The 58,734-nt window shown below is 33.9% G+C and overlaps 1 protein-coding gene and 1 non-coding gene across 2 annotated transcripts; one reads left to right on the forward strand and one right to left on the reverse strand.

Annotated features, from left to right (window-relative positions):
- Nucleotides 1-810: 810 nt before the first annotated feature.
- LOC117314971 lies at nucleotides 811-14,462 on the reverse strand. The gene is made up of 13 exons (XM_033869086.1): nucleotides 14,328-14,462; nucleotides 13,439-13,456; nucleotides 8,787-8,807; nucleotides 8,522-8,563; nucleotides 7,907-8,017; nucleotides 6,881-6,925; nucleotides 6,358-6,378; nucleotides 5,847-5,915; nucleotides 4,152-4,169; nucleotides 3,550-3,579; nucleotides 2,929-2,952; nucleotides 2,519-2,584; nucleotides 811-1,631 (listed from the first exon to the last, which is right to left on the reverse strand). Exons 1-12 carry the CDS (start codon nucleotides 14,368-14,370, stop codon nucleotides 2,556-2,558), a joined length of 471 nt encoding a protein of 156 aa, XP_033724977.1. The 5' UTR covers nucleotides 14,371-14,462; the 3' UTR covers nucleotides 811-1,631; nucleotides 2,519-2,555.
- Nucleotides 14,463-27,395: 12,933 nt separating this feature from the next.
- On the forward strand, nucleotides 27,396-27,467 carry Trnat-agu. Its single transcript has one exon. It is a non-coding gene; the product is annotated as a tRNA-Thr (tRNA).
- The last annotated feature ends 31,267 nt before the right edge of the window (nucleotides 27,468-58,734 follow it).

The raw sequence follows: 58,734 nt of genomic DNA on the forward strand, positions 1-58,734 counted from the left end.
ACATTTACCTTGAATCATGACGTTGGCGAATATTACTGACATTGTCTATTTTGAAGTTACGTTACATGTATCTGAGTTTCGAGAGAAGCAGGTTAATGAATACTTTGGGAAGGTTATATGGTCGACAGTAAGATCTCATTAGAAAACACTTTTGATCATTTTTACCAGTGAAATATCTTGTGATATTTTTGAAATTCGTCACTTTTTCTGATATTTTTCACTAGTGAAAAGAATCACTTTTTTCTGATTGGCCAAAAAAAACTCTGCTTTCAAACGGCACTAAGGGAAAGTAAAAGCTGATCCGGTATATTTTGCTATAAAATGTTTATGAACAGAATATCTAAGAGTATCTTCAGTAGTACTAAATGTATTTCAGTCGTGAAAAATATCAAAATATTAGCCCCACTTGTGAAATATATTTGGTATAACTGAAGATACTGTTAGATATCCTCTATATCTTCGTTTTATGTGTTGAAATCCAGGTGGTATATATTTCCGCTACCATGACCCTAGTCTCGGTTTGACCTAGATGTGTAAGGTGTCGTCAATGGAGCAGAGACCGCGTAAGTAATATATCGATAAAAGTTAAAACTCAGACAGCTATTATATATGATTTTGTATGAACATTTATTTGAAAATAAATCAGTTTTGTTTCAAAAACCTCATTACATAATGACGTATAAATTAAATATATATAAATGTTTCTTAATCGAGGATCCAAAATACCATAACAACACGAAATTTCTTTGGAATGTAAGAATTGAATCATCCCCCCACATACATACCGTATAAAACTCATAATAACACATATAATTTGAGTCATGTGCTTTTAATTCCTTAAAGAAAAATATCTCACTGAAGAATACCTATAGCGCAGCATAAATGAGTGTTTGTATATGAAAGTATTGATGCATAGTCTTCTTAACATCTTTTCTTTGAATTAACCTCTTACTGTAAACGTGAAAATTTACGCGAGGGGGAAATTTACGCTAATAGCACGGAGTCCTTTTGATCGTGAAAATTCCCCCCACGCGTATTATTCTGATATCAATTTGTTTAATCTCGAACTACAAACGAAGGTGGATCGATCGCGGAAATTACCCCAACGCGTATAGTTTACATATCGAAATCGCGAAATTAACCCCCCGCGAAAATAACCACGTTTACAGTATTTTCCGTATAAGATGTATGTTGTAAAGATGTAGCTATAAAGCTATGCAATTGATCGCCAACACTTGATGGATCCTTTAGTATCAGTGACGGTGATGGACAATCTCAGATCTGCTTTATTACATATTCTTATAAAAAATATAGATTGAGACAGTCACATAATCTGACCAAAGTATCTATTTTATTTGGAAGTAAAGAACGTAAAAATACAAGGCATACACAGGATATGTAGAGAAGAACATTTGTGTGCGAAATATATAGCATTACGTTAATTATATATTTACATGATACATTAATAAAGCAACATTATATCACTTATAAATGAATATTATATACAGGTGATGCATATATAAATAACATTTCACAAACAATCGACATATTCTATAAAATATAAAAAGTCAACATCTTGATAGAGTAATGTCCCTTGGCATGAACTCTCCGTCCCAGAGAAATTTGGAGAACTAGAACAAAAACGATATCGGTTATAACAATGCGTGTCTATGTAGTGGTCACATTTTCCATTAAACATGTTTTACAGACATGGGATATGTTTGAAATGATTACTAACATATAAAAAATATTGCATAGACAGATTAATTCCAATATTAACAAGTTTTAAAATTTTAACATAAATACCGCTAAATAGTATGCATTCTTGATTTTATTCTTTCATAACAATAATTTGTAGGTGAGAACCCATCTTGTAAATTTCTAATATTTTCGAGCTGTCATCTCGAAATGTTTCCCAAAACATTTCTTCGTGAAAATTGAATTACGGTTTGTATCCTAGAGTAACCCATCCGGCCGCCTAGCGTTAAAAGTTAAGCATTACGGTTTGGGAGGACGTATTTGTGAGCCTCCTCCGTTTACTATTTAAAAAAGAACGATTCTGCATAAGCAAAGAAAGGGTTTTATTTGTGGGCCGTGGCTTATTTGCTAGTGTATATGGAACGTAACGATGTAGATGATAAATTACTAGTCAGTTATTTAAATCGTAGACAAATTGCATCAGAAGTTAAATACTGAATATTTCCCAGTATCAATGTGGTAGTTTCAGAAACTACAGCAATACATAAAAAGAGAAATCCATAAAAAAAAAAAAAAAAAAAAATAGAGCTGATATCAGATTGTGACAGGTTTGAACTAATCATCTACATACATTTTTTTTGTAAAGTTATGTTGTGTCAAGGTCAATTCATCAAAATTGGACAATATTTAAATTTCGACCAATCCGAGGCTAGGAAATGGCCGCCATTTTGTTTTACCAAAAACAATCGCTGCGAATTTTTTTGTAGAACGAAGCTAATAGCATCTTCCAACACATTGTAATCATTTTTGTTACACCTACCTTTAAATGAGTGGAATTTCAACATGATTCTCTCTTCTTAGATGACACTTATTTGGTCAGCGTCCTCTGCAATAAAAAAAATTATAGAACTATTAAACATTAACGCATTTTGCCGATTTTCCTTTTCTTTATGTATGGATTTGTGAATCAATTCACACATTAAAAAGATGTGTAATTTGTTCAATCGTCTTAATGGTCTGGGATATCTTTACTGATCCAAGTACTGTAAATGTACTTAATTTGACCACTTAAAGCAGATTAGCGGAATGATGGATCAGCGTGCCAACAATGATTTTCATAAAACCAATGTAGAAAAACTAAAATTAATATTTTAGCGGAATATTTCCAGTACAAAAACCGGTAAAATAAGATTATCGCAAATAAATGTAAATCTACAGTAATCTACTTACCAAATAAGCCTGATCTTGCTGCCACTGTAACAAAAACACAACAAACAATGATTATAATTTTATTTATTAACAATTCCTTCATCTGCCGTACTCACGCCAATTTATCATATAAAGTCGCTAACCCACGTTAAGGAATTAGGATAAACATTGCAGTTCATTTTCAGAAAAACAATGTGACTATCATTAGCAAATACGAAGTTGATATGTTAATATTATTTTCTTAATAAATATGCGTTAGCATTTTAAATAACTGTGATTTTATTTAATGTCTTTAAACATATTATTGTTTTAAGAAAACGTATTCCAATACGACTATTTCCACTTGTAATGAAGACATATAAGCAGTCGTGCTGTAAACGTGTTAATTTTGGCGCACTAATATTTTCCTGCATTTCCAAAATATAACAAATTAGCGCAAAGAAGACATCGCATTTGCGTATTTTCTTTGGGACTTGCACACAGAAAATGTAATAAACGCAATCATGATCTAGTGCTATGCTTAAAGAGCGAAAAGTGCTAACATAAAATTACCGCGAAAGTGTGTACGTTTACAACATAATAAATGTAACATAAACAAAACTGAAAGTATTTGTACGTTAAAAACAAAAAAAATGTACTTACATCTTAGATCTGTTCCCCTTGAAATTGTTACTGTAAATCAATAAAAAAATATTAATAATTAATTGATCGATTAAAATTTTTAAAACATAGTTTTCTGGTTAGATCGCCTTGTTTATATCCTTTGTCATATAAAACTTGGATCTTCTTACAGTTGCTTCTACAGTGACCAACAAACGGGAGGCCTTCCAAATGTTTGGCATATCAATTAAGGAGATAGTTCCTGACCGAAGACACAACCCCAATACCATATGATGATTCTTGATGTCGGCTTTATGCAGATTGTAAACATAATTCGGATAGATCTAGTAACAAGTGACTCGTATCTATATATGGGAGTGGGTCGGCCAGTTTCTATCCTGGCCTAGTTCAGTAATAAAAACTAAATTGATAAGAAAAAATATTTTGTAAACGTATCAAGAATTCTGTCTTATTCACCAGCGTTGAAATAGTGATGATATATGTTAAATTGATAAAACTGAAATATCAACAAATATATTGAGAATTATCATACTTATAACTCGGTTACAATATAATCAATAAATTCTTTGTTGTTGTAGTTTTAATATGTTATTCTACAACATTCTATTATTTTAGATACTCACCATGATCAGAATCCCCACCTGAAACCAAAAATAATAAGAATTATAATCTGATAGATGTTACGTTATATACAAGTCGGACATTGATGACCATTAGAGTTATTCATCAACAAATACAATGTAAATACTTCTACACTCTTGATCGACGAAATGAAGTTCTACGAAACATTTCTGAGAAATGTATGATTTTACAGTATAAAGTGATATCTTTTAAACAACCGATTGCTAGTGTAAGCCAATATATCTAACGCCTATATATCGATATACAAATGTATAACCCATATATCGAGTCAATTATATCAATGAATGGCATTAATGCCGTCATGTCGACTTTATTATAACATTACAACTGTCATAAATTCACTACATTGTCAAGTACACATGTCATAAGTCTAATCGTGACGCCTTGTACAGCCTTCCATAATCGATTGCATTCAGTCGATAATTCTTTTCTATGTCAAGATAATAATGTGCTTTATGAAAAATTATGATGATGTATCGCAGTAACTATGAGTTGATTTTGTCGTTATCCAGAATGAAACATATGTTGCATTTTTATAATATTTGTCATTTAGGCGAGAAAATATGTAGATACTGTATTGTGTAAATTTTGCGGTATAACCAAAAGTTTGAAATAAATAATTAGGCATTTTCACAAGAATTACGGCATGTATAATTTATACCATATATGTATATATCTACACGATTCATTTTATTGTAAACCTTACAACAGACGATTCGATAAACGAATAAATAAAATGGATTTATAAATAAAAAGATAATCAAATAAACAACTACATATATAGTTAGGATATTAATTGAACTACATAAGAATAACAACTTTTGAATGTATTATATATCTTAAATTATACTAATTGAAAACGGTGTCTACAGTGACGCCGTGATGATGTCTAAAGTGACGTCCGTGATGATGTCTACAGTGACGTCCGTGTATAAAGTGACGTCCGTGCCTATAGTTACGTTTGTGTCTATGATGACGTCTGAGTCTACAAGTGACGTCTCTGTCTCTGTTGACGTCCGTGTGTACAGCGACGTCCGTGTGTACAGCGCCGTCCGTGTGTACAGTGACGTCCGTGTGTACAGCGCCGTCCGTGTGTACAGTGACGTCCGTGTGTACAGTGACATGCATTTATATTGTGACTACAGTGACATCCGTGTCTATAGATAAGATCGTGTCTATGGTGACGTCCGTGTCGAACAATTATGTCCATGTCTACAGTGACGTCCGTGTCTAGATCGATGTCCGTGTCTAGGTCGATGTCCGTGTCTATGGTGACGTCCGTGTCTATGGTGACGTCCGTGTCTACAGTGATGTCCGTGTCTATGGTGACGTCCGTGTCTAGGTCGATGTCCGTGTCTACAGTGATGTCTGTGTCTACAGTGATGTCCGTGTCTATGGTGACGTCCATGTCTACATTGACGTCCGTGTCTATGGTGACGTCCATGTCTACATTGACGTCCGTGTCGCTTATGTCATCCTGCGTACAATGACGTTAGAGTCTATGGTGATGTCTGTGTCTACAGTGACGTCCGTGTCTATGGTGACGTCTGTATCTATGGTGACGTCTGTGTCTATGGTGACGTCTGTGTCTATGGTGACGTCCGTCTCTCTGTGATGTCTGTGTTTACAGTGTCGTTGTCTAGTGTAAGGTTCAACAGTGATGTTGCCCTACTTACCAAGACCGTATCCGCCAATCGATCCAAGGCCATTGATGCCTCTGATGCCTCCACCGTACTCAACGGAAGCTGTGAGTTATTAAAAAAGATGCCAAAATGATACGACAACGTACTTAAATAAATATAATATTCTTAGAGATACTGCTGTCAGCTGCAGGTCTGTAGCTGTAAATTATGTTCAGAGGAACTAACTAAATAGCATCATTACATTCCAACATATATTTCATAGTTATTGTATTCCATTGTGTTCATTGATTATTAATACCATAGGACATGTGTAATGTTTAATGTTTATAAACAAAGGCAATCAAGTGACTGTTGCTTAAGTGACCTTTGAGCGATACCAAGACTTGGTTTTCAGTTCATAACTTAATAAAAGTTAAACAAAAATGACAGCATAAATCAAGTTACATGATAGCCAGTGTTAATTAATATATTATTGTTTCTGATATATCATTAAACGGAACGTGTATGAAGTCTTGAATAACTTAATGATGTAACGAATACTTACGAAAATCGATATCTCCTCCTCCTGAAAATAACATGAATATGAAAAATGTTAAAAATATCCAATTCCATCATCACAAAACAAAACATACCTACATACATAAACACCCACACACATACAAACAAAAGGGGATTTAAATAATTCACTAGCTTAATGTCTATAATCGTTCAATCTTTTAAAACCTGATATGAAAACAAGCAGTTGAAAAGATAAACTGTTTTATAAGTTATCTAAAAGCTAATTAGGATTCAAAATTACATAATTAAATGATTACTAAATATGAATAATTACATAATATAGCACCGGTAAAGTCGTTAATTATTGCTTGCACGTCAACCGTCTAAATAAATCAAGTTGGACACTTTGGATCAAGATGTATTACATAATTATTTTTATATTCGCCATATTCACCACGACTCACAGAAAACATATACATGGATATATTTACATTCATCCTGAACAAGTCCGAAACATTAGGGGGAAATCTTATTTCAAAAGCAAAAGATTGCTATTTAGATTGGCTTACCAACAACGATGATGTTATTTCCCCTCCTCAATCGAGGCTGCATTCCTGTAAATAGAACACACAACATGTTCACATAGATATACAGACTACATGTCTATAACGGTAAATCAAGAAATATACAGACTACATGTCTATAACGATAAATCAAGAAATATACAGTCTACATGTCCATAAAGGTAAACCAAGAAATATACAGACTACTTGTCCATAACGGTAAATTAATAGATATACAGAGAAATGAAATTTACACGAGTTGTGCGACATTGGAAGATAAAACGAGTAGGATTTATAGATAGGGTTTTGTGATATAGTGGTTCTTTGTAATGCAGATTCATCTAGGCCCCCTTTTAGTCTAAAACATTTATAATGGCATATTCCGGACCATGTATATGTAATATCAACTTATGAATGGCTCATACAACTAACTATTTTACCAGAATTTATTACTAGTGACTCGATCCCCTCAATCGCTCATTGGACGTCCAAATGATGTGAAATTTATATCAGATTAATGCTTGAAGTATCGCTACCTCAAAATGATGTTATGGTATAGGTTTGATGGCAAATAAGAGCGCAAGGTCAATCGGAAGACAGTAACCCTGACATCTACAGAGGAAGGTGGAACCTCCACCTGGGGAATCCCCGCCTTTTTCACCTGTAGTCATATGTCATTCTATTTTCAGTAGGAGTGTACATATTTGTTTTTTCAAGTCTTAAGATTTTACTCTGTATTCTCTATATAGGAAGAACCTATTTCATTTCTTAAATACTGAGGAAAACAGCTCCACAAATCGGAAACACATTTTCGTTTGATGAAAGTGAAGCCGATTTGCTGAGTTAGATTTGTGAGTTCTAAAGTAAAGTAGGGATCAAAACAAATGTTCCGGAATGGAATACAACTGCTACGCAGTGTTTAATTTGTTCACCATTAACAATTATTATATAATCATTTTATAACGTTGTTACGTCTTATTGTAGCTTGTCCATGTCATATTTGTACCTGTATAAGTTTTCTTTCTAACTTACGTTGTCTGTAGGTCCGGCGTCCTAGTCCGAGTCCGAGATTTGGGATTGCAGAGAGACTAGAAACTCTCCTGTTCCCTCCAAAACCAATGTTTACTGTGTCAGCATCGTTTACTGTTAAAAAGAACAATTAATTTATCATTATAAGTACACCGTTAGCGCGCACCAAACAATACCTTTAAACATATATAATAATCCGTTCAAACTGTCAAAACAACCTGTATATAAAAAAAGAATTACTTGAATCGAAACTTATTTTGGAAATAAGCCAGTCTTTGAAATAAGGATAACTCAGAAATGAGATAACTTTATTCAGGGAAGCGCTGTATATAATTTAAGGAAATGATAGTCAATTATTAGTGATATAATTTCCTGAAATTGTCGTGCACTAATTCGAGAATGAATGTTTGGTTCAGCAATACCGATATCCATTTCCGTGAAAATGTTAAAGAAATCATAAATACAAGATAGAATAAATCAATGACTATACCAGAAATATCATTGCATTAATCACAATCAAACAAATTTAAAAACTTACAAAAATAAAGTAACGATAGAAGAAGTAATTATAAGGATATCATCAAATATCAGTTTATTTTTGTATCCTTATGTTCTTACCTGATGAAAGGATGGCGGCTTGTCTAGGTGAATATATTGCACCTAAAATGCAGAAAATTGTACAGCGTTTACAAAAACTTCTAATGGAAGCCAATACGGCTAATATCAAATTCAAGTTAAGTGTAATTCAGTGAATTTTAATCCGTATACAACTATATGTTCACAACCTAGGTATCATTGTACCTTTCTACTATTAGAATGTGTTTTATTTTCTTAAATCTTCTATATAATTGATATCAAAATGAATAAAAGATCATATACTCACGTCTTCTTCCAATAACTAATGCTGAAAGGGAATTAAAATTTAACATTAATTGAATGAAATTTCTTCACAAAAATTTGGTATTAAATGGCGTGATGGTAAGTTATAACGATGGTCAGATATAGGTACTAGATCCTATCAAACAAATGTTCGTTGGATGCGTATTACTAGAAATAGATGATTGGTCATGTAGTAATAACAGCAGTACAGATAAGTAAACTGTCGAATTTTCGAGGCAATCTGCCCCCTTTATCAAGATACAAGTAAATTACTTGGTTTGGTTTATTTTGTTTAACATCCTATTAACAGCCAGGGTCATTTAAGGACGTGCCAGGTTTGGAGGTGGAGGAAAGCCGGAGTACCCGGAGAAAAACCATCGGCCTACAGTCAGCACCTGGCAACTGCCCTACGTAGGTTTCCAACCCACAACCCAGAGGTGGAGGGCTAGTGATGAAGTATTGGGACACCTTAACCACTTGGCCACCGCGGCCCCCAATACATTTCAAACGCTCACATATAGACATAGAATATGGAATAGTTACACAGGTTTAGTAGATAAACAATGTAAAATATATTATGTAATGAATTAATGAATATCGTCGAAGGTCTATTGTTTTTAATCAGAAAACATCTTAAATAGATGGTATAAATAGTCAATAGCATCAGTTGAAGCGATATGTTGACAGCTGGTGCTATGTATCAAATGTTTTTGTTTATCTTCGCAGTTGGTTCATACATGTATATGTATTTATAATAGAAGTCTTATTCATAGGATTATTTTAGATAACAGCGTTCACTTTGTATATCTACAACATCACGCATTTGATGCTTCGCTGTACTGTGACCCTATGTGACCCTTTTTCTGAGGCGTCTCTACATACCGAAAGTGACGTGCTGATCATCGAAGCATGGTATTGGTAACGATATGCTCATTCAATAAGAAAGACACATATTGTCACATGTACAGAGAAAAAACTGCAATGTCATGACACCGACCGATAGTGATGGTGCTGTGGTCAATGACTATATAACTAAGACAATTAACAATGTGGTGACATGAAAATTTTGGAAAATGGATGCCTAAGGAAAGAGAAAGATATACTTGGCATTGGATATACATTATATTTGAATAATGGGAAGGTAATATCTGATTAGACTTAAGAGGAAAAATGCTTCATCAACACGAAGCAACGTTAAGCCTTATACTGCTTTAAGTTCCACCTTGCCAATAACATGTATACGGATCCCGTTAGCTGACATGCCAAACTCCTATTTCATTTCGTTATTTCGAGATATAATCTCATTTGATAGAAAAATCATTCGGTTTATCGAAATAATTTTCGTTTTATCGAATTATCATTTCGATATAACGGAGTATTATTTCGATATATTGACTTATTATTTCGATGTAACGAAATAGTTTTTCGTTAAAACGAGTTAACGTTCCAAAATAACGCAATAAAATAAGTGAATGGCATGTCGGTCAAGAGGCTTCGTACAAATATGGCAGGAAAAGTAGTTATATTCCTATTACTGTCCGTAAAAAAACGTAAGTCTAAGATTGATTTGTGTTCCTTAGGTGAGTATGTCTCCGAAAAAAACAATCATGCATTAAAAATAATTCGTCATTAGCTCAAGGGCGTACCAGTATCGATGATGAGCTTGAATGCATTTGACAGTCTCGATCTGACTTGAGTGACATAAAAATCTTAAACTCGATAAGCAATTATAAAATATTATCGAGTGAGAACGAGTTTGTAAAATTTAATTAATTTTATAACTCTATAAAATATTATTTTCTTGAATATTGATCACCAGTATTTACTATTCCCCGTCTATCATACATAATCACGAAATCGCTTATATATCATTGTTTGCAACAGGCTTTTCAGATAATTGCTAGGTGAATAGTATTCAGTTTCTATAACGACAATGTCATATTTAACAAGCAGGTGACCAAATGTATATGCCCATGATATAGACCAAGGTAGTAATGTTCAGTGGGATCACACTCTGTGCCTATATAACAGGTAGACTCATATTTTATATGGATCTCTTTACAGTCAGTCATTGACAGGAAATTGGTCGTTAATGTGATATACCTGGCGACACCTGATGTCTACCTGGAGTCAGGGATCAATCAAAATCACCTGTACGTACATGTAAGTATCACAAGGCGAGGAATTATGTCACACGGTCATGTGATCAATTGATTTCATACAACAATTAACACACGTATGACTCAGCGTGTCAACAATAAAAATGTCCATACGTGATACACACTATCAATGATTGACACTATTCCTAAGAAACTCTTCTTTCAACCACACCGTAAGGAAAATAATGCGGGTCCCCGACAGATTCCTGTGCTAACTACCGAGACTGTTCTTCTCCATTGAAAAATGGCGTTGTTTTATATTTCGTTAAATAAAATTATCAAATGATGAATAAATTCCAGGCTAACGAAAAATTAAAGAATCGCATAAATATGACTTACACAATACGTCTCTAATGTTTCCATTGAGCTCTAATATAGAGCCTAATTTATTTATGAAGTCCTAGTTATATCACCGCTGTTTATTGATTGACAGCTTTCAAATACATAGGTTGCCAAATCAATCGCAGGCTGCATATACAGATTGACTTCTTGATTTTAACTTTAATTATTTCAATAATGAAAATCTTTTAACAGAAAAAATACTAAGGATACAAAAAAAGCGTAAAAATATGAAAACTAAAAAAAAGAAAAGAAATAATTTAGGATACATGAAACAGGAAACCTATGTTCAATATAAATGACATCCTATCATTTCGCCTACTAATATCTAAAATTTTCATACAATACAAATAAGAAGATTTTACTTTGATTTGAACTACACCAGGCTGTCATTGCCGAAATCGTTATCATTTTGATTGAACAGACATGTTGAAGATGAACTGTTAAAATTATGTAAATATACAAACTCATAAATCCTTTAAATTGCACTCTTATGTATGGTTGGTTAATGCCGAGTTATTACCATGCATACGAAGAGAACTGGTAAGCCATCCAAAAATGTTACTGTTAAATATTTAATATTTGCGAGCATTTTATTTTCGCGCTATTCGCTTATAAAGACAATCGCGAAAATCATTCCCGTTGACATTTTAACTATGTTTAATGTCTTTAAGTAATACATCGGTAACACTCCACGAGACTATGGCAGTGATATCGTAAACATGAACCAGTACCTTCCAGCAACCATAAATATCCAATGCTCTGTGTTTCAACTGAAATACTATTCCTCAGAATGTGTCACTTATTGCGATCAGACATGATAGTGTAAATATATACATTTTTGACAGAAGTAACCTCGGCGCCATAAATGTAGCTACTATTCTTGTCACAATGTGTACTTGTACACGTGCAGACGTGCTATTTTTAGTAGATGACCTGTCCATACCTATACAGTTTACAGCTCACACATGGCGTTTATGAGACTAATAATACAACAGTTATCTCAATTTAGACGAAGACTCATCAGTCATCAGCGAGGTATGATTTCTAAAAATAAACATCACCGCAAAGCAAGTAAATATATCAATTAACATCCTTCATGCATTTTCTCACAGTCAAGGGGCAACGATGAGATATGTTTTTAAAATATACTCCATCGACTTAAAATATAAAGTTGCACCCAATGGGCAGTAATAGGTTTAATCAATACATACGACAGAAACAAATACCAACAGCGTTATTATAATGATCCTAACACCGAAAGTTACATGCTGTAAACGTTTCTTTACTTGGCCCAATCAAATTTTAGCACATTTCCAAAATTTAGCAGCGCATTGATGAATTGGCGCGCCAAATTTATTTTATATAGAAACATTGTAAAGAAAGTGCAATTAGTGCAAAGATAACTGAGTGGAATGTCTCCTACACGAGGAACGCTAAAATAAGATAACCGCCAAAATATGTAAGTTTACATTAACTGACTTTGAGTCAGAATTCCATAGAACTTCATCGGAAAGGAATTAAAACGTATTTACACATAGAAAACAAATACAAATACAGAAAACGGGTCTTCTACAGGGCTATAATGGAGTAAGGTTTGTTACATTTGGTTTTGAATAAAAAGTAAACAGTTATTTTCTTTTTCAATTTAATATACAATGTATTTATTCTCTATCAAAGATGTAGTACATTTTGAACTTGGCATAATATAGTGCACTCATAAAGTAGTGATATAAAATGTGATTTCTAAATAAAGTTCTAATAAAAAAAGATTGTTTTTCGACTTTTTATATATGCGAAATGCTGAGAAAAACAATAATTATTTCCCTTTGCATGTGTTAAACTATAAGTTAGACCAATGTTCCGAGCAGTTATTGTCTCTGCCAATATGATCCATGATATAGAAAAATGATAAATTGTAGTTGGTAGACTTTAATATTTTATCATAGACACAACTTCCCCCGAAATTGATGAGGAAGAAAGTATAGCCTGCCTCTACCAACATCACAGGGTACGTGGTTTTCTTATTACAATTATATCAAAGCTAATGACCGGTTAAAATTATGTCCACATTAAGAGAAATTACAGGATGGCTAAATAGATAACGTGTCTTTACTCACAAAGTCCCCGATCTTATATAAACAGATGTTTCTCTTACCTTCAATATTTGCGGCAACTACAAGAAAAATAAAAGTTTGAAGTTAAACAATGGTTTTGCGATCAGAGGGACTAATGACATGCATTGTGAACAGATTTTGTGTAGATTGATTGATCTACTATATATATGTAGTCTATAAAGACTGTCGAAACGATATGCAAAATTTTTTTTTTTTATAATAGTTTTTATTTTATTGTTGTCTCTCTCCTTTTGCACTCATGGTTAAAATGATAATAATAACCCTTTCCTAATTAGACCAAATCGACTTTTATAAATAGTTTTATTTTAAATACATTAATTTGGTATCATCAGTTAGTAGTAAATCACAAATCAGTAATATGTTTGTTCATTAAAAGATATAACCGGTAAAACCATTAACTTAAACATGTCATACTACATGTATATCTTTTACTATACCTAGTACAGTTAAAAGTGGGTTACTGAAAGAAAATGTTGGAAACCTGATGCAACTTCAGTGCAATACTTAATGTGTTATTTAAAGCAAATATAGGAAATCTTATGAAACTTCAGTACACAAAATTGGTTATTAAAAGCAAATATAAGAATCTTATCTTATGAAAGTTCAGTACAAAAAAGTGGGTTTCTAAAAGCAAATATAAGATATCTTATGAAACTTCAGTACAATAAAAAGTAGTATATCTAAATGCAAATATAGGAAATCTTATCAAATTTCAGTACTGTAAAAAGTAGGTTATCTAAAACGTACATAGAAAACCTTTTAAAACATCAGTAAATAAAACGGGTGTTATCAATTTAAATCAAAAATTTATAAAGAAAACCATATAAAACATCAGTACAATCAAAACGGGGGTTATCAAATACATATAAATAAAATCTACTTTCTGTGTACGAAATTTGGAATACTTACCGATAAAACAAAGAAATACGGAAATGACAGTCGTCAGAGACATGTTGTAGAAATCACGTAATTGGTGAAACACAAACCAACTTATGTCTGTACAAAGACAACCAATAAGACAAAGGATCTGAATAGAGGATGATTGCAGCCTACTTATACTGTCCCGATAACACCCCTCCCCCTGTCATGTTTTTGCAATAAACGTATTATAGTGGCTAAAAACAAGCTAATCACTTTCCCTGCAGACATATATCACTACTGTTATTGGTACCAAGGACATGACAGAGCTTGTCACCTACGGCACAAAGCATTGTTATAACGCAAAAACAAACATCGTAATGACGTTGACACGTCATCGAACCACCGAGTAACGTTACATTTAGTGCATGTAAGAGACATAGACAATATGGAAACATTCTTAACACGGTACCGACCAGTACATGTCAAGAGTTTATGTGAACCGAATATAGCCCATATCAAAATTACTCGGCACAAGTTATGCACTTTATTTAGTTCGTTTATCATGTCATAAACACTAAATCTCTATAGAGTGTATAGTAACACTTCTTTATTCATATATTAAGTGTATATATAATTATTTTGTTTCAATCTAAGAGACAGTGATCTGTGTACTAAGATCTAGGCCGAGTTCTTTGGACGACAGGGCAAATATTTTGTTTATTATCCGTAAGGTAAAGAGACCGTTGTTTTCTCTCTTTTTAAATGCGTGTACTTGTACAGAGCAATATGAATGTGCAAACAATTCTTAAGAGTAGTACAAAGCCTGATAGACAAAGGAAGGGTGCCTTGAGTGAGTCTCTCTTTAATTTAGTTTTATAACGAAAATTTAATTAAATGTATCAATTTGAAATCTAACGAGGTTAAGAATCACTAAAGACTCTGTTTTCATTATGATACGATGTTGTGTTTTATCATGTCTATGCTGTTATGTAACGTCAACCTACATATATAGGTGTAAGATTTATATAAGTGTCTTGACACTTGTTTCTAGTTCCTTTTTGTGTAATATATATATTGTATATGTATTGTTAAATGGAAATTGACAAATACAACGCAGTTTTAATATGTCCATTCTGTAAAGAAAATCGAAAGAATTTCATTAAAATGTATTACTGGTATCGCCCATCATCATATAAACTTGTCCAGCTGTTGTCTGTACGTAACAGGAAAGAGCTTTGTAATTTAGGGAAGTACTTGAAATTGTGTTTTGCAGCACGTTCTAGATCTCAGATTTAGCTTATTTTGTGTTCACTCATATTAGTTTACCAACATTATAGCCGTCTATCCCCTGACTACACTATTGTATACTCCACTCATTTATCCATTCGATATTGCCGCTCAGAAATGTCAAGCATCTGTAACCTTACTGTAATATTTATTTTCAATATGATATATTTTGATAGATCTACTGTATATGTAAAGTAATTATATCAATGCTGTCCATCTGTCGTTAATTTGTATTATATATTAAGGTTGTAAATTATATGATGTAATCTTTTGGTATGCTTATGAGCCGTAAGGCTTAAAGTGAATAAAACATTGAACATTGAACTAAGAATCATATTAGTATGTAAGTTAAAAAGCAAGCGGCTCCTACACGGGAATTCTAACCTAAAATTAATATAACGGGGACAATATAAGAACATAGCATGATGGCATATATTATATATATAAGAGACACTTGTACCAGGTCTTATCAATAATTCTTAAATTACGAAAGTCCCTTGACTTCGAATTTCCAATAGGAATGCATTCCAGGATATAAGAAAAATTCCTTAGATTATTTGTTTCCCTTCAATCCAATAACGTTTCCAACTGAAAACAAAACCATAAAAAGTAAAGCCATGTTATTGAAACTTGGACTAGGTGTTACGAGATCGAAAGCGTCTTAGTATCACCTACTATCATTTATTTCTTTAAATTTCCATTTCACTTTTTTTCAATTGCAATACAAATACGTATTTTATTGACAATTCCAAGTACATTTTGTAGTTAATTATTTTTTACCAACGATGTAATTGGCAAGCTATGCCCTTGTGTGACATTTTTTTTAAAGTAGAATTTCCAGTAGTGCAGTAAATTGAACAAAATGACATTTATTTAATGTAATAAACGATGGTTTTCTTGTTACTAAATATTTCCATGACATTCATCTTAGCATTAAAATCATCGAAAACTTGGAAAAGCCTAATAATCTATTCGATTTACTAAACGATGATTTTTTTTATTACGACAATTTTGTATGAGAGATGATTTTGTATTGATAGCATTTTGAAGTTAGAAAAGTATAACGACTTACTCATTGTTTATACCTAAATAGCATCGCTAGGCATCATACACTATGAAGCGAATTATACAGAAGATTTATCAGTAAGTATAATATTAAAATATTAATTTAGAAATAGATACAGTATTAATTTGAAAGTGAATTAAAAAAAAGAACGATTTTGATCAAAACTTGTGGAAATCAAGAAGGAAAGACAGGGAAAGGAAAAAGATGCTACACATAAGATAAAGAGGAGTCGTGCAAAAATACAGTAGTTCCATTAATTTTGTATTATTATTTTTTTTTTAAATTGAATGATTTTAAAATATCTTTAATATCATGAGACATGTTGATATGATTTAGCACCATTGAGCTTTAAATAGAACTTGATCGTGTGATTTTATGTGATGATACGGAAATATTCGTGACATCAATAAAACTATGTACGTGTGTCGTTAGACATACATGGAGTGTTACATTGTACATGTGTTACACATGACCTTAACTGACCTAGCTGATGACACGTGGTGCGTCATAGCCTTCACGTCACATACATACACTCCATGTGTGTTATGAAGCTCTGTTAGCTTAACGAAAATGGAAATGAATTTCCAAATTCAAACATATGCTTACCTTAAAAAAGCAAATTTAGATTTTTTTTACCAATGAACAAATGATGTCTTTTGCTATTTATTTCACTGCGAATCTGGCGTTATATATGGATTATAAAATACAACTGTTTATCTTTATGCACAAAGTTCTCTTGATGGACTCGACCCTTGAAATCATGACAACTCTGTAATAAATCGTTGAGTGTAACGCGGCCGTTGATTGGACCATATACACACATGTCTATATACATTTAGGAGACAGTATTGAATAATACTCTAGGTGAAGGTGACCTTGGCAGATACTGACGGAAGTACATCGTAGAAGAAAAGTTGCAGGTGTGCTGATAATTCCTGGATGACTCACGATGTTTCTGGAAATCACCAAGGCTACCATAAACCATTAGGAATAATGGGGTGGTCGTATTACTGAAGCGACCAATACAAAGACATAATTAGAGAAAAATAACGGGAAAGAAAAAGTACACGCATTCATCATCATCATACTTTATTTCCTCCGGTTAGAGATTTTAAATACAAGGAAATCGACATAAACAAAAAGTAAATGAACAGAGGAATTAGAAGAAAACGCGAAAAAAATATGTATATACATCGAGATGCAAGCGCGGCATTGAAAGGGATTTTCATGTCCGCGCGAAACAGTTACGTTGGGTTAAGTCAAGACATTACAACAGACATCGCGTAACACGAGCGACAAATCGAACAGATTTCATGAGGAATTGTTCATAGTCTGTATCGTCAATGAAGGGAATACCTGTATTGGCTCCTAATATGGTGCGGGTGAAGGCAGTAGCATCCATTCTCTCAATGAAATGGAATACATTTGGACCGAAGGTAATGAGAATGTCTTCCATAAAGCTTTGTTTTAGAGCAATATTGACTATACAATCAGCACACAGATGAATTACTGCGACGTCATGAGACATTGTGCAGAGTGGGCATTGTTCATCGGCACGGCCACTAGGCAGAGCCAACACAGAACATATATAATAAATGTTTTGCATATCGGACGGAGATTCCGCAGCATGCCACAAGCTATATAGGTCATATGAGCAATGAATCTTTTGGAAAAAGGAGAAGTCATTATCATTTGCCATACGTTCCTTGAGAGCCGAGTTTTCGTAGAACCTAATAGGGGATTTCACTATGCGTTTCCATTGGGACTTGGTTGGAAATATGTAAGACCGTAGATATGTCTCCAAATAATAAAGAAAATTGTATTTCCGGAGTACTTTAACTATATCAGGGAAATATCCTTTATGGTTAGCTGGTGTGTTGGGTAACACTGAAATATATAAATGTAGACGTATGGTAAAAATTTGCTTCGGCCGATAGGATTGGTCCATAGCTATCATTTTTTGTAGAAACAGTAGTTTCCTCCGGTCGACTTCTGCTGAGATTCTGAAAAGACCAAGTATAGATTCGGCTATATCTGACCTTGTACGACGTGGTAAACCCAGTATGAGTTTTACAGCGTAGTGTTGAAAACAAGCAATCTTGGAGATTTCTGTTACAGTGAGATTAGTCCAATGTTCACACCCATGCAGAATCGACGGTAAAACGACTTTCTTGTAGAGACTGGTTTTAACGACAGGACTTATTGCAGATAAGGAAGGAGCTACACCAACAATAAAATGTAAGGTTCTTCTACCTTTATCACAAGCGTTGGTGATACGTTCGGTGTGAGACAGTTTGGACGAAAACACTGTACCCAGGTGAGCTTGGGAGTGTGAGATATCAAGGGTATGATTGCCTAGTGTCCATGTTTCATTCGGATTCCTTGGAATGTAGTTTCCGATTACTTAAACTTTGCACTTTGTATCACTGAACTCGAACTTCCACTTCATGCTATATTCCTGACAAATGTGCAACAGGTGTTGTAGCGAACGCGGAGATGTGCTGATGAGGGTGATGTCATCTGCCAGAGTTGACACACATGTCTATATACATTTAGGAGACAGTATTGATTAATACTCCAGGTGAAGGTGACCTTGGCAGATACTGACGGAAGTACATCGTAGAAGAAAAGTTGCAGGTGTGCTGATAATTCATGGATGACTCACGATGTTTCTGGGAATCACCAAGGCTACCATAAACCATAAGGGATAATGGGGTGGTCGTATTATTGAAGCGACCAATACAAAGACATAATTAGAGAAAAATAACGGGAAAGAAAAAGTACACGCATTACATTTCCAAGTTTAAATTCAAAATGTTAGCGCTGTACATAGATTAGCACTTCACAAACAGCGCAAAAAGCGCTAGAATTAAACCACCGCTGAAACAAGTACACTTACAGTATGTCAAAGTCTATTTAAATTTATAAGTCTTGCCACTCACACAGCTTAAGTCGGGGTATAATATTGCATCCAGATCATATTTCCAGATGTAACTGCAGAGATTTGCACTGTGGCAACCGCTAACATTAATGAGGATTGTCCCGGTAAAATATGTGTACCTTCTATAGAGGTTCATATGACAATTTCCAACTTCATTCCTCCCTTTTATATTGCATAGAAAAGCAACAGAGAATACCAACATCATAACGAACCCGTAAGAAAAATATATAACTTGTGGAATTCGTCTGAGATATTTCAAAAATGATGATATCCGTCCAGAGGGGATGATGTTAGGGTTTGCATTGTATAACAAACGCTCTCCACTGTGTGCGAGATGTTGCGAGTTTACGTCCGTGTGTTTGGGGGATGTGGCATGATCGTGATTGGTTCGATGTGACAGCACGGCACCTACTGTTGGGTTTCCCAACACGTTACAAATATAAGTTATTTCATAGCTACAGTAAAACAACGATTGTTAGACAATTTCAAACAAGAATGTGAGAATTGTTTTGTGTCATCGCCGAAATGTGTTTTATACAGACATGTTGTAGATCATTTAACGTTACAAACATATCTTTAAAACCAATTCTTGCTAATTATAAAAAAAAGCTATTGTTAGATAACGTTTATCTTCCGATTGTCTTCTTATCGAATCAGGTAGACATAGAAACGTACCTAGGCATCTTAGAACCTGCCCTTGTTTGTCTTACTGACATCGAGGATGAATATCACTTCATTTTTAAATTCCCCTTGTACAGTGAGCTGAGATTCAAATAGATTAAGCCCTATTATCGAATAAATCGCTCCGTCTCCAAATTAGTTATATTTCTATCATCTGTTAATACAAAATAATTGTGTAATTTAGGAAAATCTGTTCATCATACAAACATATTACGAGGGAATTAATTAGCAGAAAATTAGATTTTGTATGATTGTCCCTGGAAATATTTATTGTAATTTAATGTTTGCAAATCTTCTATCATTGAACTGTATCAGTTTACGATTAATACAGAATTGATTGACTAGTGCTGCGTCACTGAAACATACTGCAAACGTACATATTTTAGCGGTAATCTTATTTTCCCATTTTTCGCGCGGTAAGCATTCTGCTAAATTAATATCGCGCTTATTATTTTTTATCTATATTGGTTTCTATGGCAATCGTTGTTGGTGTGCTAATTCCCCATTCCGCTAATCTGTTTTAATTATGTTTTGCGCTAAAATTTGTGTACGTCAAATTACTTATGTTCACAGTAATTTCGAAGGCCGCCGGCAGGACACTCCACCTAAACACAATAAATTTCAAAACTGAAATTAAAGCTATAATTATAGTATGTACCTAAAAATGAATAAGCAACTGCATCAAACAGCTATTTCCGTATATGTCGTAGCTGTGATGTTAACGGTTCAGAAACCAATTGTAATTAGGCACATCCTTCCTATTTTGTTCATGAAACAATTGCTACATTTCTCCATGAATCTTATTTTCAACTAATTTAATTTTCGCGATATTATTTGAATCTCGAAAATAGAAAGCATTGGATATCTACACAGTTTCAGTTTTATACAATTTAGTGCATATCTTGCTTTAATCACTCTAGTTTGTTGGATAATTGGGGGATTAAACTGTGAGCGGAAGTATCGGTGACGGGCAGGTGGTAAATATATCATCACTTCCGATTGCGGAATCGAACCATTATCGCCTTGGTGAAAGGGTTTCGTCGCATCCGGAACACCAAGAAATATCAAACGACGGCTCGTGAAGGGTTGTAAGATTGGAAACAGACACTGTTTAGTATACACTGGCCTGTTGACGTCGACGCCATGAATCTCGTATCTGACACATTGTAAATAGGTTTATCAGTCGATTCGCGCCATTTCCGTCGTGCCGTTTTTATTTCAAGGCCGCGAGACTGTGCCATTAATGTAAGACTGTTGAGGCGTTTCTGATTTGGTCACTGGTCAGCCATTCCAAGGCCTCCCTCCCACGCAAAAGGTCATCGTTGTAGGCGGACATCAATGTTACTGTAGAGTTCTCTGGTGATTTTCTTTCGCACGGTAACATCTTATCGGACATTAAATGATATCTACTTCAAACGGATGCTTCTTGTGAAACCACGACTCCAATTGACAGTTTAATTTGTTTAGGTGAGGTTGGTAATCGATCAAATCTGAAAACTATTTTGTTCTCAGACACACCAAAAACCATCAATTTTGGATTCTTCGGAATATTTGTATCGCCCTCAACAAAAATATATATGCATACATATATATCAAGGCAAATAGTGTTGTCTCAGGATATCGCAAACCGTGTGTCGTGATACTTGTAATTAAACAACAGAGGTTAAATGAAAAAAAAATCACGAAACGTCAAAACTCATTTAGAAATCGGGGTACAAGAGGGGAAATTTCGAAATTTGGCATGTTGCTTCATATTTTTTTCCGATTCCGATATGAAGATCAGTTGTTTTTGTAAAAGCTAAACGCATTTATTCACCCCTGAGTATTAAGTTATGATCTATTTCAAGGTATGGAGGCCAGTTCATTTTTTTCCTATTTAAGAATAATAATTGGTTCACATAAACTCAATACCGTCCAAATAGTCGGTGGTTCCCTATCGTTAAAGGTTGATAAATCATTGAATGTACCTCATTAGCAAATAATAAGTAATTTATCTTTCCTTCTTTTCATATTGTTTAGGTATATTGTATTAACCTCCAATTTCGGTTAATAAACCACGACACTAACCTAAAAAGAAGCTTTTTCGCATTTATTCATTTCCACGAAATTTTCATTCAGCTTGCTAATCGAAAATAAAGATAACGGTATCGTATTGTCTCAAGTCCAGTTACACAGTTCCATGTATTGTCCTTCATTATACTTGAAGGTTGATAAACCAAAGTATTAACCTCGAAGGAAATAGTATTTGTTTCATATTTTCTCCTTTCCGCCCAAAAATTCCGTTACAACTTCATTTTAAGCTTATAAACCATAACAAAGATGCAAAGAAAATTAAGACATTATAAAACGGACATGTTAATAATTAATGAGGATATTTGATATAAAGACGCTTACGATCTCGAAACACCTGGTCCCAGTTCCATGAACGTGCCTTTGCTTAAGTTTTTATTTTTCACTGAGAAAAATTATCGTATTTAAGGTCAATAAATATTGGCGAAGGAATTTATATTCTGTAATGCGCTCCTATTTGATAAATAAATGCAAAAAAAATATAAAAATAATAGTGTTTGCTCTATTCCACTCATATACCCAGTTACTTAACTAGCAATTGATAACCTTTTTTCCTTGAAAACACAAATTATCTACTTCAAAAGAGAATGATTTCTCATTTTTGCACAAATACTCTTTGCTTTACGTTTAAATAACATGACATTTACCTCAATAGTTAATAATTAATCAAACAATCAATAAATATACCGAAAGCTTCATTTAAAATATAGACTCAGAGCACGCTCGAATTTAGTCGGGATACCATTAAATGGACATTCGATCACTTTTAAATAAAGTTTAGGTCGTCAAAATTAAACTTTCTGGAAAATACGTATTTTTTCCAAATAGTAAAAGTTATAATATTTACATTACCACGACAGTTTTTCTCTCAAGGTAAATCAAAGTTCTTCGAGTATTAAGACCTGAAAATTCTTAATTCGACCCGAAGTATCACTAATTACCGCAAAAACATAAGTTATTTGTATACGATACGCATTTTTCTTGTGCATTTCAGCATTAATGACATTACATGTAGGCACAAACACTCATAAAATCATCGTTCTGATGTAGATTTCATCAGCATGCATGTTTCTGATGTGCGAATAAGGGAATGTCCCTTTAATCATTTACCATATTAAATCTTAAAGATGAAATTAGAAGCTCAAACTGTTTGAGGCTGTTGTTAGCTATATACCTTTTTATATTGTATATAGATATCCAACAGCTTTTAATTGTTTTCAATCGAAAGTTAAAATCTATGTTTAGGCCTGTTAGCCAGATCATTAATCCCATTTAAGAATCGGTTCACATATTCCCATTTCCAACTTCAGTGGTAGGAAAGTGTCGTTAAGGAATATATATTTTTATAGATATAATAGAAAGATGTATAACAATAAATAAGACTAGATTATGTGTATTGAATAATCAAGCAATCTAGAAAAGTCCAACAAAGGGTCTAACTTCGTTAAGGTGGCTTCTGTGGGACATCTTACACGTGGGCGGAGAGAAGTGACGTAATGACCGAGAAATCAAACGTCGCGCGCGCGCCAGTTCACATTGGAGACAGCAACACCATGAGACTTAAGAGACCAACTAGTGTTACACACAAGATTCTATTTTAGAATCAAGGACAACTCCCACGCCTGGGTCATGGGTCAGTTTTGTTTACTGGTTTTGTTTACAGTTTTGTTTACTGGTTTTGTTTACAGTTTTGTTTACTGGTTTTGTTTACTGGTTTTTGCGTCTACTTTCACGGCGGTTTTTGTGTTCAGGCGAGAGATGCAGTTTGATGAAAACTGTGGGAATTTGTTAGGGTTTGGTTTGGTTTGTTTTTGTTTAACGTCCTATTAACAGCCAGTGTCATTTAAGGACGTGCCAGTTTTGGAGGTGGAGGAAAGCCGGAGTACCCGGAGAAAAACCACCGGCCTACAGTCAGTACCTGGCAACTGCCCCACGTAGGTTTCGAACTCGCAACCCAGTGGTGGAGGGCTAGTGATAAAGTGTCGGGACACCTTAACCACTCGGCCACCGCGGCCCCTTAAGGGTCGACATCATGACTTTCTATAAAAATACCATATCTGCTTGTACTTCTTCTGTTACAATAGTTTGTAATACTTTTCATATGAAATAAAAACAAATGTAAAACTATTTTACAATTAATTAAGGTATATATAGAAACTATTAAAAAAGTTCAATAACCTCTGGCTGAAATGCAAAGTGATTATTCTATCAAGTTCAAGTTCTGTATTAACTTTGATTCTTCCGACTCATCATTATCCTATACATACATAAAATAAATATTTTCCATGACATTGACAACATAGAAAAACATAAATTCGTGCCAGAGATAATATGTTCATTCATGCTAACGCAGCTAATGTTGAAGATATGTAGTGCCTTTGAGAACATGAGAACAAAGATGATAAGATATTTAAATAAGGAATAAAAGAGTAAAAAGAAGCGAAAATCAAACGTTTTGACAAAAGAAACACTTTCAGCAGTGGATGATAAAAAAAGTTCTCAAATGACATTAAAAATACAAAAAATATAAAAGTCATTAAAAAAAGGGGGGGGGGGGGGGGGGGGTCATAATGATAATCCACATTCCATCAATTCCACTTCCGGTGCAACAGTGTCTCGTCCTGGATGTCTTCCTGACTTACTTTCCCTGACTTATTGTATTGTAGTGATTATGACAGTAAAACGTAGTGACTAGTACTGCTAGACTGTATAGAAGCCAAGGTTTTCCGCGTGGCGTGACATTAATGGGGGACCGTCTAGACTGCTATTTATGTATGTGTGATAATGGGTTATAAACCAAAGCGGTTGGATCCTATTATCATTGATGCCAATGTTACTGCTAGAATATGTCACCGTTTTCTTTATATTTTTATATTTATTTATTTACTTGTTGTTTTTTTCCCCTCAAACTATAATTTGTATAGACATGTAGTAGATAATATATCACTACGACATTATTTAAGTAAATATATAACAAAACGCAATAGAATTGATTTTAGTAGATTACGTCTCTCAGCACATACTCTGTACATTGAAACTGGTCGATATCAAAATATTGCAAGAAATGAACGTTTGTGTAAAGTTTGCCACTCTGGTGACATAGAAGATGAATATCACTTCCTCTTCATTTGTCCTAACTTTCAAGCCTTAAGATCAAGATGCATTAAGACGTATTATTGGAAAAAAACCATCAGTATTTAAGATGTTACAATTAATTAGTACAACTAACTTTACAGATTTAACAATGTTATGTAAATATGTGTATGATGCCACACAATTAAGGAAAAACTTGATATAATTTTTTTGGGGGGGGGGGGGGGGGGGGGGGAAACAACAACAACAATTTCACAGATGTCCATTCTCTATAGGTATTGTTACGTCACTGCTATATTGCTGTGACCGCCAATGTATTGTAATTTATATATTTTACATGTACTGATGAGCTGTAAAGCTTAAAGTCAATAAAATGAATTGAATTGAAAATTAATATACTACACATTTATGTTAAAATATGAATTAATCTACAATAGCCAAGCCAGGAAAAATACACGTATTTAGTATAAAAAATGAAATTGCCTTATGCACCGCATTCGCTGTACAACAACCCAGAAATTTGAATCGCAAGATTGGCCTCAGGTCGCAAAAGGAGGGATACTTAACAAAACATTAGGTGATTTCTGACCATATAATACTGACATTCATGTTAAAGATAACCTGTGTCAATGCTTTATATTTGGACAACTTATTTGCAATAAGATTTGTTAGTTTGCCGACAAACGAGTGAATGAAACGTGACTTGCGGTGTAGAAGTGTACGTATGACGTCATCAACTGTCCAAGTATTGTCAGTTCTCGCTGTGAGCACACGGGCTGGTAGGAATTCCCAACTCGACTGTCCATACACATGTGTAATATATAGGAGCCCCGTTTTATTGGTACGCACGCATTCATTACCGCGAACGTTACAATCGAATGACAAATTAATTTCTCTGAATGAGAGGTATTTGAGCCAAAACACCCATTACAAAGCTTCGTTACGATATTGTTGTTTGCGTGACTATGACGTAATCTGCTTTTACATGCGCACGTGCATTCGTTCTTGACAACAAAACTCACTACGTGTAGACTAGTAATCAGTCATTGTATTAAATTTTACAGACGTGAAATTTTGAAAATAAATACTCTCATATACGTGTATATATTATAATTATTCAAAACAAATTTAAATTTTCGTCTTATAACTAAATATAGAAGTTGGTAGACATCGTAATATTACGGAAAGCCAGAAGTATTTTCAGACATAAAAACGAACGCTGATAACCAACAAGTAAGTACGTTTGTTGAAAGGCTTGAACAAATTATAAAGAGTGTATGAGATTTGTTGTGTTCCGCCATATATAATATTTGCTGTTTATGTTTGACCTCTTGTAACACACGTGTGTGTGTCTGAATGATCAATAAAAATCTGAAATATAAATCAAAATAACACTAGAAAAATAAATAAATAAATAAACAAAGTGTAAAGCATGACGTTTGAATAATGAAGTCTAAAGATATTAAATAACTGATAGATACGGGCAAGAGACAATATTCTCGGAGAGCGTTACTACGTTAATGAAATTCTTTTTACATTACAGCCGCTTTAAAATATTTGGCCTTTTTTAAAGTTCTTTTTGTATTTTGTTTGTCAAGTAACTTTATCAATTTTTAAAAACTGGCTTTTTGAAATAGTATCTTTTTAAAAATGTATTGCGTATATCAAAATAACATGAGCATTTAAGATTAAAATGAAATCTATCTTTGACATCAATTTAGATTACATACAGTTCAAATGTTCACGTGTCTGAATATTTATATAACGACCTTTCGCTACATTTAAATCGTGACCTGACCGCCGAATTTTAATCATTTCTTTATAGTAACCTTTCCCTAATGGTTTTCTCAAACAACCCCGAATACCAAATTCATTGTTAAGACATTTATAAACAAATCCATTTGACGATGTTCTAATTTGTTTTATGCAATATACAAATATAAAAGTGTAGCGGGACTGGACTGGGTCGATCAGCGGTGTCCAGGTAGCTCAATTGGTAAAGCACCCGACTAGTGATCGGAGGTCCCGGGTTCGAACCCCGGTCTGGCCGCTACATTTTCTTCTCTCCCGTTACAAAGGTTAAAAACCACCAATAGTTAATCAGGCAAGTTCACCCCCTCACCCCCCCCCCCCCCCCCCCCTATAAATATATAAACAGTAGAAGTATCAAAATTAACGATTCTATTCTATTTTTAATCAAATTTTTTTTTCACATTTTGTTTTATTGCTGATCTTGTCCATTTCAGTATTGTAAATTTCAATTGAAGGGAAGTGGTTTAACATAAATTCCTGTTCAGTCCTGAAGAAATATCTGTTGTACTTTGTCTTGTCTGTATGAAACGAAATAAAGTTCAAGTTTCGATTCCCCATTCAGGCAGGAAAAGGTACCTGGGGATCATGTGCTCAAACATTTTGGTTTTCTTGGGTAAGTTGTTTCCTCCGACATACAAAAGATCTGTTTTAATCCGCGCCAACAAGAGTGGCTAGCTGATATAAATTGCTTCGAAACTGTAGTAAAATAAGTCTGAGTTTGTACCTGTCTTATAGCGATAGTATATACCATAGATATGTAGATATGTACAGGATTCCCTAGTATTTCATTTTTGATTTGTTTTTTTTTCGTGAAAAATAATTATAATAATAGCAAAAAATAAAAATAAAAATAAATAAATAGATAAAAAAATATTTAAAAAAAACCACAAAAGAAATCTTACTGACCCAAAACTTACCCATTTCCCCCTTTTCCCACCCTTTTCCGCTTTATTTTTCTTCTATTTTAAATAATTTTTTTGTTACCTTTTTTCCTTTTTTGTTTTTGTTTTTATAAAAGAAAATTAAAACAGGTCATTGATCTAGTATATATATCCCGTTTTAATACCGTGACGTCCTAATGCACGTTCTATACCGTCGGACAGTACAGGAACTCAATGTCCGGATGTGGTGAGTGACTCTTGACCACTGACACTTTGTCAACGTAGTGGTCAGTTTTACTGTATTTTGAGTAAGGATTTTTCTGAGTAATACAAAGTACATTATATATGGAATTTGACGTGAGTGCTTAACTGAATATATTACACAAATATAAAATAGCATGATACGGCTCACAGGGACTTGGCATGGATTCATAACTCATATATGTATATAGCACATATACATATATATATATGTGGCCTTTGGCCCGGGAGCTCGTGTCAAGTCCCTGTGATAATAAAACTGATTCTTCCTTTGACGAATCGTTAGCGATACTAGACGTAACCATGCTAACGAATATAGCATACGGTTGAGCAATTTGCCAATATCCCTCACCAATGTAAGTTCATTATTATATTTATCTCAATTTTTTATTGAACAGAACATCCCCCTGGCCGAGTCTGTAGGAGACCGCTAGCGTGTTACCGGGGTGACAGAGAGAAATTCTCCTTATCCGAGACTGTATGTATGAAACTAGCTACATCCAAAATCAATATCATGGTCACTTCGGCTATTCAAATTAGAAACTACAAGATTGAAAACATAGTTTAGCTGACGATCACCACTTTTTTTATTTCTAAATTCAAAAAAAATTTACCAAAACAAAAAAAAAAACAAAAAATAAAAATATAAAAAAAATAGCTGATAGGCAGCCATATTGAATTTCGACAGTTTATGCTTGTAACTTTTTCTTCTCGGGATCTTTCTCCAGTTTCAAATGGGAGAGTTTCTCAATCCTTGATATGATGTGCACTTATTATGACTTTACAACTATCAGGAAGAAACATCGAATGCATCTCTAAGATTTTATTTTGATCTTGGGTTTGGTGTGTGTACAAACGAGGCGACGTGTGTTCACGAATTTCATCAAGTCATTTATACAACAATGCCTACACACATGGTTTACAGGTTTTTTTATACGCTGTAGACGGGTAATTGATACAAGGGGGATAACTCCTGTCACAAAAGTTGGATCTAGTAATATTTTTCGGCATAGCCGTCTAATTTGGTTTTGGTCCCGGATATGACGCGACAGGTGGCGTTCTGGTCAAGATGAAGTATGTGATTGGTCAATGTAGCGGTCAATGCAAAATGCTGAATATGCAAATGTTGTGACATATACGGAAACAAAAATGGCTTCCAATGTGAATCGACTGCGGTTGAAAACTATAACAGCTTCCGCAATGAAGAGAATAATAGGAAAATGGGTCAAACACAATCCTAGAATTAAACTTGGGAAGCAGTACAATAGATTGTAACAGTTCAAACATGAAAACAGCAGTAATACGGACGCCGCTCGTAGTCTGCTTGATTGTTTGATAGTAGGTCATGATAATCTCGGTAATATTTACACAAATACAGTCTGTACCAGTACATCGCTACTGTCACTATACTATATGAACAGTGTTTACACTTATTTACACATAAATATGTGTGCCGTAATATTTACAGAACGTGTTATTTAACATTTAAACCACTGTGTATAATATCGTTATCCAACTAACCCAGATGGAATATAGATATCGCCTTGTAAACTATCGTGTGTTTGTGTTGCCACGATTTCAAAACAGTCACGTAATGATCTAAAAATAATTTCCGCGCTAAATTTAGAGGGGGATTCCCAACTAAATCGAGTGGTCAAGCTGGACATATGGATTGACTGTGAACATTGGAACAGCACAGAAACATAACTGGAAAGGAACAAAACGCGTACATTCAGTGAAAATTGCAACGTTTTTACCGTGATGTCCCTTTTAAATTGAATGCAAGCTGAATAAGTGGATGCATCTATTCAAATGACACATTTGTAGTCTTATTATCACCAAAAATGATTCAAACTGATATAATTGTGTTATCCGTGCTGAAACTGCGCATTTATTAATTACATCGTAGTTCGTTAATTTATTTCACCAGTAGTTTTACATTATAACCACCAGCATTAAAACTATGCCGTTTATCTTTTTTAAAGATATTTCTTGTTTGTGATATTTCAGTTTCACTTTGTCACATATTCCACACGCAGATGATAATGTGACGTCAGACAGATGCTATTTATTGTTAAGTCTTCTAGATAGTTGTTATAAACCCTCCGGATGGATGGATGGATGGGTGGATGGATGGGTGGATGGATTGATGGATGGATGGATGATGGATGGATGGATGGATGGATGGATGGATTGGTGAATGGATGAATGAGTGGTCCACTCGCTGCCTTACTTTGGATGTTCCAGGTACATGTAAGTATTCCATATGTGGAATGCTGTATTTTAAATGTCTATTATCTTACAGTGTGCATGATGTGTGAGTGAGTAACCATCTATCTATTTCAACCACCACAAATAAACACAACAACCAATAAATAAATAAATAAATAAATGAATAAAACAATTAAATAAATCATAAATAAATAAAATAATTAAATAAAATAAAAAATGATTAATTGATTAATTAGTCAATTAATTAAATAAATCATCAATAAATAAAATAATCATATTAAATAAATAAATAAATAAATTAATTAATTAATCAATTAATTAAATAAATACATAAATAAATACATCTGAACAGCGTCCGCTTGGTGATTATAAGACCTACGTTACATATACATGCACTTTTTGGCTCCATGTTAATTCAATAGTGTCCCCCGGAAAATGGTATCGTCCTCTAAAACCCCGCAGGGTAATTATATATTGATGACCTACAGATATTTCCGCAAACATGAACATGCTTCCGTAGTAGACAAAAAATGGGCGAAGCCTTACATTTAATGGGATGAACCGGTCCAGATGGCCGAGTTACGTGATCGATCAGTCCTCGACATTTACTCGTTACTGTTTTTATCATACTTAATTAACTTTGACACACATTGGTGAGGTTTTATATTATGTGTATTAGGGCAGGGTCGAGTCAATATCTTCCATGTTTCATTGACCTACACATTTTACCTGTCGGGGTCAGTGAACCATGGAGAAGACGGTGTCAATCAAGCACACACATACTTTATGATGTTAAAAAAATCAATTTTCTAAAACATAACGTAGATTGTTGCTTTATCAAAACTCTTTAGAAATAATAATAAAAAAAGTTCCGCCAGTTCAGCGGAAGGATAATGACTAGACTGTGTTATCCGGTTGTCTCCCGCCTTGATAGAAATTGACAGCCATATTAAGGGGCATCTAAACAGCAAATCCAGTCAAAGCAGTGATATTTACAAGTCAAAAAATTCCAATAAGGTGCAAATTAACAGAAGTGACTTGTTGAACTTTTGGTATGTATCATGGCAAACCGTGAGACTTGTTGTTGTAATTTGATAAGCTGTTTGTAAATTTCAACAAAACATACGAAAAATGAATGTTTCAGGGGACATAATTAGCTCATTTGTATCGCATATATTGCACAAACTAATCATGTCGTTCTGCTTACAGGTGTCTAAAGTACAACCAGAGACATATATTGTTATGTCTCTGGGGCAATACATAGGAGCATTGGTTTGACCAGATTTGACTTTATTATATATATAAACACTGTTTTTATTTTGACCTTGAAATGCAAATAGCGGTCGTGAATTATATCACACAAATATGGCATATAAGGAGGTATTAAAATATCAAATGTGCTCTTATTAGATACAATAAACAACCCTGTAAATGGCTAGAAGACTGCTTTTCGAAGAAAATGTTCCACTGTTGAGTTTAGAGTAAAATATGCCTATTTCTGAAAAAGGCCACAAACTCACCAGTTTAACAGTTTGACTTAAACATGTCCTTATTGTCTTAAACGTATGATACATGAACATTTTTATTGATTGAAATGCCGCTCTATATGCTATATTTGTGTAATATTATTCACAGTCGTCATTTGCATTTCAAGGTAAAAAAAATACAGAAAACGCTTATACGTACCAGAGACATATATACACCGCAAAGGATTGTGGGAAGGTCAGGGGCCACTATGTTAACACAAGGGCATATAGAGAGTTACCAATCTCTGTGTATATATATGTATATATGTCTCTGTACGTACATTAGCTTTGCTATTACGAGTTAGAATTATTCCATGCTTCATCTTACCACAAAGAAACTCTATATAAGAAACTGTTAACATATACAGCAAATTATTGGTGTTTGTCAGAAACTGCACGTCCTATCAAACATTTTGGTATATAACATGGCTATTTTTGTGCAAATATTTAGATATTTATTCGTGTTTGAAATTCAAGGTTATTCTGCTATATAGATGACCATTAAGGGTATTTTGATGGAATCGGTTGTGATTTTGATGTCATCTCTACAAATAATTATTTACTGGTAGTTTTGTTGTATCGATTGAACAGTTTCCTGTGCAGCTTCTCACAGTGACGTCATTTCGGCTGTTTGACACACAGGGACTTGACACACAGGGACTTGACACACAGGGACTTGACACGAATTCTACTCCACGTACCACTCTAACGATTTACCTGATCGGGAGGAATCGGGGAAGAACCAGAACATTAAATTGATGATGATCTTTTGACTTTGGTTTTTATATGGATATATATAGATATTATGAACTGATTTTGATAATAGAGAAAGTCAAGGTCTACTCTTATGCGGAATTTAGGGATTTTAAAACGTGATTTTACTAATTCTCATTGAGATTCTCAGAATCTAAGTATGCAATTATTTGGGAACATCTCATCGTCTTTCTTCAAAACCACGAAATTTCTTCCATACTTGTTATTTCATATAGAGGAAATGGCGTACCGGACAGGGGGCCGCAGTGGCCAGGTGGTTAAGGTGTCCCGACACTTTATCACTAGCCCTCCACCTCTGGGTTGCGAGTTCGAAACCTACATGGGGCAGTTGCCAGGTACTGACCGTAGGCCGGTGGTTTTTCTACGGGTACTCAGGCTTTTCTCCACCTCCAAAACCTGACACGTCCTTAAATGACCCTGACTGTTAATAGCACAATAAACAAAATAAACCAATATGGCAAGCCAACTTAACATTTATTCAAGGAGCAATGTCGATTCTGTATTTTATCGAATTATATAAGATATCTTATATATTATATAAATATTTTATATCGCATGTTAGATATCTCATATGTTATATAAGATATCTTATATAATTTAAATCTCGTTGCTATATAAGATATCTTATATAGGAACGAGATTTCTAGGCAATAAACCAAGAAACTAATTTCTCCCTTGAACAGAGCACGTCGTCCAGTTCGATGGCATTGAACAATGTGTTGAAAAGGCCGAACATTTTCTTTTACATGGTAACGGTTTATCAGAACATATACTAGGCTATATAGATGATTCTAAAGCAGCACTAAATGTATTAAAAGATCATCATGGTTCGTCCAGCCTCGTGTCCGACCAACTTCCGGACGGGGAGACTTCATTTCGTCGTTTTGTTAAAATCTCGTTGTTATATAAGATATCTTATATAGGAACGAGATCTTTGACTAAATGAGATATCTCATATACTATATGAGATATCTTATATATCAATTAAGATATCTTATATAGAATCTGATTTAATTTCTACATAGGATATCTCATATCGTATATGAGATATCTTATATAAGATATAAGATATATCATATGCTATATAAGATATCTGATATATTTTTTCTGAAATACAAGATCGACATTGCTCCTTGAATAAATGTTAAGTTGGCTTGCCATAAACCAAACTAAACCAAAAGCGTGCCGGATGTTTGATCCGTCAGTGATGTACATTTAACTCTAGAAAAATAGAACTAAGTGGACAAGAGATATAGCTAACATAATGTGTAAGAAATGGTGGAAATCACTTGATATTGGCAAGAAAGTTTGTATTACAAGTAGCATACAATGATAAAGTACAGAAGTTACTACTGACGTGACTTCCCCTGTTATGACGATCAAGAAAGAGTTGTTTCCCCTTGTTCATCGTTTCATGCGTGATACTATACATGTATTATTAAACATGATGACATAATATTATTATCGTATATTGAAAATCAGTGGCAAGTTCCGTGGGGACAAAATAGATAAATAAATAAATAACAAATAAATAAATAAATACGAAATAACAAGAACAAATTTTGAAACTTAAAATGCACAATTATCTGCTAAACAATGTGGATTTGTAATAAAATCATATTACGGCAATGGTAATGATAACAATATTAACAGTTACAGACATCTGTCAAATGCTGTTTAACATTCATCATGTTGTCTGTGACAATTTAAAGTATTCACCCTAGCCATTCGCCAATGTTTCCACTTGATATTTGCATTAAAATCACCGACACATATACATTGAAAATATGCATCAAGACCCTAAACATTAACGTCACTAAATGGGTTGTGTCGTTTTTGGTATCGGGTATCGCTTGGGCGTGGTTAAGCGAAAACACTAATATCGATCACCTGTTATACTTCAAGTTACGAGATACAGTACGCTAACACACATAAATAAACTACTTCCGGGTATTCACGTGACACAGTGCACTAACACACAGAAATAAACTACTTCCGGATATTCACGTGACACAGTGCACTAACACACAGAAATAAACTACTTCCGGATATTCACGTGACACAGTGCACTAACACGCAGAAAATGAACTACTTCCGGATATTCACGTGACACAGTGCACTAACACACAGAAATAAACTACTTCCGGATATTCACGTGATGGTTACTTTATATAATATAAATAGCAATCGTATACTTCTATTCCTTCTGCCTGTGTTCGAGTTTTGACAGTCGTATCAGCATAAAAGATAGACCCTGAACTCAAAAATTCGAAAGTTTATCATGTAAATCATACTATATCCGGATATAGAAACAATAGATGATATCAACATGAAGCTAAACTATAATTCAAACTCAAAATCGGTTAATTAGGGACAAACTATAAAGAAAATATATTGATTTTCATGAATACCCCTGAAAATACACAAGGAGACTAAGACCATATGTCCCGGAAGAGTAAGCGTCGTGTGCTTCATTAACGACACCCACCATACAAATCTACGTCATATCCGGGATACGTCACAATGACCTAAAAGATTAAGATCAACGAGCAGGGTTTGGTTTGGTTTATTTCCTTTAACGTCCTATTAACAACCAGGGTCATCTAAGGACGTGCTAGGTTTTGGAGGTGGAGGATGTTTGTTTGTTTGTTTGTTTGTTTTTGTTTACCGTCCTATTAACAGCCGGGCTCATTTAAACCCCTTAACTCCCAGGATTTTTTAATGGACCTGAAACAAATCCGACATTTTGGTTCATCATGATTTTTCACACTTTTGCGTCAACATTTTTGGTAAACAACCCATATATATTTAGAAACTTGAGAATATAACCTTTTCAGATTTAGTAACAAAAGTGGTGTTTTTGGATTATTGACGTTACCATGGTAACCAAAATTTATGATTTTATGAAAAAAGTTACTTATTTCATATGTTTATACATTTTAAGCCAATGAGAGTGAATGTAGTGCTAGTTTATAAAATAAATGATATATCAGACTCTTGAGGAAGGAGGATAAACACAAATAAAAGTAGTATTTTATTTTTATTTGCAGTTGTTGTCATAGTTACTGACTGAAATTAAAAGCAGTGATTTTTGTTACAAGTTTTTATTTCCGTTTTATCTGCCTAGACTTCATTGTAAGAAATTTGATTTTGTATTACAGGTATAATGGTTTAGTCAGCAGTCTATCTATATAGTGAATCTTGTAAAGAGGACCTATCCAGGTTTTCTGGCAAAACTTCTATTTTGTTTTATTTAAAACGTTACCATGGCAACCAGAAGTGAAAATACGTAAAAATGCGATATTTTACTTGAAAAAGCATGCGCATGTGCTCCCATCTGAATCAAAATGTAAAATGTTCAACTGTTTGCAGCTGAGATTGCTGTATTAGGATTATAAATGTTAATCATAAATTATATTCATAAGTAGGTTGTTGTTTTCATGGTTTTAACATTAATAATCAATCTTTCAAAAGTTATATTTAGTTATATTTATTCCTTTCCTATTTTATGGTTTTAGTCAACAGCTAAAATGTGTCTCCAAATCATGATATTGAAGCTGATTTTATCAATGTGAATTTTACCATTATGTACATTGCAGAAAATGTAAAATTGCAATTCCTCTCTTCAACATGTAGAATCTATGTACATTCTGTATCCATTTTTGGTTGCCATGGCTACCAATCTAGCAGGTGACCATTTTGATGTTTCAGGTCTTCTTCACATGTTGTATTTGTTCTAGTTTCTCAATACTTATCATAATTAGCCACTTGTTCACAGTGATAGGATGATTAACAAAAAGGTCATAATAACTAGCATCTAGTACTACTAGTATACTAAAAACAGATTTACTGATAAAAATTAAAATCATTAAAGGCATGCAAAGCAAATGGTTATAACCATCTTTGCTCATCAATTTGTGTGTATGTCTTCCGGGTTGAGAAATCCTAGACTTAATTCATAGACAATAGATGAAGAAATATAGACAAGGGAAGAAAGTCCAAGTTCCCCAAAGGAACATGTTATTGATGAAATTTTTCTGTTTGAATAATCCAGTTTGGCAGACAAACAAGTTGATTGATATAAACACTTGAAGTTGGTTGGTTACATGTTTATTATGGATTATAAAGAATTCTGAACTATATTTATTACGAGGCCAGGCAAGCCATATTTGGTATAAATGATATATTGATGTACCATGTTTTTGAAAATAATAATTTACTTAAGATCAAAATTACATGATTCAACTTGGTAGCAGTTGAAAAACAACACCAACACAAATATTAAGTTCTGTAATTTTAATCAATGACATAGAATAGTGGGAGATGGTAGCTAAAGGGAAACTATGCCTAAATCTGCTGTCTCTGGTGGCAGGGGATGGCATTTATCTTCTAGTATTGGTCACACCACAAATATCCATATAAATAAAGTCCTAAAGCTGAGGTACCTGAAATTTGAAATGGGAGAAAATCAATATCATAAGCATCCAGATACATGTATATACACTAATAAAATATCTTATTTGCAAGGCATTACAGATTTATTCTAAAGAATATGGTAATTTATAATGCTCACTTCAAACTTTCAAATGAAACAGTCAATAATGAAGTATAGGAAATGAGCTCACATACATATAGAAAAGCAGAAAATAATGATCAATTTAAACAAAACCAAATATCCTCAGAAGCTATAATATAATAAACATTTTAATTGTAGTGAATTTGAAATTAAGATAAATCTATTAGCTTACCTTTGATGTCATATATTAGGCAGAATCATCTATAAGCCAATGTTCACATTAAATTTTGTACACCAAGCTTGCTAGTAAAATTGAGACACCTCCAGACCTTACAAGTGAGAGGAATACCTGAAACACAAAATAAACTTTATTCAAATGTTGTTGACTGCTTGTTTCACATGGTCCTGTTTAAAAAATACCAAAAAAAAAAAAATCAAAACTTGAGAGATTATTAATGTGGAATATTTTTATAAGCCTTGAAATGAACTTTTAGAAAATTAAACAAACTTGCCCTTCCCACCAACCAAGTCTGTGTTTCAAATACTCGCAACATTGTTCTGAAAATCCAAATAAGCACAACAATGAGTTTCTTCTTGCCCTACTGCCAGACATTAGACATTTTGATGGTAATATTGATATCATTATGTCTCATATAAAGCACATCTCTCTATCTAAGTGTCTTATGTTTGGTGTTTAGGTCAGAGGAAACTCGGGTTACTCTCAAACAGAGAAATACACTTTATAACCCTGCTTCAGTGTCCCACTCCTCACTAATAATAACTGTGAGAACTTGTAATTACTTATTTTTTTCTGTCTTGTGTGCATCCTTAGAGGATTAATCATAATAAAGCATAAAATGATCATTACTAGCTAACCAGCATTATATCTGCTAACACTAGTATCTGTCTATCTTTGATTTATTCAAATTATTTGCTTTCAACAATGTTCCCAGCCTTTACTGGCATAGAATACTTACTGGAACATGTACATCTACATATATCTCTACAACTGTATACATTTATACATGTATCAGTCTACTTCACATAAAAAAAGTCTGACACAACATATAATGCTTGAATTCAGACAAAAGCTGGGGTGTGTCACATGTTGATCCTCATCCATTTGTAGTAAGCACAGTAACAATAAAAACACTTTATATATATGGGGGTAGGGATATGAGCCCTAACATGAATATATATATAAGAATCCAACATATATCAGCACACCATGATCCAAACATTGTAGAATTCACAACCAGCTAAACTCAAGAACAGCTATTTGGTATTTTCAGTAATCCTTTATCACCTGTTTTATCAACCATATCATGTGACTTTTTTTCTGAATTTATATACCACTGTTGCAAAACTGAAATTCTATTAATAGGTCTCACTTTTTCATCTCCCATGTATTTGTCATTATGTGAAATGCAATAAAAGTAAATTCATTTAATTTTAGTTGATACATGCATGTACAGAAATTTGGCAAAAACATCAATAACTTTTTACTATTTGTACATACAAACATATCTAATACACTTATGTAAAGTAAAAAATTAGAAATTAAACCCATAGAGAAAAATATTGATAATTTTGATACAAAATACAGTAATGATGGAATTTATTGCAACATCCCCCCACACCCCTAACAAACAAAGAAAAAAGAAGAAGAAAATAAAATAAAAAATAAATGAAACAAGAACTAAATCGTTGATTTTAATGTGAATATTTTTTTAACTGGTCATATTTCATTTGGAGCCAATATACAAATGTAGGCCTATATGTATCTTGTAACACAATAAATGAAATTAAAGCAGCAATATTACATGCAGATACTCATGTAAACATATGATATGAATATATATTTGTAAAAAACACATATAATATATTGGTGGTACTTTTTGTATTCTCGTGTCTATAGAACTTCACTTTTATTTATGTACTTACCTTATTACCTACAGTACGTTATGTTCATCTGTACTGTAGGCCTATCTGAACATTATTGTTTGTCCGTTTGTGTCCATATACAGGGTACGTCCGCAGCTCTTCATAATGCCCAGTGTCACTTCACAGTTTGTTAGTTGAGTTGACAGTGGTCACTGTATATTGTTTCGGTGACGACTTGTATTGGTAATGTGTTCGGTCCGCGAAAACAATCGGCACCAGGCACATATGTCTATCCCACCATTTAGAAACCGAAAGTGATCATCTAGGAAATACCCGATTACTATAAATAGATTTTGCTGCCGTCGGCTTTATTTTTTATTTATTCATTTTATTATTATTTGTATTCAAACTATGTGCTATCACAATAGTACCACAAAAGTGATGTTTCCTGAGGAAACCAAGACCATATATTGCGTTATGAAAACAGCAGAAACTAAAAGTTGTCGATCGTATTCGCGCAGGTGCTTGCGTTATCGACTCGTTCTTGCACGACGTCAAGTTACTGCGGTGTTTCGTTAAAATAATACGGATTTATGGAAACTTTTAATAATTTATTTGGTACGTAATGAATGATAGAATTGTGTATTTTGTTAAGTTTTTTCTTGGCTTCAATTGTATAGATAATGATTACTTTTTTATGCAAAAAATCATTAAAGTTTATCGATTTGTGCTGCGTACGGTATAGAACCTTACATCACATGTACTTTATTGACAAAAAAAACATCATTTTTTGGAGAATTCCTGTAAAATAGTGGAATATACATAATATTGAGAGTATTGACTACCACTATTGTGAATTACAGGCATTATTTCTCGCTATATTTTAAGTTATGTGAGATACAAAATCGAATCCGCGCTTGGACGATTACGCCGGCTGAAACACGACGTCAACAATTCAAAATAGTCGAAAAAACAGTTGGCTTGTTTTTTCAACTCATAAAATATATCAGAAAAGTTTGTCAAATGAAATTTTACAAAGAACAAATGTTGCTGGATATTTTCTCTTGTTTTACTAGGTATATTCGGTATCTCAATAGGTAAACAAATAAGGGAGATACGACCATTTCCCTAACACCGACGTGCTATTGGCGTAGTTTGGCGTAGTTGGGAGTTAAGGGGTTAAGGACGTGCTAGGTTTTGGAGGTGGAGGAAAGCCGGAGTACCCGGAGAAAAACCACCGGCCTACAGTCAGTACCTGGCAACTGCCCCACGTAGGTTTTGAACTCGCAACCCAGTGGTGGAGGGCTAGTGATAAAGTGTCGGGACACCTTAACCATTCGGCCACTGCGGCCCTTCAACAAGCATCAAACACGCCCGACTTCATATCGCATATTTTCACAGAGATCTTGATATCGACCAAAAAAATTTCCCATGATCTTCATCAACCTGCATCTCTCGAATTCTGATTCCTCTGTCAGCTGTGAACATCTGTTACAGAAATCGTTATAATGGGAGCACATCCTCGAATGACATCTAAACACCGTAGGTAGGGGCTGCATGGCTGATGCTATAGATAGAAATACACAATTAACGATTGGGAAATTGAATTCTTCACGCTTACCATGAAACTTAGTTTTAATTATAAGCCTGTACCTTGTTATTATATGCGAATACTGGTCAGTAAGATGCCTAACTATTTGCTATGCATCGTTATGGTCTAAGGGCAGATAACTCTAATTACCGGATATTTTTAATGTTTTTTTTTTCTTACATTTTATTAGTATGTACCTAATTCCAGAAAATATTAGCCTGGTATCGATATTGATTTGACATTAAGTTGAGGGATGGAATAAAAACGATGGAAGACGGACGATGTTTCTGAGTCAACTTATAAATTAAAACCTCTCACAACCAAGGACGCCCCTCTAATATTTAGCACCTTATACACGTTAGCGACTGTTAACAGGCTATATCCTCGATATCCAGTTCTACTGGTTAAATCCGAACGACTTATCAATAAAATTCCTGTTATTTAAAGATAAGACAGTTGGTATTTTCAGAGGTCTTTGTTACGAACTGTATTTCCAATAAGATTTCTCAGTCTAAGGGAGTTAACTCGTGTTTATTTTCTTGCACTTGTGCATCACCTCAGATGATCCCCAACCGTCAATAATGATCTATAACAACTAACAAGTTGTTTTATTTATTTATTTGTATTTTTTTAAGTCAGGACGATGGTATGTTTTATAGGTTGTTGTTAATCATGTATATGTCTGGGTGACAATTTATGAACTTTTGTGAAAAAATAAAATATACTTTCTTGGACGTGGTATCTTGAAGTGTAATGTTTTTTACGTACATTCATATCAACACAATTAGATATTGCGATCCATGTTTAACAATTAAGACGTTTTGAAAATACTCTTCATACTATTTTGAAAGAATAGGCCTCAACATATATATATACACAGCACTTTTGACAAGAAACACTCTTGGTAAGCTCTGGCAAAAATAAATGCCGGTGATTTCAAATCAAATGATCCGGAGTGGAATCTCACTAAAATGTCTGTGTTGCTGCTGAGTGATGGAATAGTGAATATACACATACTTATTTTTGTATATATACGGTAGATATTTGCTATGATAGATACGAAACAAAACGATGCTGGCACTTTGGTCTGTTGTGAGGACGTCTGATGGTCCAGGGATATGGGCCTTTCAGCGGCCTGGTCCAATATCACAGTACCGAACCGGTGGTAGGTAACTGTAGTTACCCAACGCCAACATGGCCGACACCAATCCAAGTAAGGAAAACAATGTCTCTGTTTTCATTTTCATACTAAATGATTTTGTTAAAGTTTGTTACAAACTTAAATTTTAAAGCGTAGCGCACATGTAAATATCTATGGATACGCGAAACCGGCTTCCACAACAATGACGATGTCGTAGGTAACTGAAAATTGAAATATGCGTAATTGAATGTTTATTTCTATGTGCGCGGTGCGTAACTGACTGGATAGGTTTTCCTGTTACTGAAGCTCAATTTTAAGTTTGGAGGACGTCCAGCTTAAATTTTAACCAATCTGAAAGTAGATTATGTAGACCAAGGTACCGTAAAGAAAGATGCGCCGATTGGCTAACCTAAACGGTTTTACACGTCCATCGACGAAAACAACTAACTAAATGTGCATTTCGCAAACTATAAGGAACTGCATTACCAATATACATTATCAATAAGTCGATGAGAAAACCTGGTGCCAGAGTATTAACTATAGAATAAAATAGAGACAGTTTTCGAGCGGTTATTCTCCTCCGGGTTCTTCGTATAAGAAATCTGTTTATGTTAACATGGGTAGCCCTGTTACTATTTTTGCAGCTTTAATTTCTAATTTCATTTCAATTTGATTTCAATTTTTCTAATAACAAGGAATTTGTTGTACTGCAGTTTTCCCATACTTCGCGTGCATATTCAAGTAGAGGTCGTATATAAGTAGGATACATTTTTCTAGTGAATTTCTATCTAAAATAAGTTTTAGTTTACGAAGGGTAGCTATATATTTAGTTATTTTATTAACTATGTATTCTACATGAATGTTCCATTTACAATAATTGGTAAAGATAACTTCTAAGTGTTTACGCTGGTTAGTGATTTGGATGGGGGTATTGTCAAATGTGAAGGACGACACAAATGGAAATTGTCTATTTAGGATAATTAGGGCCTCAGTTTTGGTAGGGTTAAAGGTTATCAGTCATTCATTTGACCAAACTTCAAGTTTTCTAAGATCACTTCTTGCCTCAGCTTGAATGATATATAAGTTATTTGACGAGTAGGAAAGAGAGGCATCGTCTGCAAAAAGCCTAGTCAGAGGAGAAAAATCACAGGAAATATCATGTATGTATAATAGGAAGAAAAGTGGACCGAGAACTGAACCTTGAGGATCACCAGCATTTATGGTCTTTAACGAAGATAATGAATTTTTAATGAAAACTAGCTTGTTGATCATTTCTCCTCTGAAAAAAACCCCCAAAAAACCCACTTACAACTGAACGCTACATTTCAAAAATATGTTATGTCATTATATGAGCATGTGTGTCTGAGCGCGGTCAGTACAAACGTTCGAAAATGAAAACAGATACTTTCTTTGTTTTGCTTTCCTGGATCGTCGTCGGCCATGTTGGCGGTGGGTAACTACGTACAGTGAATATAGCTTATTTCGTGTCTGTGTACCGAAGACAAGCAACGTCGAGCGTGGTCAGCTTTTGGATGGGTAACCTTTCCGTTTTACCCTGATGCCAGTTAGATTATTGAAAGATTACTACCCGCAGTTCGAGTCCCGGCACGTGCAAAATGTGTGACAAGACACTTTAGTCCATAGTGGACTTGGCTATAAAAGCGTACTAGACAGGGCAGTACTAGATAGCTGTTGGCGCCGAATGTCTGCTCCGTCAACTCTGTATAAGCTGATCACCGCAAGGCTGAGGAGGACATTACGAGGTGGCTAAAGGACCGACGACTACGGGTAATAATGAAGAGAATACGAAAAAAAAAAAAAAAAACATTCTGCGATAGTCTGTTTTTTTCTTTGGTAATATAAAAACACGGACAGGTAATACAGTATCAAGTCACGGGCGGGACAAATAAATAAAGTTACGTGGAATGAGCGGTAACTCCCACCAAATTTGCGGAATCCATCAATCCATACGGTGTAATTTAAGGGATTCAGGTTAAGTTGCTTCTTCGTTCCTCTTTGGTTCATATTTCTCGAGTAAACACTGATCTTGCTCTTATTAATTGTTTTTCTCTCGTTACTATTTATATTATAAACATTTGAACTTTGTTATTTCGATGTCGGTGGAATGCTGAAAAGTTAGACACCCCGCTATTCTCGATTAGGAACTGGATTTTTACTTCGAGTTAATGAGGATATTCGAATTAATAGAAATTGAGATAACGGAAATTGACTGTATTGCATAGGTTAAAATTACTTACACGCAACATAATTAAATAATTATTATTAATTTTGTTTTGTATTTATTTATTTTTTCATGCTATTTTAGCGATAGAATAACGTCGTCAATATAATGTATACATGGACGTTCATTTATTTTAATAAAATTGATTACTTGATTTGATAAGACGTATTTACATATTTTAATTATTAATATTTAATCGAATGTTCTTTGTCGTTGGGGTATGTCGTTGGACGTTATCTCTGTAGATATTCGAGTTATTCAATTTGGCAGCGAGGACGATGGCAAATATGGAATAAAAAAAAGGGAAATAAAAAAGAGAGGAGAATAATAGATACAAGAAATACAAACAAACAAAATACAAACATAAGCAAAACACCAACCTAAAATATCTACTTTCATCATAAAAAAGAAAACAAAGGTCATTGGGATTCGAACTCGATTCGTTTATACGTGCAATCACCGACGTGACCATTTAAGCCCTCACGAAAAGAAATATAAAACTGGCTTGTAAAAAGTAAAGGGCAAAGTTTTAAACGTTTGCATTCCCTTCATACTTTGGTTTGTTTTTAATTAACGTCCTATTAACAGCCAGGGTCATTTAAGGACGTGCCAGGTTTTGGAGGTGGAGGAAAGCCAGAGTACCCGGAGAAAAACCACCGGCCTACAGTCAGTACCTGGCAACTGCCCCACGTAGGTTTTGAACTCATAACCCAGAGGTGGAGGGCTAGTGATAAAGTGTCGGGACACCTTAACCACTCGGCCACCGCGGACCCTTCTCCCTTCATACCTATCGACTTGTTTACCAATAAAAGGTCAACACAGCAGGTCAATCTGGAGGAATCTTAAAGTCTTAAAAACGATCATTATCGAGGTATCATTGTTAACTTTTTATTTTTTAGTGATAATTAGACAATTAGTATATCAAGGGTGATCTTTTTACATTTTTTTTGTGACAGGCAGTGCACAGGCTGTCGGCGGTGTAGCATCTCCAATTGTTAGATAAAACGCGAACGTGCATGTAATATTACAAACATGTTTTTATGTAAAAATGTAGACATTGTGCTTGCAATGAAAAAATAAATTCCTGTCAAGTGCCGTAAGATGAAAATAATTTAATGCGTCAGGGACTTGCATAGAAAATGTGAATTTAAAAAGAATGATATGTAAATTGTAATGTATACCGTGGAAAGTATAAGTCACTTTTACACAGTACACATACCACTGATATCATTTTTTTATTCTCATTTTCTATGCAAGTGCCTGTGATTTGACTGGGATATACCAACAGTTTGTAAAGCTTATAAGGAAATGTTGCTTACTCTTGACCTCGTGGTGATGTGAGGGTGGGTTCAATATGACAGAAATAAGTGTGGGCGCTAAACAGGTGCATTCATTTAGAAAGATGGATGTACATGTTTCTTCAGACACCTCCCGCATCTCAATGACCGTGGACGAGACAAGCAGCCTCGGAATGAAAAATAGAATTTCATCAGAAATGTCAAGGTTGACAGTCAAAGACAGGTCATAAGAGGTTACAGGTCATAAGAGGTCAGCGGTCATATCAGGAGTCACACTCCCACCTTTTGACCAACACTATCGCCGGAATGGCCCCAGACTACAATTAATTTTCCCTCTGCCCTACCAAAGGTTATTACCAATTAAGATTCCGGGGAACATCGCACACAATCTTATTTGCATTTTATGTTGCAGAACTATCTAAGCTGGATCTACAGTGGCTGGGTACATTGTAATAACTCATTGTCGGCATTTAGGAAATATATGCTTATTTAGATATCACCAACAATTTATATTTCTATTGAAATAAGCTGAAAAGTAACAAAATATCACGAACAAACCTTGCACAACACTTAGCTCCGCCGCAAAAAAAAAATAAAAAAAAAATAAAAAAAAATATGGAAATTCTGTTAAGACAAGGTCATAAGTGTAGTACAGATCTGAGTTAAATATGTGTAAACCATTTGGTAAATGACTAATCGGACATTTCAGAATGACCCACATTTGGGGAAACAATCCGGTATAATAACTGTGAAAACACCAATGACAACAATGACAATTTGTTTATTCTCGTAAACAGTACAGTGTAGAGAATAAGAATACAGACAAATGGATAACAATGAAATATGGCAAAACAGGATGGACATCAGTATTGTGAATTAATTATTATAATTATATCAATAATAAATTTAGCCAATGAAATAAGTTCAAATTGTACAGCTGGTTCTCGGATGCGGAATCCTTTAGTATACATTGTAGTCATAGTGAGTTTTTACATAATAGTGAATCTTTTAATTTCGGTGTATAAATACCAAAGTTTTAAAATTTAATGTCCCAAAACAATATACTTATATTATTTAAGGGTTAACTGTAATATTTTTTTTTACGTTATTGAGCAATAACACAAAAAACTGGGGTGTACTCTGAATAAACCGCGAAATACAGTTAACCCTTATAATCTAATTAACAACGATAAGAAACATTTCATTAAGTTTAACATGTTTATTTTGCTCCAGATATTTAAAAACACATCGATAAATACAAAATCCCGTGAACAACGATTACTCCGCTGACGTCACAGTCAACTTCCGGTATAGCTGAAAGTAGTTCCTTTTATTTTTTTTTATGTTATGAGATGATAACATAATTTTTTGAGCCAATGGAAATGCTTGTTACAAGCAAAATTAAATTATATGGATATAACTTAAGGCATAGTTCATTTATATTACAGCAAATTGAAACAAATAAAAAAGCACAAAATCAGGAGTTGGGGTTTGGTTTGGTTTATTTTGTTGAACGTCCTATTAACAGCCAGGGTCATTCAAGGACGTGCTAGGTTTTGGACGATGCTAATGGCACTTTGATATATTAAATTGGTACATTTTTATGCTACAATGCCAACAATGCATGTCACGAATATGCATCCGCGTTATAAAAACTATCTTATTAACACCAACAAATGAAAAGATAATATTGACATAATCATGTTTTTTAAGACCTGAAGTTACAATCTAACCAAGGTTTACCTGTCGTGTTGACCGTTGATTGGCACACGATCAAAATTCCTGTTGTGAAAATAGTATTGTTACTCGACTCTCTGTTTAAATCTAAATTAAGTGTTTTCGTCTGTGGACCGATCAATATCTTTAATGTTTACTGGCGAGAAACGCACGCACGCGCCCAAACAACCAAAAGATTACGAAGAAACATCTTTCTGATCGCGATTTGTAAGCAGTATCTCCTGTTCCCTATATGCTTGTTTTGCATTTGGATGAAATAAAAACTATCTTTACACTATCTCCAGCAATGCCTAGCGATGGTTGCTAATTCGAAGTCAGAAAGATTCGAAGAAATTTCCAATCAGGGTTTGATGATTCGCTAGAGAACATGGATTTGGCTACCAGGAAGGATGTCATAAAATGGTCTGTACGAATTGTTACAGGTAACTGCGAGGCCAAAATAAAGTCAACTTTGTAGTTCGAAAATGCACAAAAGTCGGAATTAATAGTTTACTGGATATCTGTTTACGCGGAGCTCAGCCTAATAAAATAGCCTATATCTGAATTTTATGGATTATTCGAGTAACAAAACAGTTGTATCAGGCATTATCAGTCAACTGTCAAAACTCTCCCGAGGTGTTGTGACCAACTCGATGAACTGTTTCCCGAGGCCGCAAGCCGCGAGAGGCAGTTAATCGAGTATACTCAGGCATACGTGTATATACATCAGTTTAAAATGATGCCGACGACTTTTTACGTAGACGAATCAGTCGTGAGGGACAAATAGTGGCGTCTGTGAACACAAGCTGAAGTGTAACTTTTCTTCATAATTAACGTAGTTATTTTTGTTGGCAGCAATAACCGATTCTTCTTTTAAATCAATCATAACTACTCTTTGTCGGCGCTGTAGAATCTTTAATTATCTTTTTTTAAATTTGTTAACCTGAACAATATTTTGGTGGAAAGAGTCAATTGAAAAAAAAGTGAGAAAAAAAAATGAGAAAAAAATAAATAAAAATAAAAGTGAACAAAAATGTTCCCTTACTGTTGCCATGCATTATCCCCTATCCATTGGTCATTGTCGATTTTCATAAAATAAAGCATCACTTTTAAGTTATCTTTCCAATTGAAATCAGTTAACTTTGAAGACCTAATTTCAGACGACGTGATCTTCGGTCTGTCTGTCCTTGTGTTGGTTACTCCTGTCTTTCTATCAGGTGTTTTGATAATCATAGGTAATCAAGAAAATAAATGTCATGTGATGATATCTAAAGTGCATTAAGTAAGTCACCCCAGAAATATCGCCGTTATAAAAAAAAAGAAAGAAAAAAAAAGAAAAAAAAAGTTTAGTAGGGCTATGTGGAAATGGTGACCACAAACATCATGTTTGTCCATACATTTCGCTACGTTTTCGTGTCAAATTTTGTTGAAGGAACTGTCGTGTTTCAAATTACTGTAATGTTTTTGCACTGCCATTTGGCTCGACTGATTTAGTGTTCTCTGTAAACAGGGGCCTAGTAAAGAATCACAATTCTTGCGAAGATAACATATCGCAAGTGGGAATCTCCCCCACCCTTGTGTGACCCAGACCAACAAAGGTATTCTCCGCAGCTGCGGTCTGTATATTATATTATATATAGACACCTTTATTGAATGTATTAACAAATGCGTCGATACATTGATTGTATATATATATAGTGATGTATTAGTATTATGTATCGCGTATCAGCATATTATTATTAAGTGTGTACACTTTATATGCAAATATAAAGTGTACATATGTAATGTTTATTATGTTAATGTACTGAATGCTTTGTATATATGTTCTATATTCCTTTGTTCTCTCCATCTTTGAAGGCAATAAAGAGAATAATAATAATAATAATAATAATACTGGATATTCGCGATGGGTGAAGCAGTGGATAGTAGTCCGTATATTGGTCACAGTAATTATCACCAGGATAAATGACTCGTAAAGGACTGGGCTATTGTTTATTCACTGTCATACTAAGTACTCAGTTCCCATGATGTGAACTGGTTGTCGGGTGGCTTGCTTGGCCGGGGTTCGATTCTCAGATCGGACGTGAAGAAGTAGACATGATGTCATAATATTGATACATGGCGTACAGTTAATACAATTTTACAATATTGTATACAATACATGTTTGTCATAATTATTTAGAACATTTAACAATGGAGGAGCACTTCTTGATACACAAAATTATTCAGAATCAATTTATTTTAGTTTCTCTAAAAATCTACAATTTTTTTGTATAGATTTTAACATTAAATGTATTGAACATCATTTGTATTATGTCTCGACTCGGATAGGTAAAAGTATTTTCGAACATATTTCTTTCTCAAACATATTACCGATTCATGTTCACTTTTAAATATGTAACGGAATCCATCACCAATATCTGAAAACATGCATATGAATAAAATTTGAGTTTTTTTAGAGAAGTATTTTTCGATGACACAGCTTTTATTTCAAAACGACGAAAAAAGATTAAGCAATGGACATTAACCGAGTCATTATTGACAAACACGAACGAAACAAATGTTCTGTTGTTTGTATTTACCTCAGGCGTACATGACCTGATTTCTCTCTTTCTTGTTCCTGTCAAAATCGGCTGGCCGCGGCGATATCTCCGTCTGGCTGTGACGTCATATGATCGAATGTGACGTAATATAATTACATTTTGTAGGCAAGTGATTTGTAAAACATGTGTTACTGTGATGTAGGCGGGTCGTTTACGAGCGCCATATATCAGGCGACTCCTAATATCTGTGTCCCCCTCAGGGATTATAAGAATCGTCAAACAGTATTCTGCGTTTTCCTTTGTCTCAAATTGTCCGATCATCGTTGGCAGCCTTTTCATATTTCTATCAGATCTACCTGTTACATGAACCTGACATGGAGATTTTTTTTCTCGCCATTTCTATAATTTCTGGTTCAGGTCTATCCGGATATCTGTCTGGTGTGGATTTTATTTGCTGGTTCCTTCAATCTGAAATCGGCAACGTTTTCATATGTGATGTAAACTTTATTTGGGTTTTTTTTTTATAGAGTATATGACAATGTTTTGTAACAACAAACAGAAACAGGATATGGAAACAAGCTTGAAAGCTTATACTAGTCCACTTTCTTCAATTGGAATTTACATTATTGAGATGGACAGCAATAAACGAAATCTGAGAAAGAGAGAAAGAAAAGCAAAAAAAAAAAAAAAAAACAACAACAAACAAACAAAAAAACAAAGATGTGATCATATATAAACCTTAATATTTTCAACTAGAAGGGGAGGGTGTGCAGGGAGGAGGGGATAGGTGAAAGTGCACCGGGCTTGCCAGCTTAATTATTAACTACATCAAATCTTAGAGAAGAAAGAATACAAGGTATCAGATGATTCGTTAAATGAGGTAGTAATTTCCAAAGTGATGAAAGTAAGATCATATTATGTAAGAAATCAAAAGCGTTTAGTATCAATTATAAATAGTCGTTACAGATATTTGCTTTGTCCATGTCATCGTCAAATATTAAATTATTGTGAGAGATAGGAGGGATAGGGCATTTTTCAGAATTTGGAAAAAAAGGCCTTTATAGATCTACCTCATTGTTTGGAGTCTGCGTTTTCATATTTGTATTATAAATTGTGTTTCATGCATTAACCCTATATACGTTAGTGATCTTACGATAGAACGACTTAGATAATCACCTCATATTACCCCTAGAAGCCGAATTTCTTTATAATACTTGCAGGCAAAAATAATATATAGACATGCAAAAAGCACAGCCATAACTTAGTCGAAGAATCTTCAAAAAAAAAAAAAAAAAAAAAAAACCGCCCCCCCCCCCCCCCCCCAAAAAAACAACCCCCAACAACATGAAATAAAAGCAAATACAAAAAAAGAAAAGAAAAAAAAAGAGAGAAAGTGAAAGTTCAAAAAAAAAAGATCAAGAAACAAAATAATAATAAGAAGATCACAAATGCCGTACGTTCACACCAATAGGCAGGTGTATTAAGTTCAATCCTAAATGGTATGTATTGTCAATAGGGAATATATTGACTGGTCACGAGCAATGATAACGTCTTTAATCATACTAGACATTGTATATATATTAGTGTCTTATCGAACATATCTCATGGGTAGGTGACGTCGATTTGCAATTCTTCCTGAAAATGGCATGCTTTTGTAGGTCACAAGCAAGCTCGCTCCTTGTCTATTTATTTACCTACTTTTATAAGTCTGTATGCATGTTTTCTTATACCAACCGTATGTATTCTTTCTTTGATTGATCGTGTTAATACATCGTAACTTTTTATATGATAAAACTCTAAATTTGCTAACGTATTCTCTATATATATTGATGCTACGTTGTTGTTATGTTGCAGTGACCGCCATTTTTTTATTGTATGTTATATGTACTGGTGAGCTGTAAAGCTCAAAGTCATGAAATGAATTAATTGAGTCGAATATACTTGATCTGAATTGAATTGAATTAAATATGGTTTTGTGAGTGTGTGTGCATGTTCCATGTTTTTGTTTTTGTTTTTTTTTCAATTGCATCTAATTTCGTTTTTGATTCAAGTTATATGCATATTTGTTTTGTTGTTATTTCATGGAGTAACTTTGGAATATCGCAATAGACTTTATTTGGCTTGCCAGATAGTTGATGACCTGTCCAAAAGTTATCATTTATGTGTCCGTAATTTTGTTAGTGTTCTAAACAAAAAACTATTTATTGCGTGAATGACTTTCACAAGTTTCGAAAGGCTTTTCTCCAGAAAACCATAAGCAATTTTCATCAATATTATCTAACTTAAGATAACTCTCTAACCTAAGATTTACCATATGAAAGTGTACAATTTCATGGAAGGTTTCTAAATAAAGACATTTCCTTTACATACCATAACGGTCACCTATGGGAAATTTCAAGTAAATAAATGTTGACGAAACCAGGGCCTGGTTGTGATATTCTAATGTTAGTTTAGGTGTCTGCGTTAAGTCTATCTTTCAGTTAAATACCCTCGTTCGATCAATGTTTAGTCAGAAACCGTATCTTCTACTCGTCATAATCCTTTTGTTATTGCCGGAACGCATTAGAACGTCATTTGAATAGATTTCGGGTTTTAACCAAGGATTCTCATAATCAAATAGAGAAAGCATTTCATATAAAGGGCAGAACTATTTAAAAATATGCCAACACTGTCTGATTATTTTTTTTTAAACTAAAAAAAAAAAACCAAAAAAATTAATTAAAAATCATTAGGTTCTGGAGTTTGCGAATCTTCCGTAAGGCTAATTTTTATTTAAAAAAAAAATGCTTATCTCGATTTCAATGTTCTTGGTTCCTAGATTCACCGTATCTCATGAACTCTCAGAAAAAAAGAAACATCTTTTATCCACGATTCGACATCTGCTGTATCTGATCCTTAAATTAATATATATATACTGAGGCACGACTGTAGCCATATTTGTTTTGCCGCATGCGAACTTTGGTGCGAAACCAAAATAAAACAGTTTGAATGATGAGTTAGCTCATCATCACATCTTTCCACAGAATAGAATAACTACAATTTGTCTAATGCCATTTAAGTGGGATGTTTCCAGTTCAGAACTCGTTTTATTGATAACACAGCTTCTCACAGCAGATTATGTAAAAACTACAATTATCATAATATTGTTTAAATGGGATATTTTCAGCAGGAATATCGCTTATTATATTACACAGCTTTCAACAGCAGACGATGAAAAACTTCAATAAGCGTACTATCATCTATGTCGAATATGTCAATCACAAAAATCGCTTATCTAATTATACAGCTTCCAACAGCTGAATATATCAAGCACAAAAATCATTTATCTTATTATACAGCTTCCATGTAAAAAGCTGCAATTAGCATAATATTGTTTAAATTGAATGATGCCAGCAAGAATATCGCTTATTTTATTACACAGCATCCAACAGCAGACAAGGTTAAAAAAAAGCAAACAAACAACAATAAGCGTACTCTCATCTAAGTCGAATATATCATGCACAAACATCGTTTATCTTACTACACAGCTTCTCACAGCAGAAACTACATTTTAAAATGCGGTGTGCATTTTCGGTAATTTATTTTTGAATTAATAATAGAGTTAATGAAAAAATAAGAAAACAAATAAGAAAAAAAAAACAGAAGACAATACATAGTCGTCCTATATATAATACACATGTCTGTCAATCTCCCCACTCCTCTCTGTGTCAGTAGAACAAGCGAGTGCACTAACCATACGTTTTTCTTGTGTACAGTTGTCTGATTGAAGAATAAACCAGTTAACAATTAATCATGTCATTAAGTGACCGCTGGTCATTCTAAGCCTCTCACCTCAGAACCTTAAGTACGTAACCGTTGACATGACCATGTTTTATGTATATAAATCTACCGTACCTCGCCGGACACTTGTGGTCGGCTATGGCTTACAATGTACATAACCACCCCTGGCTATTAATGTCAACGCTCCCGTATTTACTCCTGTTTGTTACGTCATAGCGTCCAGTTCGTATCACTTATACATGAATAACTATGTAATTAAGACATGTATTAAACCTTCTCGTGACTTAATGTTACGACTGACCACGCTGACGAGCAATTCTCTTTATTATATGCATGTCTTACTTGTATATTTTCATTTAAATCGGTTAGAAGGTACAACATATCAATGTATTCTGAAATCTATACATATACAAATTTATTTTGACAAACAAGAACATGAACTATTATCATTATTCGTCAATTTGGCTAAACAATACTATTTTAAAACCTATCGTAGTAAATTACAAGTACATCAAATAACTTGATTGTTCAATTTTTTGTTGTTTGAAAAAAAATCGCGATTTTAAAGAATGGTGTATGGATTTTTTCCGATATTACTTTCGATTTATTTCTCCTTAACAAGGTCGCCATTTTATTCTGTGATAGAACCACTACAAGAACAATTATTACTACTGAAAAAAACAACTTAAAATTTATTTCCATCCAAACAAGGTTAAAAGCAGAAAAAAACTGGTCATCATATCGTCAGGGGGGTTAATATATTTTTTTACTCCAGGTTAGTTTTGATTTTTTTTCTCAGAAGAGTTTAACCCAGGATAGTAGAGACCAACGAACCAATTGTTTTCCCATAGACCTTAGTGTTAACGTTTTGGATTATTTCATTCAAATTCTTGAATTGAATATGACGATTATGGTTTATAACAAAAGTTTAGGGTCTGATATAACACCTAATAAAAAAAAAAAGTTGGGTCCTTCAGCTCAAATTTTCTCCAGGGTAGCCATTTTGAAAATAGGTGAATTTCGCAGTAAAAATTCTCAAAAATCTTAAATGTTTACCTGTTTACTATTATTACGTGAACTTTTGGGAAAAAACCAATCGGACTTAAGAAATTTATATCAACATTTCTTATTGATAGTTACCTATCAGGCTACATATCTATTTTCTCACTTCATAACATACTGGCCAATCAGTGGCTGCCAGACATTTTATCCTTGGCTCAACGTTCTATACACAGGGGCTGTTTCAAAAATATATTTTTTCAATTGGTTGGTTGTTCCCTAGTAGGCCTCTGTTCTATGTAGCAGCTCATACTGTTAGACGGCATTAGACTAGCTACACGCCCTTTTGATATTAACAGAGACATGTCGACAAAAATGAACAAATAAAAGTTTTCCAATGATGATCAGTTGTAGCTTTTTCATAGATCGTCCGTAAAGATTAAGGGATGCTTCGACATAGTGTAATAGAATGAAGATTGTATGAATGCTAGTTTATTGATAGGGCAATACGGATATGGGTTGTTATTAATTTTGATGGTCTGAAATTAATGAAAATATATGTCATATGTAATAAACAGGAAAACAAACAAACAATAATATTATTGATATGAACTTGACCTGGTGTTTACGTAAACAAGACGCAATCTCGTAATCGTCAGAAATGTTAACGTTTCTCGCTCAATATAGGTTTTGTATGAACTCGTGGCCTTGGGCGGGTTTACTTTACCAGCTCACAATAATGCACTGTAGCTGATCAAAAGAATAGAAATTTGCAAATAACTTATGGCGAAATGCTTTTTAATGAGTACTTGAAAAATGGTCACTCTAACCACAAACTGCCCCCCCCCCCCCCCCCAAAAAAAACAACAACAAAAAACAAAAACAAAAACAAAACAAAATAAAAACACCGAAATACAAGAAAACTACAATAAGCAAACAAATAAAGATTAAAGTTAAAATCCACGACCATATCTCACTTCCGTCATGTTATACTGTTTCATTTCAGGAAAATGTAGACCATATCTGTTTAAATGCATTTTTATCCAACATATGCTGAGGCACTTATTTAAAATTAAAAATACTCGAGTTATTACCATTATTTGGTCATATCGTTATCGGTGTCAAATTTGAAGTTTTTTGTTTTCTTTTATCTTTGACATTTTCGTCCCGTCCTATTCTGAAGTTAAACCAGCATAACACTTAAACTATATAAACTATTTTGTATAATGCATCTCGTTACCTGACAGAAACGTATATAGAAAGCAGACCTAAAGACATAAACTATCGTCTTTAGGCAAATATTTGTGACACAGTTCTCGGTGATAAAACGATTACTAATTCAATTTAGATTCTCAGCGACCGTTATAATTACATAATTAATTTGACGACACTTCATGTATTAACATACGTAATGGTACACAATATCATTATGTAGAGTATAAGTGTGTATACATGCTCCACATCAAACTCAAACAAGATGTAGAATTGAAAGAGGCCACCCTATCCAAAATGGCATCTCATTGAAGACGAGTTTGTTAAAAAAAACACCATAAACTTTCATCAAAAGAACAGAATAATCTATTAGAAACATGCAACTCATCATAACATTCCATCATAAGAATAGTATGAAAATGCAAGCATACCATGGTTTAAATGAAAAAAATAAACATGTAGAATAAACATTAACAGGTGGCCGCCATTAGATGGATATCATTAATTCCACAATGAAACAAGATGCCAAGAAGTCTCATAAACTTACTTTTATAAAACCATAATAAATGTTAATAAATAAATAAATAAATAAAATAAACAAAATAGAGAAAGGAAAAGAAAATAAAATAAAAATCTAATATTAAAAGAAAAACATTATAAAAAAAATAGGCGTTCACTTACGTACAAGGTGGGATTCGGCAAAATTACGCTTCACAGTGAAGTTGTTTACTACCCCGGCAGAAACAAATATTATTATGTAGAGTATTATGTTTTACGGGATGCAATCTTCGTATGATCTCAGGGCTATAAGTTGATAAAATTGTAATAACGTTTTCAAATTTCACTTGATCGAGATACATTTCTCTATACTACTTCATTTTGTCTTCAAAACATTACAAATATTGCATTCTCCTAATGGTCGTGGTAAGCTATTCACTCGACTACGGGATAATAACTGTTCTAAGTCATACCAAATGAATCTAAACATGGTATGTACGCCTCGTGAATTGTAGTCGCTAATGATATATAAATATGGTCTCAGTTAAAATCTATTTTGCAATTTCAGTTACATACATGTTTTACCATATTTATAAGGATGAAAAATATAAATTAAACAAAATAAGGACACATTTATGTTTTAATATCCCAAATATAGGCTAATGGGTGCATTAGAATAAACCCATTCTGAACTTGATGACAACATCCCGAGATTCGCAAAATCTACTCTCTATTTCATCAGACGGATTTGTTTTTTATTCTGCGTCGTTTCTCTACCAAATCTTGTTCAAGAGTGGTAAGCTTTTGTCAGGACGTGAAAACAATTGTACTTTTGGTTAATAATTGGTTATTGTTATCGCTATGGAGTCATAGTATACATAATATTACTATTAATGTGAGTGTGCTCCAGTTTCCTTTTCATGATTTCCACACAAATATGCCTGGAAGCCATCACTACACGAAACTTTATCTATTTTACGTAAATCGCGAAACAAGTATACAAACGCATACAAATCTCTCACTAGTTGGTCTGAATGGAAGCGATTGAGGGGTTTTGTTATGGAAAAAAGCTAAAGTCTTCCGCGAAAACCCGCCAGCTCAGGCAAATGCATGAGTTCACACATTTTAACGTCCAAAAGGAGAATCGAACCCTGGTAACTTTAGTGAGAGGCTAGTGTATTTCCACTGTGTTCCCCGACTGCCCAAATCACAATAACATTTAAAAATGCACTTTGTTGATGAAGGGGATATCCTAAAGTAAACTTTTGCTTTAGGTACGCGTCAAGATTCCAAAACGTTTCTATAAATATATGTTCTTGTAAATCCTGGTCAATATCTAAGTCAATGTGGTCGAGTGACACAGTGGTCAAACACTTGCCTTTCACCTAGGCGGCCGGGGTTCGATACCCCGATCGGACGTGAAAAGGTATGGGTTTCCCCTGCCCGACCACGTAGGTTTTGCCCGGGTACTCCGGTTTCCTCCCATAGTAAGACCCCCTCGCACGCTTCAATACGGGCTAACAAGCGTTATAAGTATAAGTTGATATAACTTATTTCGCAATTGTTGTAAAATAAATAAAGTTTACATTTTGATATTTAAGTTCAAATAACAACAACAATTTAATGTAGCAAACAGAGTGGTCAATATTATCTTAAACGCTGCAAAGTCACCTCGGCAATCAATTTTACATAAATCGAGGACAGGCATAGCCTTACGACAAAGAATACCACTTTTTATAAAATATATATTATTATACAACATATAGAAAATGACTAAACTATAAAATATCAAATTAACGAAAACGTTTTGCTTGATTTAATATGATTTTGCATATTTAAAAAACGAACGCTTTGTCCCTACTGTTTATATTTCCTAGAAGCAGCAAATTTATATCAACATTTTAAACAACTTTTGTTCTTGTCACACAGGTAATTTCTTACAATATTGGTACGTCTTATTTAAGGCCGATGTATATTTCAGTACGTATTCATTCTGGGAATTGTCACTTACAAATGAGCCCTTTTTACTACTGTAAATAACATATCATAAAAATAGACATTTTTGCTCAGTCTTAATGCGCTTTGTTACACCGAAGATAAGCCTTTTTATAGAATGTAGAGAGGGAAATAGTTTACACCATAGAAATAACATCATTACATTGAAATAATACAGCTTGAAACTTTTAACACTTACATGTAAGACTTTTTTTCTGCTTATCGAATGTGAAGCAAATAGATGTACGTGTGTTTTGATATCGTGTTTTTCAATTTGAACTGTTTGACATATTCACTTTTAAACAAAAAATCATATATTTGATATACAAAAGTCCATGTGCATCTATGTTGCTAATCCATTACTTCTTATTGGTCAATATCCCCCATTTCTGGCCTCAATGACACGACCAATCACA

The sequence above is a fragment of the Pecten maximus genome, chromosome 17 (genome assembly GCF_902652985.1).
Source record: "Pecten maximus chromosome 17, xPecMax1.1, whole genome shotgun sequence".
Classification (NCBI taxonomy): domain Eukaryota; kingdom Metazoa; phylum Mollusca; class Bivalvia; order Pectinida; family Pectinidae; genus Pecten; species Pecten maximus.

Bases quoted from the DNA above. Each gene is read 5' to 3' on its own strand.
- LOC117314971 (XM_033869086.1), bottom strand. From the start codon at position 14,370: ATGTCTCTGACGACTGTCATTTCCGTATTTCTTTGTTTTATCG. The intron at 8,564-8,786 runs GTGAGTATATGA...TCTGCATTTTAG, and splicing joins ATTAGTTATTGGAAGAAGAC to GTGCAATATATTCACCTAGA. The intron at 6,379-6,880 runs GTAAGCCAATCT...TGTTATTTTCAG, and splicing joins AAATAACATCATCGTTGTTG to GAGGAGGAGATATCGATTTT.